At 41.1% G+C, this 72,089-nt stretch overlaps 3 protein-coding genes, 1 long non-coding RNA gene and 1 pseudogene across 4 annotated transcripts; all 5 read left to right on the forward strand.

Annotated features, from left to right (window-relative positions):
- Positions 1–9,665: 9,665 nt before the first annotated feature.
- Positions 9,666–16,354, forward strand: LOC133724432 (uncharacterized; annotated as a pseudogene).
- Positions 16,355–18,061: 1,707 nt separating this feature from the next.
- Positions 18,062–19,067, forward strand: LOC133724438 (glutathione S-transferase T3-like). The gene is made up of 2 exons (XM_062151178.1): positions 18,062–18,418; positions 18,507–19,067. The coding sequence occupies exons 1-2, from the start codon at positions 18,062–18,064 to the stop codon at positions 19,065–19,067; spliced, it is 918 nt and encodes a 305-aa protein (XP_062007162.1).
- Positions 19,068–31,976: 12,909 nt separating this feature from the next.
- On the forward strand, positions 31,977–32,971 carry LOC133737995 (uncharacterized). Its single transcript, XM_062165441.1, has 3 exons — positions 31,977–32,034; positions 32,139–32,182; positions 32,429–32,971. The coding sequence occupies exons 1-3, from the start codon at positions 32,004–32,006 to the stop codon at positions 32,870–32,872; spliced, it is 519 nt and encodes a 172-aa protein (XP_062021425.1). The 5' UTR covers positions 31,977–32,003; the 3' UTR covers positions 32,873–32,971.
- Positions 32,972–33,621: 650 nt separating this feature from the next.
- LOC133728643 (uncharacterized) lies at positions 33,622–34,320 on the forward strand. Its single transcript, XR_009855943.1, has 2 exons — positions 33,622–33,888; positions 34,183–34,320. It is a non-coding gene; the product is annotated as an uncharacterized LOC133728643 (long non-coding RNA).
- Positions 34,321–56,006: 21,686 nt separating this feature from the next.
- LOC133727989 (uncharacterized) lies at positions 56,007–56,496 on the forward strand. The gene is made up of 2 exons (XM_062155648.1): positions 56,007–56,198; positions 56,275–56,496. Exons 1-2 carry the CDS (start codon positions 56,014–56,016, stop codon positions 56,417–56,419), a joined length of 330 nt encoding a protein of 109 aa, XP_062011632.1. The 5' UTR covers positions 56,007–56,013; the 3' UTR covers positions 56,420–56,496.
- Positions 56,497–72,089: the final 15,593 nt, after the last annotated feature.

Raw genomic sequence — 72,089 nt, forward strand, 5'->3', positions numbered from 1 at the left:
GCTGCTTTGGGCAGTTTGGTTAGGAGTTTCTGGCTGCTTTGCGCAGTCTGTATTGTGCTTGTATTTGTACTATGAGTGGTTTCTTGAAACCCTCTAGCTTGACGATGTGACGTCGTAATATATTGGAACTTGATTCCATTTCGCTCAAAAAAAAAAAAAAAAAACTTCCCAAGGTGAAAAACTTACATGGATAGGGAGAGGAGGAGGAGAGGATCATGCCATGGTGAGCGACGTGCCCTGGGGTGGCCGGACGACAACGAATTTTTTGCCGGAGAAGGCTCAACGGCGAAAGAAAACGAAAGGGGGAGGGTGAGCTCGGGTTTGTCCCAATTTTGGATCTGTTTTCCACTTTCTCTCTCTTCCCAAAAAGGAAACCTCCCTTTTAAAATGTCAACTATACAAATTAACTTCTATTTTGGCCTTAACTTTCCCGACATAACTCCGATTTAAACAAACTACGTGTCCACGAACTCGATTTTACGTATACTACGACATTCTCAAACAAATTTCCTAACTCAACGGACTAAAGAAAAGTCAACTCCTCGATCAATAACGGTGACTAAAAAGTAAGTTAAAATTTTAGGGTATGGGGCATTACACTATCGCTGCGTAGATCTTGATCAGTTTTTTCGCTAGGGAGAAAACCCTAGCATAGCAAAAGTCAACTCTTCAAAATTTGCACGACACAAATCTTATAGCCACAACCAAAACAAAGGGAGTTAGCAATGCTCTCTGCACCGGGGTCATCAATCTCGCATCAACCACCCGTTGGGTTGACGCTACTATTGCCTAGGCGCAGCCCAACAATGCTAGGGAGACTTCGAAGACGCCGCTTCAGCTTATAGGAAGAGCCTTGAGCTTGATCCAAAATTCTGAAAATACAAGGGAGTTTAAGGGGACTTAGCTGAGTGTCAATCCGCCAAGGCTTGCATTGGTGTCAGCGACGTTGTCGAAATTGCAGCAGATGCCGGAGCTGATGGTGGTCCACAGTTGTCTCTGGGTGCCCAAGTCCTCGATGTCCAAATCAGGGGGTTTGGCAAGTTTTTGGGCTCAAATCCGAGCCTAATTCTAGGCGGAGAAAGGGGCAGTGAGGCTGCTTGCAGATGGGTCAACTTGGGTCCTTGATCGGCTTCTAGGGCTGCTAGCTTTGAGATTAGCTTTTAGGCCTAGTCTTTCTTGGGTCCATAAGGGTCATTGGGTGTTTGTACCCAATTTTTCAGTTTAGTTTTCTGTTTAAACTTAGCCTATTACTATGCGTGCCAGATCATAGTTGAATAGACTTACTTTGAATAAGTGAGCATGACACATCGAATGAATTGTCATATCCTATGTATCACCGTGGTGTTTCTTCACTACAACTTCTTGTCTATTTGTAGATCTTAGCGGAATGAAATGTAATGGTCATTCTGGCATTATCTCTATATTAATGAAATCTCTATTATATTTGATAAGCTATTTCTATCCACCTAAATAGATGCACAAAAATGCCTATAACTTAATCCTACAAGAATGTTAAAAGTAGTATGGGCAAGTAGGGATCGTTCCGGCAAGATATTGTGGTCTAATCACTAATCTAAGACTCAAAACAAAATAAAACGTAAACTATTTAGTTAGAAAGATCTGACTGGTAGACGACTCTAAATTATACTAAATGTCACAAAAATTTATAGACACACTCTAGACACAACAAACTAACTATTGACAAAGTTTGACAATTTTTGAAGAAGACTTGGTACGCAAAATAATTAAATGAAGACGAAAGGGTAAATGACTTCGAAAATAATAAAAAATATTTTTAAAATCAAAGAGAAAACAAGTTAGGGGGATTTGCATCCACCACCAATCAATCATGCAAACTAATCATGTTCAACCTAATTACATTTATCTATGGATGAAGATGCTCAAGTTAACCCAACGCTTGAATTAACCTATTGTTTTTCCTTACTTGTATGGTAGGCGAGAGATGCTCTACATCTAACCTATTTTCTAAAATGCAAACTAGGTTGACGCTCTAAATTTAACACAAAGAAATCACTACACAATAGAAAAATGAGACATTACAAGGCATCTTAAGTACGACACGTCTCAATTGACCTATGAACCTAATCACTTGCCTTATAGACAATTTACTACTTAGAACTTTCAATGGAACCCTCGTAACAGGCACAGGCAATGATCATTCTTAGCAATAGAACCCTAATGTTAGCCAAATAGCTACCCTCAAATATAAGGGGTACAAGTAATTAATAGTTTAGAGATTTAAGAAAGGTTGTCGAACCCACGAGGATTGGATTCCTTTCACTAGCTAGGGTTTTAACCTAAGCAGAGCTAGAATATGCAAATGTACAATCACAAACCTAAATTCACAAGGAAATCTAGGCGCATGGTGAGCATGTGCATTGTGGTGGTAGTGAAATTTTTTGTTGGATAGAGTGGTGAACCAAATTAGAATAAATGCTCAAATGTAAATTAAACTACTCTAAACTAAACTAGTAAAATAATAGATGAAATTAGGGGTTGGATTGTCTACCACTAACCTCCGTTACAAGTATTGAAGTTCAAATACAAGTGATGCTATTCTAATTTCTCAATTACCCTCTTTGCATCCGGATAAGACTACAAAGGCTTAAACTCCTTTCATATTATCAATTCTAACCGGATAAGTCTAGAATTAACTACCTAAGAACAAATCATATTACCGGTTAAGTCTCAATTCATTGTTCATAGATGCATAAAGCTTTGAGTTTAGATAATCAAGCAAGCAAACCAATCCTAGATCTAGGTGATTTTAACTCACAACCTTCATATGCACATAGAGAATGCTGTCATGCTATCAATGCTCAAGGTTAACTACTCCCTAAATATTTTTTTCATGAGATGACAAACACAACACATTCAAAGTTTGAATGAATGCATTCACTTCTTGAATTAGCATATGAAGATAAAAATCACAAATAACTTCAAATGTAAATTAAAACATCAATTCATACAAGATTGGCTAGGGTTTTCAACCCTAGCCCCAACAAAGTACTACTCACTCATAATTACATATACTAGCTTCATAATCAAATTAAACACCAAAATATAATCTAGAGTAAAAGGGATAGAGTTGGCTTAGTGGTGTGTCGGATGGTCCCCAAGCTCACGTCTTGGTAGTGATGGTAGTGGTGGTGGTGATTCCATCTCCTTCTTGTATTATGTATTGTGTGAATATATGGAGTAGATGAAGAAAATGATGATAGAAAAGAGAGTGGAGAAATGATGTAGTAGTGGTGGTGTTAATGGAGGTAGAGGATAAGAAATGGTGGTGGTGATGAAGGAGATAGAGTAGTATGGATAGTATGGGTTTGGATTTTGGGAGGTGGAGATGGAGGTTTTGTGGTGGAGATAGAGAGTAAGAAGATGTAATGGGGTGGTATGGGTGATCTCTCTTTCTTGTGAAGAATGAGTGCTTAAATAGATGGAGAGGGATGTGAAAATGGTGTTGAGAAGTCAAGATAGCAATTAGGTTTTTTGAATTAAGCAAAGAGGTGGAGTATGAGAGTGGTAATAGATCCCAAAAACAAGGGAAAAGAGTATGGGAGTGATGGTGTAGGTTAGAGTAGGAAATGATGAGTGAGGGATGATTATTAAGCCTAAAACATGATAGATACTGAAGTGATGATGATGGTGGACTTTTGGGTAATATGGAGTGTTTTGTTGAATTGGAACCAAAATGTTTGGAATTCGATTAAGATAAAATGATGGTGAATGGATGTAATGGAATAGATGTTATGGTACTCATCCTCCTTGCTCATCTATGAATATGGCCGGAAAATACATGGCACCACTGTGAGTGGTGGTGTGCCGCCACTTGTGCTGCCAAAAGTGGTGGTGCATGAAAACATGGAATTAGATTAGTCAACATTAAATTGAACTTTAGAACAAGTAATTTACATGTTTTAGGGTACAAATATGTATATGAATTATGATCCAACACCTAAACATGCCGTCTAAGTTGCGCACCAAAGAGAACATGCAAAGAACTCATCGGCGTAGAAATAGAAATTAGGTTCTCATCCAATTGATAAACAAAACTAATTGAAAGTTATAACAAGTTTACAATCATGATTTGGAGCTTCGACAAACCCTAACTACTAAAGAGTTAGTTATTCATGGAAAGAAAAACAAAATAAAATAAACTAAAGAAAAGGGAGAAGAAGTCGTGGGAGGGAGAAGAGAGAGAGAGAGAGAGAGAGAGAGAGAGAGAGTTTTTTAAGATTTGCACATCCCTTTTATATTGCTCCTTGAGTCCTCTTTTGTTCCTTTTTGAGTAAAAGTTATAAATAGTCCTTATAGTTTGGAGTGATGCTCAAAATTAAGCTTGCGATTTAAAAATATTTAATTTTACCCATGTGATTTGCGAAACTAATTAATATTGGTCCAAATGCTATTTTTGACAAAAACCCCTCACGTGCAAGGATAAATTTGTCATTTCAATTTAAAATAGTAAAAGAAATTAAATTAAATAGTATTTGAAAAATGAAACTAAAAAAATAGGAGATTGTGGAATTCTAGTTTTTATTTATTTTTAATTTCATTTCCTATAAAATTTATAATTTATTTTGTTTTCGTTTTATTTTTTTTATTGAGATGACAAATTTATCCTTACACATGACATAGTTTTTGTCAAAATTAGCTTTTGGACCAACTTTGATCAATTTCACAAATCACAAGGGTAAAATTAAACATTTTGAAACTACAAGGTTAATATTGAGTATCACTCCAAATCACAAGGACTATTTCAAACTTTTACTCTTCCTTTTTATGATTAAAATTCCTTGAATTGTAGAGAAAGTCAACTTCTTGATTCTCTATTCGATTTAGGATTCTCCACATCATCTTTCCAATAAAAGATTGTCACGTCATCAATGCGATAAATGTGAATATCTCCTTAATTTGCTATGTCATCTCCATGGATTGGGCTCCTCGGTCCATCAAGGTTTCCTGCTTGGGCTAGGACTTCAAGTTTTTCCTTATTTGTGCATCTTTCCTCCATTATTATCTTCTTTAATTTATGTATATTTGCTCCAAAAAACCTAATACACATACACAAAAGTAAATGAATAAAGAAAAAATATAATAAACTAACAAAGATTAATATAGGGATTAACATTATAAATGTCCCATAACATGCTCATATTCAATATATTTATTCAAAATAAATAAATATATACATAAATTAAGTAATCAATTTTCTTTTTGAGGGTTAATTAGTGATGTAGTACATTTGTACTTCAGAGATAGAAAATGCATGTACTACAATAACAGGGCTTTGTCTATAAATTGAGGGGAAGCTCAGTTGGTCCTCTTCATTATTTTGCTATATATCCTCGAGCTAACTTTCTCACACTCAACCATGCATTCTTAGTATCTTTTGTCCTTGTTCTTGATTCACTAAATTTACTCCTGTAAAAACAAGAGTATACTGCTGCTGCATGCTCTGTAACCATCTGGAAATTAAAGGTATTGTCACAGTTTTTTTCAATTTTATTCTTTTGGGGTAAAACTCTTGCTCCACTATATTATTTAGGTTTGTTAAAACATTAATTAATTAAATTGAAGATTCATATCGAGATGAATCAGAAGTGCAACAACCATGCACGCAGTTCATGGTATTTGACTATTTGCCAGATAGCACAGCTGCCTAAATTGTTCTGTGCTTGTAGTTATGTGAATCAGTAGCTTTCTCATGATTATGCAAAACTTGCATGTTTTCGGTGGGAATGGTCTAATAATAGGTCCACTAAGGACATACATATTTACATGTAGGTGTAATATTGTGATAAACGTGATAGAGATTCTTTCAGAAAAGCATGTGGTTTTACCAGATCGAAGCTAGCTCTTTCTCTTTCTCGATCATTACACGATCCAAGAGGAGCCCACAATTCTTGACGACTTAACATGGTTTCTCAAGGCTATTATCTACCCTAGTTATGTGCTCGATGATCACTTCCATATATAGTGCGGAGTAGGTACTGGTAAATTGACCTTTATTTTGTTATAGATCTTGCTAATATATAGAGTACGTATCGTTGCTGAAGAAAATGCGTTTCACATGTATAAGGTGCTCGTAACTTCGTATTAATATGGGAGCAAAACGAAAAGAAAAGAAAAGAAGTTTGCCTTTATACCGAATCAAAACTTTAGATATAAACAGTTCAGACGTGCAATGAAGGATGAACTAGCTATAGTTTCATCCAAGGGAAGGCCTACTAGAAGAGGGACTGAAAGACACCTTAAGAGATTAATTATCGGTTTCGATCGCGACTATCAGAGAAAGAGCATTCCATCATCATATTTATTATATTATATCGTGGGGATTGAGAGTTGGGAAAGAAATCTATTCTGTACGTAAAAGTTGTGACCCGATATGTTCTGTCGTTATAGGTGGAGCCGTGGAGGTAACTCATTGTGATCAAACGTGCTTCAACAAAAAGTGGTTTCTCTTTCTCAGCTGCATGATTATAAGGTGTCGTCTTGTGCTGCTATGGTCCCATTCAGCTGTATGTGCTTCCCCTTGCAACGATAAAACAACACATGCAACTGTTCTACTGCTCAAAGAAAATATGCAACGTCTTCTCAGGGACCATGAAACTTATTGCTGCAGACCCCTAAAATAGCAGGGACTAATAATGACTTTAGATTATCTTAAGTTATAAACCTTAAACGTGCATAAAAGTAAATTAATTAATGATGATTTTTATTAACTATTCTAAAGAGACAACACTCAATGAACAGTAATATCCATATTAATTTACTATTTTACCCTGATTTTTTTTTTTTTACCATTTTGCCCCTCATGCCTGTCTCTCTCCCACCGCTTGGGTTGTGGGTTTTGGTTTGTTCCCCAACACAAAGAGGGAGAGAAACAGAGAGGAGGCGAGAGACAAAAGAGAGAGAAGGGAGTCATCGCCAATTGGAATCTACTCTCTTCATTTTGTGGGTTTAGGTTTTTTTGCTTGAGTGCTCGACAGAGACAAAAAGAGAGAGAAGAGAGAGCGAAGAGAGCAGGGCCGGTCCTGAGTCTTTCAAGGCCCCGAGCGAGAATTATCCTTAGGCCCCCTATTTTTCTATTGATAAATTCAAATAAGTCTTGCAAAAAATTCTTGTTACTAAATTTGTCAAGAGTGCAACAAGGTTATATGAAAATCCCTATTTCTAAAATGTATTGAGGATTAACATAGCTACACTTAGATAAAATATAATTTTTTTTTTTTAAAGGGGCTGGTGCGGCTGCCCTCAAGCCTTAGTTAATGAAATTGTAGAATACAAGGGGGGGGGACCTAGAGCCTAAACCTCAGATTACAAAATATAATTTCTTTCTTAAAAAAGAACAAAATATATTTCAGTGGAAGTGTCAAACTCTACTGCAAATTTCTGCAACAAAAATAAAACTTCTACTGCAAAATTGAGCATAATTATAGCATTGAGGGTTAACAAAACTCATTAAAAAAAAAAGCACAATCTCTTTCTCTTTTTCTACTGGAGTCTAAAAAAGAAGAAGACATAAACTTTAATTTCTGGAGATTGAAACAAAAATGACGAAAAAAAAAAAAGCTAGAAGATGTGGAGGGAAAAGTTGAGAAAAGTAAGAGTGTGTGTCTTCTTGTTTTATAAAAAAAGATAGAAAGATTTTGCAAAGAAAGAGATGATCCCTGGAAGAGAGATCCTAGCTATAATTATAATTAAATTTCTTGACATTTTCATTTCCCGTGATCAGTTATTTTTGTCTTTATCTTTCCAAAGATGGCATCATAGCACACACATATATACTAATACACATTGGGCTTTACATTTGGTGCCCCATTTACTCTGGTGCCCCGGCTGTCGCCAAACCTACCTAGCACTAGGGCCAGGCTTGGAAGAGAGCAGAGGAAGAAGAGGGATCCGGAGCTGGAAGATAATTGATTGTGGGGTTCTTCAAAATTGAATCTCGATTTTCCCAACTGGTTCAATCTTGAATTTTTGTTAAATTTCTTGATGATTGATCCAGTGGTTTGGTTGTAGTGGTTCTTTGAAATCCAAAATTGAATTGATGTGCTTGCAATAATTGGTTTTTGATTATGGTGCTTTTGGATAGAGAACGGGTTTCTCTCTTTGTTTGTTTGTTGTGTAATGAAAATATGAAAAAAGTATAGTAGCTAGATTCTCCATATAGCAAGCATTCTTGGTTTCTTCTAACTGCATTTTGGCGAAGTCATGACCTTTTGCATATCTCTATGTGCCGCTTTTGATTATTAGGTTTTCAATATGTTCAAAAATTTTAAGTCGAAGTAGTAGAGGGCAGATAGATAGCGATAGCTTTGTTCGTTTTTTTCCTTCATCATTGATGGTGTGATGTTTATATATAAGTTTTCAACTGAAATTCTCATAAAACATATTATTTTCATTAAAACACAGTCCTTTGCAATCAAGCAAAGTAATGCCGAATTTAATCTCAAAACTTCAATTTCAAGCTATGGCTTTTATTTTGATACCAAACCCACTTTTAGAGCAACTACAGTTTAGCACTCACCACAAAAATCTCAAAACCTCATTACCCGCAGCATCACGCGGGTAAGTTTCTTAGTTCACACTAAAGTGCAAAAATGATTTCAAAGCTATTATTGGTCACCATATGATTGCCCTTAGGATGACTTTGAGCAAGAAATCTTGCCACATCTGGAATGGAAGAAAGAAGATATGGATCGGAGGCGAACTTTGGCATAGTAGTGGCATTTTTTTTTTAGGTGAATGTGAAATTTTATTCACATACAAGTACATATGACATAAGTACGGGGAGGGTCAACAATGACCCCCAACAACCTAACATGAAAGCTAGGAAACAAAAACTCAATTACTACTAAGTACTAACTAGCTGCTTGGTTGAAGTGGAAAAATGTCTTCACTTCTCCTCTAAAGCCTATTCTATCAGCTACTTGGTTGAAAAAATACAAATGGTGGTGGCCTCGTTAAAACCTTGTTCAGATAAAACCCAATGGGAAAAACTCTGAACCGAGGAAAGAATACCTCCGACAACCAACTAAAACAAAGTACACTAGTCCATACTCTGAAAACGGACACAACAACCAAAAACACCAAAGCACCATTGACTCATAACAAGAGAAACGAGATTTTGACGACAAGCTTCAGCAACTACTTTTTTTTTTTTTTTTTTGGAACCAACATTAGTGCATCAGGTCCCGAAATGGGTTAGAAAAGTGACATGTCTCACAAAGTGTTGGCTTAAAAAGATTGGGCCTCGGGTCTGAGTCTATTTTTGGAGCAATGGCCTACACTAATATCCTTAACAAGTGTCTCAACTGCAACGGTTGTTGAGTAACCATTTCTAAGACCATCTCCAACGGAGAGGTCAATTGTCATGTGGAAGCCCAACGTTAATTTTTGACAGCCCAAACCCTTCTCCAACCGGTCTGTTTTTTACACGTGGATTAGACCGAACTCTCTCCTCTGTCAAATTTGACAGCCTCTTCTCTTTCTGTCATTTAATTTTTTATTGTTTCTCACTTTCTCTCGGTGCGTCTCTCTTTCCCCTTTCACCTTTTTTCTTCCTTCATCTCACCCAGAACTTCAAACACTTTGCATGTCTTCAAATTTCTTCTCTCTTCTTGAATAACTGGAACATGGATCAAAGATGCTCAGATTCATCTTCAGATGCTGCGAATGAAGAATTTTGGAATCTTGCCAATTCATCATCAGACGAAGAATTGATGAATTTGCAGATTATTGCTATACAAGAGAATGGAAGAAGAAGGCGTCGGGGCTCAGTTCCTGGTCGCATATATAAAGATAGACAACGATTGCAAGGCCACCAACACTCTACAACGATTATTTTGCTGAAAATCCAGTCCATGAAGAAGTTGTATTTCGGAGGAGGTTTTGGATGCATCGACATCTTTTTCTTCGAATTCTAGCTGCGGTGGAAGCTCATGACTCCTATTTTGTTCAAAAAAGAGATTCGACAGGCCGTCTTGGGTTATCGTTTCTACAAAAGGTTACTGCTGCTATGAGGATGCTTGCCTATGGAATTGGGGTAGATGTTGTGGATGACAATCTTAGAATTGGTGAAACCATTGCAATTGAAGCTATGAGAAAGTTTGTTCAAGCTGTTATTGAAGTTTTTGGCGCTGAATGTTAGCGTGAGTCATAGTTCCCTATTAGGAATAGACTACAAGGGAATATATTGTTGTAACTACTTATCTTGTATATGTAGTGTAGTACAGTAGTACACAATAGTTGTAGTATGATTGTAATCTGTTTATATACACCACAGAATGGGTTTAATAAAATATCAGAAAATTCAATCTCTCAACCTTGTTATATTTGACTTGGTATCAGAGAAAAAATCCGAAAAGGACTTTGTCTCTTTCTTTCAGTCTTTTCTCAATCCGAGGAAGGCAGTTGGTTTAAAATCCAGCTTTTTGGGTCAGTCTCTAAACGACGTCGTTCAGACGTCCTTTTTCTCTTGGCTTCGTCTTCAGCTTCAGCGAAAGACTGCCGTCCTTACCTCCAGACCCAGATCGTTCCGTCCTCAGGTCGCCGGCTCCCTTGCTCAGACCGTCGTCTCTCTAGTCCAGACGGCCTCATCTCTTACCCAGACCGCCTTCGTCTGCCTCTGTCTCCGACACCAGAAAGCGATCTCTCCAGTTCGTCTTCTCCGGCTGTGCCTAGACTCGACCCAAACCAGTCCGGCCACCTGAACCATCTCCGGCCGTGCTCTAGTCCACGATCGTGCTCAGACTCGACTCAGTCCAGCATCGCTCTTCCGGTCGCTCGCCTCACTCGGTCAGACCAGCAACTCGGTTATTTCGTGAGTCTAACTCGGTCCGAGTCAACCCAGTTAACTCGGCTTCACTCGGTCAGCCCAGTCAACCCGCCCGGTCAACAACAGGTTACCCAAAAAAAAGAAAAAAAAGAAGGGGGTTTCTGTTATTGTTATTTTGGAGCCTTCTGTTCTTCTTATTTCCGCTGCATACTTTGAGATTTGTGTGTTTTTGTTTTGCTACTGTACTGTTGCAATGGGTGGTGATGAAAGTGGAGATCAGAGTTCCCAAATCAATGAGGTCCAAAAGTTTGAGGTTTCTGTTCGAAGTTCCGACGGTGGTTCTTTTGGGGGTACAAAACTCAATGGTACCAATTTTTGAACGTGGAAGAAGATTATGTCTATCCATCTTCGGGGTATACACAAGATGGGGCATGTGACTGGAACAACTAAAGCTCCTAGTGAGAGGATGTGGATGCCTATACTAAGTGGGAGGATGATGATGGATCTGTGATGGCAATCTTGTTCAAAGCCATGACTGAAGATGTGCTACAGTTGGTGGAAGAATGTGAGACTGCTGAAGCAATATGGAAGACATTGGGGGATTTGTACACCAACGAGTCTGATTTTATACAAGTTCATGAATTGATGTGTAAAGCTGCTAGTATGCAACAGAATGGGCAACCAGTAGCTGTGTATTTCACCAAGCTGAAGAATGTATGGGCTGAAATTGATCAGAAGCGTCTTTGCAAGATCAAGAATCAGAAAGATCTTGTGTGGTACCAGAAGGAGAAGGAGCTAGAAAGGGTTCATGTATTCCTGAGAGGGCTTGATGAGAAGCATAGCAGTGCCAAGGGAGAATTGCTCAGAATGATAGACCCTCCTAGTTTTGAACACAGCTTTTACATACATCCGCAAGGATGAGTCTCAGCAGGAGAGTGTCAAACATGCACAGGTTGAAGTATCTAGCCTAGCCATTCTGGCCAAGTCACCGGCACATTTCCTTCAGCAGCAGAGTTCAGCCCGACTTCATCAGCAAGGTTTCCCACAAGGCTTCACCAACCGCCCTCGTCCTCAATGTTCTTATTGCAACGACATTGGTCATGTTCGGGAGACTTGTTGGAAGTTGAACCCACACCTTAAACCTAAAAGGCAAGGTAATCGTCCTAAGGCGAAAGCAGCTTCTGTTCAATTGGTCCAAGAACCGGATTTCTATGGAGTGGCTGGCCAAGATCATCATACAGCAGGTGGAGCTACTCCTACAGCCTCTATAGCTGGTCGAGGTAAAATTGGTATGGCTTTAAAGCTTTCTAACTTTGTTGGTTCTGATACATGGATTATTGATTCTGGTGCCTCCGATCATATGACTTATGACAAATCATATTTTACTGAATTGTCTTCCCCACCAGTGTCCTATGTAACCAATGCCAATGGTGAGGCCTTTCCTGTGTTAGGGTCAGGGTCAGTTCGTATTACTCCCACCTTAGAACTTCATAATGTGTTATATGTGTCTGACTTGTCTCACCATTTGATATCTGTTCCCCAGTTGAATACTGAGTCTAAATGCTCCGTAACCTTTTATCCTATGTATGTGATTTTTCAGGATCTTCTGACCAGGGAGATAATCGGTCGGGGGTATCTGAGGGGCAGGTTGTTCCATCTGGGTTAGACATACGCAGGAGAGAAACCAGGAGCACAGTCCCGTGCCGCTTTGATTTCGAGTTCTGATAAGCTAAGTGAAATTTTGTTGTGGCATCGCCATTTAGGGCATCCCTCTTTTAGTCTTATGAGAAAAACCATGCCTACTTTGTTTATTGGTGTGGATGAGTCTATTTTACATTGTGAAACATGTGTTTTGGCCAAGAGTCATCGTGCTACTTATTCTCCTAGTATTTCTAATAAAAGTGTTGCTCCTTTTGAGTTGATTCATTCTGATGTTTGGGAGCCATCTAGAGAACCCACTGTGTCGGGTATGAGATACTTTGTGTTGTTTATTGATGATTGTACGAGATTGTCATGGGTTGCTCTTCTAAAAACCAAAGATGAAGTCTTTCCAGCTTTTCAAACTTTTCGTACTCTCGTTCAAACACAATATCATAGCACCATTAAAGTCCTTCGTTCTAACAATTTGGGGGGGGGGGGGGGGGGGGGCGGGCGAATATGTTAATCATGTTTTCCAAGAGTTTTTTACAACCCATGGGATTGTTCACCAAACTACATGTCCACAAACACCAGAACAAAATGGAGTGTCTGAAAGGAAAAACCGTCATTTACTTGATATGGCTCGTGCCCTTCTCTTTAGTGCTCATATGCCTAAGTATCTTTGGGGCGATGTTGTACATGCTTCCTCCCATCTTATCAATCGTCTTCCATCTAGCGTCCTTCAGGGAAAAATTCCATTTGAGGTTCTTGCATCTCATGTCTCCTTACCTTCATTTCATAATCTTCCAGCTCGTCTCTTTGGTTGTGTTGCTTTTGTCCATGTTCCTAAAAACCAGAGGTCTAAGTTGGATGCCCGGGCAATTAAGTGTGTGTTTGTTGGCTACGGAGGGTATCAGAAGGGGTACAAGTGCTATCATCCACCTACCAGGAAGTACTATGTCACTATATGGATGTTACTTTCTTTGAGGACATGAGTTATTTTTCCTCTTCAGATACAGCTCTTTAGGGGGAGAATTCATATTTTGAAGAATTGTATCATGGAGAGGGGAAGGAATCAGAAGGAGGAGAAGAAGAAGTCACACAGGCAGGAGGTATTTTGACGGATCCAGTTGAGATCATCAGCTCGCCACCTCTTGAAGCAGTAGCTCCAAACATCCAGGCACCAGTTTCTATGGCTGAAAATGAAGTTGAAGACACAACTGCCCCTCCTGCCATCGCTTCTACCCCTGACCCACAACTTCCTGGTACTGAAGATCACTCATTTGAGGTATGTCCACCCACTAGTACTAGTAGTAGTGAGTCTAATGTTGAGCAATATGTGTTACCAAATAGGACCACTCGGGGTCAATACCCAATTATATGTCCACTAGGAGGTTGTCTAAGTCATATGAATCATTTGTGAATCAAATATCTGCTGTATCAGTACCTAACAAAGTGCAGGATGCGTTGGGGGATCCAAAGTGGAGGAAGGCAATGGAGGAAGAGATGGAGGTGTTGCAGAAGAACAATACTTGGCAACTTGTGCCTCCACCACAAGGCAAGAAGGCTGTAGGTTGTCGTTGGGTGTTTACCGTGAAGCATAATGCAGATGAATCAGTCAATCGATACAAAGCACGCCTTGTAGCAATGGAGTTTACTCAGACGTATGGTATAGACTATGATGAAACGTTTGCCCCTGTTGCCAAGATGAACGCTATTCGGGTTCTGCTCTCATTTGCTGCTAGTTTAAACTGGCCACTCTGACATGAGCTTTCCACCTGGGTATGTAGTTGCTTCTCCTGGTGATTTTGTCTGCAGATTGAGAAAATCTCTGTATGGTCTCAAACAGTCACCTCGTGCTTGGTTTAGAAGATTTTCACAATTCATGCGGAAGGTTGGTTACAGACAGAGCAACTTAGACCATACCTAGTTCCTCAAGCATCAACAAGGGAAGGTAACAGCTCTAATTATTTATGTGGATGATATGGTAATTACTGGCAATGATACTGTTGAGATGGATAGACTACAGAGATAGCTAGCCTCTAAGTTTGAGATGAAGGACTTGGGTGAACTTAAGTACTTCTTAGGGATTGAGGTAGCCAGGGGGAGAGAAGGAATCTATCTGTGCCAGAGGAAGTACGTTCTTGACTTATTGACAGAGACAGGTTTGTTGGATTGCAGACCGGTTGATACTCCTATTGAGCAGAACCTTTGTTTAGCTGAGTATCCAGATCAGGTACCTACTGATCAAGCTCGCTATCAGAGGTTGGTTGGGCGCTTGATTTATTTGGCTCATACTATACCAGATGTTGCATATGCAGTAAGTGTGGTGAGTCAGTTCATGCATAATCCGAGTGAGAGTCACATGGATGCTGTTATGCTGATTTTGAAGTACTTAAAGTCAGCTCCAGGAAGGGGAGTACTGTTTTCTAAACACAACAATATTCTTGAGGTTTGTGGCTTCACAGATGCAGATTAGGCTGGAAATATTATAGATAGGAGGTCGACATCTGGTTACTTTACCTTTGTGGGAGGTAATTTGGTTACATGGAAGAATAAGAAACAGAAAGTTGTGGCACATTCTAGTGCTGAGGCTGAGTATAGAGGTATGGCTCACGGAGTGTGTGAATTGCTGTGGATGAGAAATCTGTTACGTGATCTAGGTTTCAAACTCAAAAGTACCATGCAGTTGTATTGCGACAACAAGGCAGCTATTCACATATCACAGAATCCAGTACAGCATGATCGTACTAAGCATGTGGAGGTTGATCGTCACTTTATAAAGGAGAAGCTAGATGCCAAAATTATTAGTTTCCCTTTTGTTCCAACTGAAGAGCAACTTGCAGATATACTTACCAAAGGAGTTTCCAGGAAGGCGTTTTATGACTCACTAAGCAAGTTGGGCATGGTTGATGTATATGCGCCAACTTGAGGGGGAGTGTTAGCGTGAGTCATAGTTCCCTATTAGGAATAGACTACAAGGGAATATATTGTTGTAACTACTTACCTTGTATATGTAGTGTAGTACAGTAGTACACAATAGTTGTAGTACGATTGTAATCTGTTTATATACACCACAGAATGGGTTTAATAAAATATCAGAAAATTCAATCTCTCAACCTTGTTATATTTGACTCTGAATACTTAAGAAGACCAACTTCTGATGATATTTCCAGATTGCTATCGATTGGTGAGAGTCGTGGGTTTCGAGGAATGCTTGGTAGTATCGATTGTATGCATTGGAAGTGGAAGAATTGTCCGGTTGCTTGGAAAGGTATGTTTTCTCGTGGAGATCATCGTGAACCTTCATTGATTCTTGAAGCTGTTGCTTCACAGGATCTTTGGATATGGCATTCTTTTTTTGGATTACCAGGCTCTCACAATGATGTTAATGTGTTGGAGCATTCACCTTTATTTGCTGACCTCCGTGAAGGCCGAGCCCCTCCGGTCACTTATGAGATCAATGATCATGAATATACAATGGGATATTATCTAGCAGATGGCATATATCCTTCATGGGCCACTTTTGTCAAAACCATTCCTTGTCCACAAGGAGAGAAAGCAAAGATTTTTGCTCAAGCTCAAGAGGGATGTCTGAAAGATGTAGAACGTGCATTTGGAGTGCTTCAAGCACGTTTCGCAATTGTTCGTGGACCGGCTCGTTGTTGGGATCGTGAAACGCTTCAAAAGATCATGAAAGCATGTGTTATAATGCACAACATGATTATTAAAGATGAACGTCCTGAACGCATTGCACAAGATGATCTTGAAACTCTAGCAAAGCAATATGCTGAACCAGATATGGAAATTGATGATGTTTTGGTTTCACATAATCACACAATAGAGTTTGAGGATTTTATCAGCAACCATTTGCGAATCCGTGACAAGGAAACACATACTATGCTCTAAGCAGATCTAGTTGAGCACATATGGCAACGTCACTTGGCTAGAATCAGTAAGTATATTTTGTTTTTGAGGCAGTTTGTATCAATTTTATATTTATTCCTTGTGACAGTTTATTTGAATCTGAATGAAGGCTTAATGTTTAACAATAGAGTTTGCTATTTGTGAGTGAGTTTTGCTATTTTTATGTTTTGGTTTTTGAGGCACTGGTTTCTCATTCACATTTGTTTTATATTGCCATAGATAATTGAAGGTGTCCAGCACATTTGTGAGCCTAAAGACTTTTGGTCGTAGATGAGAACAGAGTTGCTATAGCCTAAAGACTTGTATATCAGTAAGTATATGGAACGTGGTGATCTTTATTTGTTTTGTTGTTTAAGGCAATTAGCATAACAAAACAAGGCCTGTGGTATCCAGTGGCATCTAGTTGCAGTTTGTCTCTGTTTATTTCTTTAGTTTGTATCAATAGCTTGGTATTTGTTTACTCTAGTCCATTATGTTTAAATAGGACTTCAACTAATTGAAATAGTAAGGAGTTCATTAGTTGATGTATGTATTTGAGAGCTTTCTGAATCTTACAATTACCATTTGGAACCGCTTTATTCTGTCCCTGCATCAGAATTTTAACACATTGCAGAATGAAAAGGAATGCTCAGAAAAAAAAAAAAAAAAAAAAAAAAAAAAAGAGTGACTATATGCACATACACTGCCATGTATATACAGCTCAATTTAAATATGAAGATTGGTTTTGACTTTTAATTGGCTCATGATCATAAATTAGCTGTTAGCATGTAGTAAGCACAAGATTGCAGATGACTCAGGTGAACCTGTTAGCATGCAGTAAGCACATAGATAATTGGTTCCTTCATTTGTTGTGAAATATGCCAAAACTGTGGTGTACATATATGCATTTTCCTTATAGCCCTGTGGTATCCAATTATGTGAGAGACTGAGGTCAATTCAATGGAGTTTGTATCAAACTGATAGTCCACTTTTTAGAAGTTATGTTTTGTTGGTCTGTAGTAAGGACTGTGATAATATTTATGAGTTAAATGGCTCACTAATAAGCTCTTTTGATTTTTATATATCGGACCTCCTGCCAGATTTGCACCTATTTGTTTTGTTCTTTTTCTGCAATATCTTGTTCCTCACTGAGAATGAAGGAATATCAGTTAAGTTACATCTCAATTTGCTGTCATGTTGCATTGTGGTCAGACATTCAATGTTGGTGAGCTTGGTAAAGACTGAATAGACTGTTAACTACATGGTCTTAAATTGATGAGGACTTGTGCAGACTTCTCTTTAAATGAAAGGGGACTTGTGCAAACTTCTTCTTTAAATGAAAGAGGACTTGTGCAGACTGATAGCATAAATTGCAGGTTTTATACTCATCATGTCAATCTCAAAGATTATATTTATTCCTTTTGATATTTATGATTGAACCATCTATAAGTGCTTGGTTGCTCAGTTTAATAACTGTTTCAATAACACATGTACTCCTGCTAAAACGCTTCCACAAGTTCTTTTATCAAATCTTTGAAGAAGATTTGAGTTGATGTGCATTAAATAGGATTGTACTGCAATATTAAAGAGCATTAAATCTGGATACTTTTTGTTTAATGTTCTTTTTCATCTGTTGGCAACTAAAACTGATATACAGAAGCACTATATAATTGGGGTTCTTTTCTGATTAAGTTTGTATCATCTTCTTCAATGGATTCTCAGTATTCACGGCAAGACTCAGAGCATGGAAATGCTGATGAGGTCTGTCAAGTGGCTAACAAAATGCCTCCAAGAGGTCCCAGCTTTATTGTAGAGGAGGATAAACTTCTTATAAGTGCTTGGTTGAATACTGGTATGGATTCAATACAAGGCAATGATCAAAAGCTGCAGACTTTTTGGGGGAAAATTACAGAGTACTATCATCAGTACAAGTCCTTTGACAATGATCGTTCACAACCGATGCTGACACAACGGTGGGGAAAAATACAAAAGATGGTGAACAAATTTTCAGGATGTTTTGCAGCTATAAATGAAAGGCATGAAAGTGGGAAGACTGAACAAGACAAGGTAAACTCTATTACATTAGCTACTCAATACAATGTCTTCAAAGTAATGCCTCTAAGCACCATGGTATAATATAATTATGTTTAATCAGTTTTTACTCTCTTCAGACTGCAGATGGAAAGAAGATATTGAAGCACAAGAAAAGCTTTGGTTCAATCTTGATCATGCTTGGATTTTGTTGAGGCACCAACCAAAGTGGATACAATTAATGCAAGAGCTGGACAGCAAGAAAAGTAAGCAAAGATCTAAGTCTTGTATAACTAATATCTCATCATCTTCAACTACAGGCCCTCTCATAGATATTGAAGAAGACACGAACACTTGCTTTCCAGTGTCTAGACCACCGGGTAAGAAGGCTGAGAAAAGAAAGCTGAAAGAAACCACTGATCAATTGGTGCAAATACAAAAATTACATCAAGAGAAAAAAGAAAGAGATGAAAAGAAACTAGAAATTATGAAGGAGAAAGTTGAAGTTGACCAGGAGAAAGTTGAAGTTGACAAGGAGAAACTGCGAGTTAGGAAACTTGAGGCTGAGAATAGAAAATTTGAGGCTGAGATGAGAATTATGTCTATGGATACATCTACTATGAATCCTGAGCAGAGGGCATATTATTCCAAATTTCAGATGAAAATTTTGCAAGGTGATATATGAAGTTTGACTCAGTTTATTCCTCCGATTGTTTTTGAACACTACTTGGTCTTGTAATATGCAGCATGAGTCTGTATGGAGGTCATGAAAGCCTTCTAGATTTTTTTTGTTTGGATCAGTTCATTGGTTTCCAGCGGTGCACTTGATGTTTATGTTCAAAAGCTGTTTATGTTTCGATTATATGTATTCCCAACTCTCAAATGTCTCATAATCTCAATTGCATCTCTCAATTGCATCTCAATTGATTTACAATATAAAAAAAAAAAGGAAAAACAACATAAATAGAATTTTATATATTAAAGTAATATTCAAATTTGACATAGCCATTGGAGCTTAAGGGATGTCAAAATGTTGCTATATCAAATTTGCCATGTCATATGTCAAATTCAAATTTGACCCAAACCAAACGAAAAAGCCATTGGAGATGCTCTAAGTGAGTAATCGTTTGATAACCGAAAGCCTTAACCTCCACCTTTTCCGTCGCCTCCTGAACACCGCTGATTCTTGAAGGTGGTTAATGGAACTACGTGCGCGGTGAGGAACAATGTAAGGGTTTGTCGACATGAGTCCTTGCGTCTCCAGTAATTCTTAAGTCGTCCATAGTCTTCGGATGAATATCATGATGAGGGTTATCCTCGGTCCAAATCCAGCAGCCATGCATAAGTAAAATAGACTGCTCTATCCCCAATATCATCAAACTCGATAGCCGTCTTGATGCTAAGACAACATCCCTACAAAATCCTCATGTTGTGCTCATGATCTTGGCGGAAAGATATAATTGAAAATCCCAGCGCAAGTTATGTAGAGCAAATGAGAAGCACCAATCCTTGTGCATTCAGTCGGGTAAAGACAACTTTTGCCTCTGATTTGTAGAAATTCTTGAGGCCATTTCAGAAACATAACCTGTACAACTTATAGAGAAACAGAACATTGAACACTTGAACAAAACAACACTGTCTAGGATAAGCTAGACATTATCTCCCAAAAATGATAAGAAAGAACTTGGGGAGGGGGGAAACAACGTAGGGATGTGTCCGATGGACACTAATAACCACCATATTGGTGGTTAATTGAACTGCATACAGAAGAACCATCTAGTTTGCGGACGCCGTAGACCTTCAGAATCATCAACTATGCCACCTCCAGAGGGTGTGACTTGAAGTAACAAGAAGAATTCACTGATCGCTGTCTTTGAAAGCGCGGTTCTTGAATTGTGTACTGGAACTTGGCCTTTTCTTGATAAATCTCTATTACCTGAACCCACAAATTCACACAATAATAAGAGGAGGTATAGAGAGGACAAAATTATAGACGATCTGAGATTAATCGAAAAAGAAAGAAATATGAAATCGAAACAGTATAATTCAAAGAGAAGAGATAGGAATGGCGGTGAAGATCAAGTTGTTTGTGCGATTGTGCATGATGATGATGAGTGCGATTGTGCCAGAGAAAATCAAAAGTGGGGCCATGCTACTGGTACGTCTTTGTTTTGCCTTGATTTGGTGGTTATTGGGATTGTGGCCATTGGGGAATTGACAACTCATCAAATTTCATCCATCTTCCTTCTCTTCCTCCTTGTAGGGAGTGAAGGAATGGAGAATTGATTATTTATATATTGAATAGGGAAAAAATATCTTTGCTAATAACTTCACTTAAGGAACTGTACGAGTCCTAATAAGAAATTGTGGCCCAATGTCAATGACATTTAGCTTAGTTAGGGAACCTTCGTTCTATATTTGTTCACCACTTTTCTCGATCGACTTCTTTGACTAGTTAGTAAGTGATAATTTAAGACTTGTGTGGGTTTAGGGTCCGTTGGTTTCCTTGTTAAATTATGTTGAGAATGTGTATAAATATAACTCCCACATTGGAAAAATATAACTTTGTTTATGGGTTTATAAGGGTTTGGGCCACTCCATCCATTGCCAATTGGTTTTGGATATGAACCCCAGATTACTTTATCATGTGATAAATCGATGCTTACGGACGCTCTTAATCCGAAGTCTTATGAACGCTCTTAGTTCGTTTAGCGTGAATCCCCACGATTCCGCATTTAAAGAATCGAACCCACGTTATAAGAAAGATGGGATGTAGAAGAAGGGAGGTTGCAAGTCCCCGAGAAAAGAAAAGAATTTAAAGAACAAAAAGCAAGAACTTTAATCTTAAATACTTACTTGTTGATTTGGAGCTTGAAACCTTGAAAACTTGGAAGCTTGGTTGGTGTTGTTGGAGGGTTTTTGGATGGCTTGGTGGCTCGCCAGTTGTGGTGGACGGTTGTTGCCGAAGGTGGAGGCCGAGGGTGGCTTCTTGAGAAGCAGGTGCGAGCCGGACAAGTGCTAGCGACGCTAGCTGCAATGTGAATACGTTGCAGGGGAAACAAAGGGCGCACGGGCGCGTGGTAGGGCAGGCGCACGGGTGATGATGGCAGCGGCGGTAGAGCTAGGTGCAAGTAAAGCTCACGGTGAAGGATTTTCTGGTTTTGGGTTTTGTGGTTAAGGCTCGTGCTGATAACGTGTTTTAGAATGAGAGAATTGTATATTCCACTATTGATAATAGGAGCCCTATATATAGGGATTACAAAGTACATATTCTAAAGATACAAGGAAAACTATTCCGAATAGGACTAGGAATTCTAGAAGCTTCTTTCCTATTACAATCATAGAACTAATTCTAATTTGATAAGGCATACAAATGTCAATATCCTTCAACACTCCCCTTGTGCCGCTCAAACTTGGTGGTGACGCTTCATCCATTGCATCGTTAAAAACTTGCTCGAGTGAAAAACCTTGTGGGACAAAAACAAGCTCAAGGAGGAGAAAAAGAGTACAACACGTTCTTCACTCTTCGAGATTGAACATGTAGAATCTCCCCCTGATTGCTATAATCATGAGAGTTCGGATAACTTTCTCAATCCGATGCTCTTCACATGTTTCTCGAAGGTGGATTTAGGTAACGACTTAGTGAATAAGTCTGCTACATTATCCTCTGATCAGATTTGATTCACTTCAATCTTTAGAAACGATTGTTGTTGCTGATTATAGAAGAACTTAGGCGATATATGCTTGGTGTTGTCGCCTTTGATGAAACCTAACTTCATTTGTTCAATACAAGCTGCATTATCCTCATAAATGCATGTAGGTTCATCTATGGTAGACTTCAAACCACAAGTTCCTCGAATATGTCTAATTACAGACCTTAGCCATATGCATTTACGCACGGCCTCATGTAGAGCAATAATCTCTGCATGATTCGAGGAAGTAGCAACAAGAGTATGTTTTATAGATCTCCAAGATATCGCAATGCTTCCCATGGTAAAGACATAACCCGTTTGGGAGCGACCTTTGTGAGGGTCAGAGAGGTACCATGCATCAGCAAAACCCATCAAAACATCACTATCATTTTGATGTAAGAGAGGTGGGTAAGGCCGGCCACCCTTGGTGGTGGTGGCGCAACGACGGCAATATGGCCGGTCACGACGTCATGGTGGACAGTGGCGCCATACCTAATGGGGTCCAATCCCATTCTTCAGTCATTTCTCTTGTCTCAGTAGGGATAAAATAGGCCCATATCAATCGTACCTTTTAAGTATCGAAAGATTGTCTTTACACAAATCCAATGGCAGCGTGTTGGTGCAGAACTATGTCAAGCTAACAAGTTCACTGCGAATGAGATGTCCGGTCTTGTGCATTGAGCTAAGTGCAATAATGCGCCTATTGCACTTAAATAGGGAACTTCGGCCTCTAATAACTCTTCGTCCTCATCCTTTGGACGAAATGGATCTTTTCCGGGCTCAAGACTACGGCCAATCATGGGAGTACTCACAGGCTTTGCTTTATCTTCATTAAAGCACCTTAGAATTTTCTGAGTATATGCAGACTGATGGATCAAAATCTGATCACTACGGTGCACGAGTCCTAACCCTGACATCAAAAATCCAAAAGCCTAAAAACCGAAAAATCATCCACCGGTTAGTCTCGCCATTAGCCTTGCTACCGCGACCCCTAACCCGTGTTAGCCTCGCCAACCCAGCGCGCGCCCCTGAGCATCCTCTCCCGTAAGCAGCTAGCATCAGTCAGTAAGCAGCCAACCTTTCTGCCAGCGTACTGGATAGCTCGGCCAACCAGGCCAACAACGTCCAGCTTCCAACCGGCCAGCTCCAGCCACTGTCCAGCAAACTATCGGCAAGCACCGTCCACTGTCCAGCCATCACTCGGCCACGCAACTGTATCTTCCAACCAAGCTAAAAGCAACCTTCGACCATCTTCTCCGGTTTCAACTAGAAACCAAATCAAGTTCAAGCTTCAAAGTTTCAAGCTCCGAACCAACAAGTAAGTATTTAAGATTAAAGTTCTTGCTTTCTGCAATTTACTTTCTTCTTCTTTTCTCGGGGACTTGCAACCTCCATTCTTCTACATCCCCCCTTTCTGTAACGTGGGTTCGATTTTCTAAAAAGCGGAATCGTGGGGATTCACGCTATATACGGGCTAAGATCATTCGTAAACCACATACAAAGAGCGTTCGTAAACCACAGACTAAGAGTGTTCATGAGCATCGAAATATTACGAACTAAGAGCGTTCGTAGGCTACGGACTAAGAGCGTTCGTGAGCATCAAAATTCGACCATATAAACGTCATTGTTTTCAATCCAAATCCAAAATTTGGAAACTATCAACAAAGATAGTGGTTATAACTCTTTCAAAAGTAGGCCCATCCAATTAATTGCAATGTCTAGGAAAGGTTTGAACTGAGAGAACGGTTTTAAAAGTGAGTATAGCTCCACCAATACATGATAAAGTAATCTGGGGTTCACATCCAAAACCAATTGGCAATGGATAGAGTGGCCCAAACCCTTATAAACCCATAAGCAAAGTTATATTTTTCCAATGTGGGAGTTATATTTATATACATTCTCAACACGCACCCGCATGTGTGGCGATTTCTCAAGTCATACACGTGGACAAGTTATATTTGGTGACAGTGAGCACGTGTGGTCATCGCTGAAACCAAACACATGGGTAACCCGCTCTGATACCATGATAAAATAACGACAAGCATGGCTCGTGGCCTACTATTGTACATATACTGTCCCAACTTAACCACCCATTAGGTGTTGGATTTTAATCACAAAATGCCTCGGTACAATTGGGTATAAGAGCCACCCACTTATAAGTTATATTTTCTTTTGTCACTTTTCTGATGTGAGATATTTCCTCTCCAACAAATTAAGTAATTTCTTACTCGTAATTGAACTAAGAATTTAAATTTCTTTAAAACCAACAAAATTTTCGTAGTTAATTTTACCGATATTTTTATCTAAGTGTTGTACGTAAAGGAGAACAATATAGTTTTTTATCCATTCCTTTGTTAAGTTGTAAATTAGAACCGAGAACAATATAGTTTTTTTTCCCCATGAATCTTTTATGTTAATCTAGTGCGCTCATCTGTTATGTTGATCTTTTATGTTCTTGTTCATGTTGAACAATCATGATATTAATCCTCTTTGAATATATATCAAGGTCGGGACCCCAACTTTAGTTTTTGCCTAGAGCCGGGAAATCCCAGGATCGGCCGTGGTTAAATCATTAATTAACTAATTAAATTGACAAGACATTCAGCAACCGTTATGCAGTTGATTTTAACTGTGTGCGAATGTAAAATTATCAGCCTGTACCGTGCTTGTAGTTTTGTGATTCAGTTTCAGAGAAAGCATGTGGGTCTTATTTCCAGAAGGCAGAAACTAGCTGCTTCTCTTTCTGCTCGTACATGAAACACCTAATATTCGTGCTCCTGGCCCCGTCAACAGTAAAAGCACAGATGCCAGTTATTCTCAGTGATATAGGCAAACAATATCTGCAACGTCTTTACAGGAATCATGTAAATTATTGCATTAAAGGAAAAATGACTAATTCTAGAAAGAAAAATGCCACCAGAAGTCTAGGACTCTTAGAACTCATCCATACTGATATTTGTGGACCTTTTAAACATCAAACCATTTGTGGAAACTCCTACTTTATAACTTTCATTGATGACTTTTCTAGGTTCTGTCACATTTTTCTAATTTCAGAAAAATCCCAAGCTGTCGAAACCTTTAAGATCTTTCATGCAGAAGTAGAAAAACAATTGGGGAAACAAATTAAGGTGGTCAGGTCTGATAGAGGGGGAGAGTTTTACGGGAAATATAAGGAGGCTGGACAAAGCAAAGGCCCTTTTGCTTTGTATCTTGAAAAGCATGGTATTAAGGTTCAATATACCACGCCAGGGACACCGGAGCAAAATGGTGTCGCAGAAAGGAAGAACAGGACTTTACTGAACATGGTCAGAAGTATGATGTGTACTTCTGGATTACCTAGGTATCTGTGGGGCGAGGCTCTCAAAACAGCCAACTATCTCTGCAATAGGGCACCTAGCAAAGCTGTGTCTAAGACGCCTTTTGAGCTTTGGAATGGCAGAAAGCCAAGCTTACACCATGTTCATGTTTGGGGTTGTAAGGCTGAGGTTAAAGTTTATAACCCTCACATTCAGAAATTAGACCCCAAAACCGTTAGTGCATTCTTCATAGGGTATCCAGAAAAATCCAAGGGCTACAAGTTCTATTCACCTCACCATAGTACCAGAATCATCGAGACAAATAAAGCAAAGTTTCTAGATGAAGTGTTTTACAATAGAGAACCCGAAGACTTACAGTTTGAGTTTGAAGAAATCACTGCAGCTGAAACTGAATCACAGCTCAGGTTTTACCTCTTGCTCGTGCACCACCCGTCATTGTACCTCAGCAACCAATTTTTGAACCTACACAACCTGTCCAAGGAGCACCAGAAAATGAACAACCTCAAGACAACGTTGTGATGCCTCAAAATGAAAATATCATTGAACCTCAACCAGTAAGAAGGTCAAATAGAGTTAGAAAACCCACTATTGACCCAACTGAGTATGAAGTATATCTTCAGGAACCAGATTTTGAATGGGGGGAAGATAATGATCCTGTTAGTTATAAACAGGCCACTGAGAGTGAGTTTTCTAAGCAATGGAGTGAGGCGATGGAGGCTGAATTAAAAAGTATGCAAGACAATGGAGTTTGGGAGTTAGTTGAACCTATAGCAAATCAAAAACCTGTAGGTTGTAAGTGGATTTACAAAACCAAAAGACATGCTGATGGCAGTATAGAGAGGCATAAAGCGAGGTTAGTAGCTAAGGGTTTTACGCAGCAAGAAGACATTGACTATACTGAAACCTTCTCTCCAGTTTCGACAAAAGACTCTTTTAGAATGGTTATGGCCTTGGTAGCTCATTTTGATATGGAATTGCACCAAATGGACGTTAAAACAGCCTTCTTAAATGGAGAATTAGAAGAAACCATATACATGAAGCAACCTGAGGGATTTGTTAAACCTGGTAGTGAACACTTAGTCTGCAAGCTAAAGAAGTCTATCTATGGACTAAAACAGGCGTCTAGGCAATGGTATAAAAAGTTTGATGCTGTTGTTACTTCTTTTGGATTCACTGAGAATGTTGTTGATGAATGTGTTTATCTTAAAACAGTAGGCAAGCACTTTATTTTTCTGATATTGTATGTGGATGACATATTGCTTGCCAGCAGTGATGTGAACTTGCTGAAATCAACTAAGATCTTTCTATCTAAGAATTTCGATATGAAAGACCTTGGTGAGGCATCCTTTGTGCTAGGGATTGAGATTAAAAGAGACAGAAAGAGGGGGTTGTTGGGTCTATCTCAGCAAAGTTATATTTCCAGAGTCTTGAATAGGTTTGATATGCAGAAGTGTGCACCAGGAGAGGCTCCTATCTCAAAAGGAGATAAACTGAACAAAGGTCAGTGCCCTAGAAATGAATTAGAAAGAGAAGATATGAAGGGCAGACCCTATGCTAGATTAATTGGCAGCTTGATGTATGCACAAGTGTGCACTAGGCCTGATTTAGCATACGTAGTGGGTATATTATCGAGATTTCAGTCAAACCCTGGACATGAGCATTGGGTTGCAGCAAAGAAGGTGCTTAGATATTTACAAAGGACTAAGAGTTATTTGTTGGTGTACAAGAAGGTTGAAAATTTGGATGTTATTGGGTACACCGATGCAGACTTTGCAGGTAAATATCCGGATTCATTAAGCATTAAGCTTGGAGGAGCATTAATGGCTGGGGGTGCCATAGCTTGGAGGAGCATTAAGCAAACGCTGACAGCCACTTCAACCATGCAAGCAGAATTTATAGCCATATATGATTGTGTGTGTCAAGGGTTATGGCTTAGAAATTTTCTAATTCAGACTAGGTTGTTTATTCCATCAATACCAGTCCACTGAGGGTTTATAGTGATAATTCTGCAGCTGTTTGCTTCACTAAGAATAATAAGAGGTCTAATAACTCTAAACACATAGATCTGAAATATTATAGTGTGAGAGAAAGGGTGAAGCATAAGGAAATCGAGATAGCTCAGATCAATACACAATTGCAGTTAGCTGATCCATTTACTAAGGCATTACCTGTAGCAGCTTTTCAAAAACATGTAGCTGATATGGGAGTTCTACCTACCTTGGATGCTTAGGATCAGTGGGAGCATTATTTTTTAAAATTAAAGTTTTATCTTCTGTGTTGTTTAATTTGAGTTCTTGTTTTTCTGAAATTTGAAGTCTTGTAATGACTTTGTCTTCATTATTAAATCCATGGTATTATTCAGAAGTTTTTATTTTGCTGCAGCATTTGGTGATTGTGAATATTTCTGTATTTTGTTTTCGCAAATAGCTATTTGATTTATGTTGGATAGATTGAGTTGATTAAGATCAACATTTCAGTTTTGTAAAGTGCAGACACATTCAGTAATAATTCATTCCAGTTTTGGTTGTGTCTCTGATTTTGATAGTCAAAATCCTTCAATTTGGACCATTTACATATATATGCACTGCAGATGATGACAGATACATACTGCATATGTATGTTTTATCTTTGGTTGTATCAATTGAACTTATGTGGGTTATGGTTATGGTTATGGTTTTGTAGTTTTGGAGTGGTGTGCTTTTGAAAGCATTATTTTCCTTAGCTCTGCCAGATTCCATAACTTGACCAAGTTTGTGATTAAGTTTGAGAATTTTATGCAATTTCATGTGCACACTTCAGTGGTTATTACATTGTTCTAATTGTGTACAATTGTGTGAGTAATGTAGTCCAAGTGGGAGAATGTAAGAGTTGGACTTGCATTAATCACATTATGACTTTAACAATTGTATATGATTACTGTTGAATGAAATAACCGGGATTGCATAGATGATTCTACCCCTGGAACAATAAGGAATTTGTATCTGAAATCCATATTGTATTGGGAAACTTAATGTGCTTGTAATCAAGTAATGTATATTGATACAGGAATTATATGTAGAGGACCTAATTGATTTAGGAAAACTGTTATGGGAAGTTCCTGATATCATCCTCTATATATAGGTTCAGGTCCCTGCACTCTCTACACACAAGTATTAAGATCTCAGCCCCATAAAGAGAAGACTTGAATCTAGAGCAGTTGCAGAAGACCGGACCAGTTCATCATGGCACTCAATTCATTCTCAGCTTTAGGTATGTCTTCTGTCTTTCAAACTTGTTCTGGCATGCCTTAAGCTAATGTGTTTATATATGTGTGATTGTCTTTAGTTGAGTAATCCTTCAGTTTAAGATTACAGGGAAATCCCAGGATCGGCCGTGGTTAAATCATTAATTAACTAATTAAATTGACAAGACATTCAGCAACCGTTATGCAGTTGATTTTAACTGTGTGCGAATGTAAAATTATCAGCCTGTACCGTGCTTGTAGTTTTGTGATTCAGTTTCAGAGAAAGCATGTGGGTCTTATTTCCAGAAGGCAGAAGCTAGCTGCTTCTCTTTCTGCTCGTACATGACACACCTAATATTCGTGCTCCTGGCCCCGTCAACAGTAAAAGCACAGATGCCAGTTATTCTCAGTGATATAGGCAAACAATATCTGCAACGTCTTTACAGGAATCATGTAAATTATTGCTAAACCCAAAATTGTAAGGAATGATGATAATTGACTTTAGATATTCTTATGTTATAAGCCCTAAACAGAAAAATGAATGATGATTTTCATTCAAATTAAGGTGCAAAAATGATTTCCAAGGCTATTGTCGATGATATGATGGGAAGATGACATTGTGCTGAGAAACATTAGCGTTGCTTGCTGTAATTAATCCGAAAGCACAGAATGCTGGAATGGAAGACAGAAGATATGGAGGAGGCCAACTTCGACATTGCTATGGCCTTTTGCTTATTTGTAATTAGGGAACCTTCGTTCTGTATATAACTTTTCACTACTTTTCTCGACTATTTGATGCTTTTCTTATATTAAATTAAGTAATCTTTTACTTAAGATTAAATTTTAGTTGAGTTAATTACACTATTTTGGACCTTAATGAAACTTAGATTGCAAAAATTAATGAAATCATCTTGATTAAGTCGCGTAATTCTATTTAATTAAAATTGTTGTACTTTAATCAAAAGTGTTAAATATGAAGTCATGCCTGGCCAATCTAACTATCTAAGCCCAATGCAGAAATCTGAAACTATTGTACTCATTTATATTATTTCTTCTTTGAGTTGTGGTTCCAATTTGAGTGTCTTCTAGTTTCCACTAAACTTCCTGTAGGAGGCCACACTTGGAAGTTTATAAGGAAAGGTCTGATTCTCACAATTTGGTCCAGTCTGTCTTCAATTCATCTCCTTCGTTTATTGTATTATTTTATTTTATTTTATTTTTTATTTATTAATTTTCATGCTTTTTGAAACACGGGGGCTCTATCCATCTAAAGGAGGTACGTCCGCTTGAGTAGTTTCTGAAAGAAAGGTTTTTAGACTAGTCCGCTAGGAACCAGTCGATTCCTGAGCCTGCCGTTGGCGCCTCTCGGTTGGCGTTTTCCAGCCACTAGAGCAAGTAAGATAACCTACAAGCGCCTCAGCTAGAGTGTAAGGAAATTGGTTCAATTGCATTGAGGCATTAGCATTAGAAAGACTACAAAGGCATTCCGGGTCGACTACAATACAAGTCATGAGCGATAGCGAAGCCAAGCCCGATATATCTAAACTCGGGATTCAAATTTGCTCACCACTTTTATTTTTGTGGTAATATTACCACTCTATTAAAACTTGTCACGTCATATAGAATTAATTGAATACTTAAAATATAATTTTTTAATAAAACATCATGATAAACTATAATTATGTTTTATAACACGTGGCAGTTTTGTATTGAGTGGTGGTACCACCACCAAAGTATTGGTGTTTGAATTGTGAAGTCATGAATTGATGAGTAGTATTACAGATGACACCACAATACAGCAAGTCATTTTTTGTCCATAAACAATACTAAAAGATAGTGATACGTTAAACCATTAATATTTCTTTTGGTTTCGGTTAAGCCACTGATCGATTACAAGAGAATCAATTAATAGGATTTCGGGTAAGAGTGCTGAGTTAGCTCTTGCACCGCTTCCTTAAAAAAAAAAAAAAAAAAAAGGGTTTAGAGTACACTAGGGTTAAGTTTAGAGTTAGTCGTGAATGAGGAATTCATGAGCAAAATGGGTTAACTGGTATGTCAGTCAGTCAGTCACCTACTACGAATGACCGAATGAGTTGTAAAGTGATGACCAAATACAACGAATGGGTTGAGTTGGTGAGTGTGTAGACATCCCGGTGAACCTAGAGTCCTGAACATGTTCTTCAACTCGACAAAATGAATTGACTTAATTAGATGGTAGTCATGAGACGCAATAGACATACTCGTTAATCGCACATATTGGCTCCAAAAATTTCAACCATGATTAGATACACTGAATAAAGGGTTAGATAAATTATTGAGATTAATTTAATTATATGTACATTAGTATTTGAAATCATTCGAAAATTGATCGAGTTTTGCTTAGATGATCTTTGATTAATGATAAAAAGTTGTAATATTTGCACGCTAAATTGTAAAACCTCTTCCTTAGCCCACCAACCATTTATCGAGGTGCAATTGACAATTGCTATTGCACAAGTAGGAGGTGACAAACAGATAAGGAAAAGGACTGTTAAGCATCATAAGAAGTAGAGAAAAAGTGTAAACACCACACCTCTCACACCTCGATGCTTCTCTAAGATTGAAGGAAAGAGATAGTTTATAAGTTTTTTGAGTATAAAATAAAATTCTGTGATTTGAGTAAAAATAAAATTCCTTACATTGGTTGTGGTAATCAGGAATATGAACTATAATGAGACCAAATGTATTTTATGGAGTTTCCTTGTAACTAGAAGAAACTCCGGAAACAAATCTCATTTTTGGCCCGAGCTGCAGTCGTGTAGGGTGTAAAACATCACTTTCTCCATGTCGAAAAACCCTCGATTGTACCAAACTACCGAAAAATCATGACACAGATGACATGAACAGCAGAAAAGGAAGCACGCATTGATTAATTAATCAAATCAATACAACACTTAATCACATAAACAAGCAATCTTATGAAATGAAAAAAGCACCTGTATTTTCATCCAAAGAAGTTTTGTACGCACGGGTTCAACATTAGCCCAACGGAAGGGTAACTCTCCATAGGCCCATCATCCCTATTTATGTGTGTATATTGATTATGCTTCAAGGCCAACCCAAACCCTTTTATTCCTTCCTTCCACGTAAAGAACTTCTATTCTGGAAAACAAATCACTTTGTATTAATCTGTAGTTTGGGCTGAGAGACATTTGGCGCCTAAATTTGAATAAGCCAACCAAAATAACGTCCCTAACGGCCATTTACTCACTAAAGCAAACTAGCTTATGTCGTCTTCATGCCAACTATAATGTTCAGATTCCCATCAGTCCTAATCGATCTGCTAGGATTTAAATGGTGGATTTGAATCACAAACAAGACGTGTGAATAATAGCATAAAGTAGAAGATCATGGACCAGCAAGGAATTTGCAACAATAAAGGTCAATATATACTAGGTTTTGATTCAACGCAATTTAGTTGAAGCCTTCTTTGTTTTTCTTGTTTATTCTTATAAATCTTTGATGATCCTTTGTGGGTTTTGCAGATCGTTCAATCTTGGAGTCGAACGAGGCCAGCGAAACTTGGCTGGTGACACATAAAGAATCAATTAGTTCCTTTATATTTATTGTTTGTTATTACTTTTCAATTTACGCTTATGTCCAAAACGATATCGTTTTAGAATTTAAGGCCAAAGTCTTTTGTGTCCAAAGCGATTTAGAATGTTTTGGATATAAGCATAGATTGCTACATAAAAACAAACGTACATTAGTCTAAAACTTAATACTGTACGTCATTTCATGTACTGATATTTATAGTTTTTGTATTATGCTACAGGTAAGCTTTAATGATCATGATCGTCTTAAGGGATTACAAGGCAAAAACAGGAGATTTTCTGGGGCCAGTGTTTCCGAAGAAGAGCTGAAGATTCGCAATGAGCTTGAAATGGAAGTAGAAAAAGACTTGGAGGAAGAAATCAAAGATGGGATATGCCATCTTGCTCTGAGATTGCACAGGCTTTATCAGCACCAAAAGGAGAGAAGTGCAAGCAAATTAGCATTTTGTGAGGTGAATATAAACATACAAATGGAAGGAGGAACCAAGATTGAAATAAAAGAGACCAAAAGGCCAGCACCAGCTGAAAGGGAAAAGAGTTTTCCTCCTCGACCTAGTTCTAGATCATCAACTGTGAGATCAGTTATGAAAGTGGGTGCAAACACAAAGAAGTTTGATTGGGCCAAAAGTCTGAGATCGAGTGGTGGTCAAGGATGGAAAGTTTAAGTCCTTGAAGCTTGATTCCGGTTTGTTAGTCTCTCTTTCAAAAAACTAATAATAATGACAGAAGTTGTAACCGGAAAGTTGTTTTGATTTTTTTTTTTTTTTTTTTGTAGCTTTTAACAATATATGATGAAATACTACTTGAAAGGAGTTGTTGCAGTATCGTCGATGAAATGGTCGAATGACTATTAATAGTAGATGACGTCATTTACTATTTTGTATTTAATTCATTCACAAAATATAATGTTCGCCATGTTCTTGATTTTTTGATGTAAAATTATTTTTTATGACATATTTACTTATATGAAATAACATGAAAGGAAATGAATTATTTCAATTTATGAGTTCTGTTACATTTGTTGCATACTTGAGACTATTGAGTATTCCTTGGCTCTTACTTCATGACTCAAGTTCTAGCTTTCTGAAATGAAATCTAGCTTATAGCTCAGGTTCTCCGAAAATGGACCTTCCTCACCTTCAACTTAGGCTGCACAGAAAAGGCCCATGGAATGGTGAAGGTCCATAAGATATTTCTTTCCATTTACCCTGACTATAGGCCTAATAGGTTGTCACCTAGGACACCTCTTTACCGTGCCCGATCTTTTACTCCTTATAAATTTTGGTACATCAAATTTTAAAAATATCAAAAAGGTATCTGAGGTTTTGACCTCAGTCGAATATTGGTACCTAAAGCCATTAGCTGTGCTACCGAGGTTGCCACTTGGCAATTTTTATAGGGCACTTTCGTCATTTTATGTCTTAATGCTTACTAATTCCAGCCATGTCCCTTCTCCACCGATTAACACAACGAACAAGCTCTCTCCTCCTCCTCCTCCACCACCACCAGACATAGAAGACGATAAGAGGAAGAAGCAGTCAAGTACAATGAACCAAAAAAGAAATCGGAGCTGCCCATCTTCTCATCTTCTTCCTCCTCAAACTCATCCACGCCTCGCCTTCAATCCCAGCTAGTCACGAGTCCAAGCCTCCACTGTCGAACCACCGCCGCCACAATAATGGTAATCCCCAATTTTCTTTTCGCTTTGTTTTTTATTTTCTAATTTCATCCAATTATTTAGGGTTACTAAATTCCAATTCAGATTTCAATTAAAAGGTTCCCCATTTAGATTAAGTCTTTTAGATTTGCTCTAGCTGCATATTTCTACGAATTTGGATTTCAATTGTACACAAATACTTTCTGTTACTTTGTAACTGTTGCAAACCGTTCAAACGTGGATTGGTTTCATGTCGCTAGGGAGCTTTGGGTATCCCAGTGTGTAATTTGCTTTGCTGTGAATTGGTTTTCTATGCAGGATGGCCACGATTCAGAAAATTCAAAGCATTGCACTGTTGATATGTATGCTTTTGTGAGTGCCATTTACTCAGAAACTATCGAGGGAGAGAGAAGCAAAGATTTTGTGAGCACGATTCCAGTCCATCCCATTTTCTTCTTTCGCCTTCTTCTCCACTCCAAACCCAATCTTCAAAAAAGTCTACGCTAACACATCTACCTTCAACAATTTAAAGGAACCTTTTTCATTTGATATGGGTTCAACAGACATGGGTCATGTTCTCCGCCGTCATCGGTGGTTGCATCAACTAAATCAAGTGGGAAATTTGTTATGGGTGCTCTTGTTCTTATTTTGGGTTTTGGTTGATTTCTTGAATATTTAGAGTAAGGAATTTGACCATATCTATCTCTGATATGGGTCTTGTACTGGCAGTAAAAGATAGAGAACTCCAAGTCTACATGCTGGGTGGCGGGTTTCCAAGGGTGATTGGTTTTAGGATGTATCTTTTTTTTTTTTTTTTTTTTTTGAGGGAAAGAAAGAAAATACATACAATCAATCGAAAGCAAACATTTGGGGGGGGGGGGGGATATAGACCGAAACCCCAAAAAATCGCGATTACAGATACCATCAGGCCAATGGGCCCAAACTCTAACCACAATACACCTCCTACCAAGGCTACTTTTAATAGATGATCCCGAATGTCCCAGTAGCACCTCGTAGTCGACAGCCAAATGACTGCGTCCTCTTCAACACTTAGACAAGTACCAGACCACGTGTAAAGGATCGCTTGTCAACAGATCAACCACCACAGTAAACTAAATTTGAACCAAATCGTCCTCGGGAATGACACCATTTACATGGCATAGTGTCACGGGCCGACTTTATACGCAGCGAAATTAGCCCGTGAGGCGCCAAGGTTCCTCAAAACCGAGGCCAGCCTACCTTCCTTACTTCCTTGATACTCCATTTTTCTTTTTCTTTCTGTGTGCTTCTCTTGTCAACTTGACCCCCTTCGACATCATCCTCTTACTTGTTGAGGTTTACCAACGAAAGCTACTCACACAGGAGTCTCACATCTTGTGACTAACCGATCGCTTCCTTGTGTCGTGGTTGTCTTCCAAGACACTCGCCCAACCGATAGGCTTTCATGTCATCTCGGCTTGCGCCAGCCTATTACTGACCCGCGTACATCCCGCACGTCGATAGCAAGTAGCATGACCGTGTACCGAGACTAAGTTGGCATTCACATTTCTTCCTTGAGTCATTCCTTAGTAGCTTGCACACCTTCCTCACTTCGCGGGCATCTCTCGCACCACTCGCTCAGCTCCAAGACAACACATGTCTTGCATATTTCACCTCATGGGCGCCACTTATGCGACCCACTCAGTCTTCAGCTCAAGGGCAACCCATGCCCGCGTACTTTGACCTTATGCGCATCACTTACGCACCTTACTTGACAGCACGTGCCCGCTTACTTCGTCTTGTAGCATCACTGGCACAACCCAATGAACCCATAGGCAACACTTGTTTTCATCCTGCACTTCATGAGCATCACTTGTGCAACCCACTTGGCTCTTGGGCAACACATGCCCTCATACTTCGCCTCATGGGCATCACCTAGACAACCCACTCGGCTCATGGGTAACACTTGCCTGTCTACTCAAGCCTTGAGTACCAACCTGACAAGCCATCGAGGCCTTGTGGCCTTTTCCATCTAACAAGGCTACCATGTTCTCTTCTTGATGACTGTCATGGCTCCAAGGCATATTCCAGCCCGTAGGGCAATCCTCAAGAGGGCATGCCGTCTTGCTTGTTGGCACGCCGCTCGAGTGAGCAACTCATCCTTGATGCCCCTCTTAAGCTTCCTTCAGTCTAGCACGGGGTCGCCCCTCCCGTGCTTGCTGGCATCACTTTGCTTTGGGCAAGGTCGAACCCTAACACATGCCCACGTCGCTTGCTCTGTGGCCAATGAGCACCACGAGGTCCCGACATATCTTCCGTAAGCCCACATGTTTGTCTAACGCCGATGGCATAAGGATCACCCTCATCCGAACCTCGTCCCCGACGTCGACCCGCAATATCAGCCTTTCGGCCAATACCGTCCACGAGACTTCCTGACTCGTGGAAACATATGCCGCCCCTTTCTGACGACACATGCCCGGTCTCCTAGGCCCCCACGGGTGCCCGGGAGAAGCTCACTTAGTGCCCCATGAAGGCCAGCACCGGGGGTGGTGGAGAGCTTGACACCATGTCTCCCCCTATAGAGCATATATTGCTTACATGAACTTGGCAGGAGGAAACATCAAAATAGCCGAGGAGACTAATTGTCCATAACTAATTCATAGAAAATCCAAATGACATGCCGTCAAGTGCATTGAACTCTTTTCGACGTCCCGGACATTTCTCGTGTTCAGAGTTTTCCCAAATTCCAAGCCGAAGTACGTCGAACCAGAACTTCCACTTAATTACGACAATGCCACTCGTCTTCACTTTAGCTTCAAGCTCGTCCTTGGGCTTCCAAGGCTCGCCCCTCTCGGCATCTCCTTACCTCAAGGCTCGCCCCTCTCGGCATCTCTTGCCTCAAGGTTCGCCCCTCTCGGCATCTCCTTTACAATATGTCACGATAGCACAACTCTTAAGTGCGGCTCGTGACACATAGCACCTAGACCTAATCCTAGCTCAAAAGAGTAGGAACACAACCCTAACTCAAAGGAGTAGGGACTTATTAACCCTAACCAAAACCCCAACTGAAAAAGCAAAACCCTAACAAAAACCAAAAGGAAAACATTGCAACCCACAATCCGCCGCCAAGCTACAATCACCGGACCATAAATAACGGCCGCCGTCTCTAGATTGGTGTTGACGTTATCGCTCCCAGGGTGTGTATCTTGAGGTTTTGCATCAACTCCAAGTCTGTTTTTTTTTTTTTTTTGCCGATGAAAAATTCAGAATCTTTGGTTCCCATGAGAGACCAACTATTGCTTTGACTTTTGGCATTCTATAAACACAATTCATAGAATCGACTCAAAACCCCAACACACAATTTATGAGATTGAAGCGAAGCGGATGAGAGAGAGAGAGAGAGAGAGGAAAAAATGCATAGAGAAAAAAAAATTTATTAAGATACAAATGGATGAATGTGCCTTTCAAAAATTACCAGACGTCGTAACGAAGTTGATGGCTCTGGGTACCAAAATTCAGTCGGGATCAAAACCTCAAATACTGTTCTGATATTTTTTAAACTTGAGGTACTGAAATTTACAAGGAGCAAAAAATCAGGTACCGTACGGGCGTTTTTCCCTTATTGAGTATTTCTTGACAGTATCTAAAACATTACAAATTGTCCAAACAATACATAATCTTTGCCCCACTATAAACTTTTATGCCTTAAGTTTCAAAAATGTCACAATCGTACAAGAGGTTTTGACCCCGACCCAACATAAGTACCTGTAGCCGTTACAGCGTGTTAATGCTTGGATCCGTTGGGATCTAATTAACGATAAGTAAAGAGAGAGAGATAGAGAGAGAGAGAGTTGACACGAGATGTATAGTGGTTCGCCTCCGCATGAGCGGGAGACTACGTCCACTTGAAAGCTTATACTAGTGTGTGTCGAGCCTTGCGGCCCAACGAGATTACAAGGGATGTAATGAATGTGTTGAGTTGTGGGAGGAGGCATTCCTTTTATAGGTGAAGGAAGCCATCTCCTTTACATTGTTTTCGATGTGGGACAAGTAACAACTATTCTAGTGTAGAAATGCCTAGTTTGTGGAGGCAACTTTGCAAGGGCGGGAAGGTGGCTTCCCGGTGGCGGATTTGCGACTTCCGGATACCGTAGCGTAGCTTGAACATAGGGCTACACGATGCATGTCTCGGTTGGGCCTTGCCATGTCTCGTGGGTGTCCCAAAGTGGGTGTTAATTATGCTTGGTGATGTAGCAAATACTCCATATTGTTGGAGGTATGTACAAGTCCCCGAAGTCCCCAAGTAAGAGGAGCTTCTTGGTTGGGGAGTTATACACACGATGTCACCAAGCATAAGTAACCGGGCGGTACGGAGCCCCTACAAGTCCCCGAACTCCGTAAGCAAGAAGGGACCCGTTAACCTGCACAACAAAGACAAAAAACAGGCATACGTAGAATGCTCGTTGCATTGGGCAACAAATGTGAGTTGCACCGATATGCGTTGGCATATATAAACGTATGAGGTGCGTGATACATGTTGATGCATATATGCGAATGGTGCCGAGTACGATCGATTATGGCGTAGAAACTCGAGAACGCGTATGGTCGTGTGAGCGTATGGATTGCATATGATAAATGTAAGTTGCATGAGCGGTGCGAAGGTAAGCGCTTGTGACTCATGAACGATGATCGCGCGTACGGTTGTGTCTGTTTGGTTTTCGCTCGTATTAATGGAACGCGAAAAGAATTTGATTTGTGGCGGTCGGTAAACGACAAATGGTAGAAAAATTCAATGTTCCATTAACGTGTGGTGTGTCGAGTAGACATGAGCGTAAAGCTCGAGGATTGCCGGGAAGGCATGAGCGGAAAGCTCGTGATCGGGAAACTCGGGGTTGCCGGGAAGGCATGAGCGGGGAGCTCGTGGGTTGCCGGGAAGGCATGAGCGGAAGCTCAAGGGTGCCGCGAAGGCATGAGCGGTAAACTCGTGAGCGGTAAGCTCGTGGTGCCTGGAAGGCATGAGCGGGAAGCTCGTGGGTTGCCGGGAAGGCATGAGCGGGGAGCTCAAGGGTTGCCGGGAAGGCATGAGCGGGAAGCTCGTGGGTTGCCGGGAAGGCATGAGCGGGGAGCTCAAGGGCTGCCGGGAAGGCATGAGCGGGGAGCTCAAGGGTTGCCGGGAAGGCATGAGCGGGGGGCTCAAGGGTGCCGCGAAGGCATGAGCGGTAAACTCGTGAGCGGTAAGCTCGTGGTGCCGGGAAGGCATGAGCGGGAAGCTCGTGTGTTGCCGGGAAGGCATGAGCGGGGAGCTCAAGGGCTGCCAGGAAGGCATGAGCGGGGAGCTCAAGGGTTGCCGGGAAGGCATGAGCGGGGAGCTCAAGGGTGCCGCGAAGGCATGAGCGGTAAACTCGTGAGCGGTAAGCTCGTGGTGCCGGGAAGGCATGAGCGGGAAGCTCGTGGGTTGCCGGGAAGGCATGAGCGGGGAGCTCAAGGGTTGCCGGGAAGGCATGAGCGGGAAGCTCGTGGGTTGCCGGGAAGGCATGAGCGGGGAGCTCAAGGGTTGCCGGGAAGGCATGAGCGGGGAGCTCAAGGGTTGCCGGGAAGGCATGAGCGGGAAGCTCGTGGGTTGCCGGGAAGGCATGAGCGGGGAGCTCAAGGGCTGCCGCGAAGGCATGAGCGGTAAGCTCGTGGTGCCGGGAAGGCATGAGCGGAAGCTCAAGGGTGCCGCGAAGGCATGAGCGGTAAGCTCGTGAGCGGAAGCTCGTGGTGCCGGGAAGGCATGAGCGGAAGCTCAAGGGTGCCGCGAAGGCATGAGCGGAGCGCGAAAAGATCGGCGGTGCCGCTGAGGCATGAGCGCGGAGCTTGGCGGTGCCGCTGAGGCACGAGCGCGAAAAGCGCGGTGGTGCCGCTAAGGCACGAGCGCGAAAAGCGCGGTGGTGCCGCTGAGGCACGAGCGCGAAAGCCTGGCGGTGCCGCTGAGGCACGAGCGGGAAAAGATCGGCGGTGCCGCTGAGGCACGAGCGCGAAAACCTGGCGGTGCCGCTGAGGCACGAGCCCGGAGCTCTGTGTTGCCATGAGGCTTTAACGGGTAGCTCGATGGTGACGCCCTGAGGCATGAGCGTGGCCGTGCTAATTATGCTGGGCTGTATGTATAAGTCCCCGAAGTCCCCAGTCAAGGAGGGTGTTCTTGCGGGTTAATACCAAAGTGTAGCTTTGTGCCGTATATCAAGCATAATTAGTGCGAGTGCGTCGTCCATCTAGAATTGGTTGGAGCGAACGCTTTTGCCCTTTCGGGTGGGCCCCTGCTAGGCCCTGCGAGGAGTCCCCACTCCTGGCTATAGACCTCCGGATGGTCGGAAAATTGTTTGATGAGGGGAGCTGCGCGGAGCAGAGGGTGTTGGGTAGCGAGCCCAATCTTTAGTACCCAAGCGTCGGGGTTAACTGCCGGATCAATGGCTGCCGTGGGCTGTGTTAACTAGTCCCTTTGCTATTTCTCAGAGGAGAAACTTGACTGCAATGCCGCGTAGCGGTCATTGTCATTATGAGGCGTTGCCTTACCGCTTGGCGGTTAAATGAAAAAAATGATAAACACATAGAGCAAGTAATAATATTTTGTTTGAGTGTCCCATGTTTATTTAATTGGGTTGCGATTATATAGGAGCATGGCATATGTGTCCAGCATGTACTTGTAATGTGGATGCTAATATCATTTTTGCATTTTTGTAGATATGCTAAAGGATCATTGAGATCGGTATGTGAAGCATGGCATATCTAGCATGTGAGGCCTAGAAAGTGTTGCCAAATCTACGAAATGTTGTTGGCATGCTCCAAAGTTTATGGAAGCATGCAAAAGCATACCAAGTGTGATATATTATAGGCATGCTTAGAGGTAGTAAAAGCATGGCATTGGCATGGCGGTAGCTCAAATTGAAAGAGCGTAAAAAATAAGATATAGTTACTTATCTTATGCCGATTTGGAGCGAGTTGGAGTTGGAAATGATCTAAGTACCCAAATCATGTTGGAGTTGTCCAAGCATGAGGCTCCATTGCTCCGGCGACGTTCCTTAGTAGAAGGCTAATGATCTCATTGATCGAAACGGTGCTTGTGCCTCGTCATCATGAGATAAGGTAAATGATTAGCACTTTTGTTCATAGGATGAACTGATCAAGGAATAAAATTTGATTAAATATGTGCAATTAAGAGTTAGTGTACACATATTTGAGAATGTCATGGTTGCGATCATAGTGATATTATTGTTTCACATATATGCATGGCATTAAGTACATGAAAATTTATAAGCATGTGTAGATGAAGGGTTGAATTATGAGAAGCTTCACATGCATCTGTATTTGCGTCACAGCATCAGTGAATACTCTCTCACTAGGATGCTAGCACAGAATACTCTCTTACTAGGATGCTAGCACAGTGATGTAGAGTTTAGTAATGATATTGATTAAAATAACACTTTGAGCATTTGCAGTAAGCAATTAATCAATGCCATGCCGACAAGTTATTTCGCCACACAGATATATATGCATAATTTAAAGTGGCATGGTAATTGAAAACGTGGTGACTGTTACCACAGTCTGAGCCTAGCATGCACCACATGGTGGTAGACATATCTTATTTCAAAAGGTGTTTAATGTACGTTGCACATGTGGGGTAGTCTTTGGCATGCTCAATTTAAATTTATATTGACATAAGAAAGACATGAGGTAACCATGTGCATGCTTGACTAAACATATGGTCACCAATTGTCAAGGATAAATATAAAACTCACCTTGTTGTCATGTCAATATTCAGTGCATCATAATTGGTGGTGAGTCTTAGCGACAACACTAGATCATATATATATAAAGCATGTATATATACTTGTGCTGTGTCAGATGCTTTTAAGTGTGTCATGCTTTTGATAGAGGTGCGTGGCTTTCGCATGTTCACCCAAGAAGCATAATATTTTATGTATCTCAACAAGTGGTTAGGATATGGAGACAGAGGCTTATCTTTGTTATATGCCTTTACCGCCACAAAGACTCGGGGAGTTTGAAGTCGTAATTGCAGGCTTGTGTTCGACGTTGCAAAGAAGCAGCTACTGGGCTCAACGTCAGTGAAGGAGATTGCAGATTAATGATCTGACGAGGCTGTCAGATGTAGGTGAGCGGAAGCTCATGAGCAGCATGTTTCTTCTCAGCTGACGTTGTTGGTTGCCGCTGATGAAGTTTAGCGGGAGAGAGTTTCCGCTGAAGGATCTCCGCCGCTACCGCCGACGGAAGTTCAGAAGCCTGCTCTGCCGCTGACTGGAGCTTTGAGTTTTCTTGATGACACACCGGTGATGACCGCCGAATTGCAACGTTGCGGCCATCGTAGCAGGGGCTTGTGTCAGCGGTGGATGATTTGAGTGCTGGGCTTGGTCAGCGGCGCTTTGTCCTTGGCCGGCGGAGGAGCTTGGTCAGCGGAGTGTTGTCCAGCGGGTCAGCGTGAACTGTGGTTGGCGGAGCGGAGCTCGTTGATGGAGCTGATGAACAGATCATTGTGCAGCGGACATGGTGGAGCTGCCATGGTGCCCAGAGTAGTTTTCTGGGTGTGGAGAGTTGTCCAGCTGTAGCGGAGCTTTTGGCCGGCGGAGGTTTTTCCGGCGGAGGATGATTCGGTCAGCGGAGAAGTTTTTGGCTAGCGGAGTTCGCTCGGCGGTAGGCCTGTTGGCGGTGGCAGTCAAGCTTGCTGCTCACTTGGAGCTCGGCGGAGGCTCGATGCCGGCGGAGGTGGCTAGCGGGAGATGGCTAGCGGAGCTTTTGGCCGGCGGAGGAAGTTGGGCGGTGGTGCCTTAGCGGAGGATGGCTCAACCATGGGTGTCCAGAGAAACCGAGCGAAAGAAGTTGGGCGGTGATGGAGCCTAGGGGAAGAAACTTCCCGCTGATAGTGCTTCGTTGAAGAACACATGGCGGTGTTGTCCAGCGGTATTCGGTGAGAGGAAACACGGAGCTCGGCGGAGACTCACCAGCGGGTTGTCCGGCGGAGCGGAGCATGGTGTTTGGCGGAGCACTTGGCCGGTGGAGACGTCCTGGAGTCCATGTACGCCGAAGCGCTGACTTGGGTCAGCGGAGTAAGAGCAGCTGGCGGGAAATGTACCGCTGATGCTGACGCTGATGATTTGAAGAATGATCATGGGTGCCCAGAGTAAATAGCCGCCCTAGATTTTTTTTTTTTTTTTAGTTGGCGTTGACCAAGCTAGCTCGGCGTTGACCAACGATGGTCAGCGTTGACCAAAAGTTGATCAAGCCTTATGGGCGTTGACCGACCCCAATTTTATGTTGAATGAGCGTTGACTCGACATTTTCGGGTCGAAGTTCGTGGTAGGTGACGAAGCCTTTGTGTTGGCTTCCCACAGACGGCGCCAATGTTAATGCTTGGATCCGTTGGGATCTAATTAACGATAAGTAAAGAGAGAGAGATAGAGAGAGAGAGAGTTGACACGAGATGTATAGTGGTTCGCCTCCGCATGAGCGGGAGACTACGTCCACTTGAAAGCTTATACTAGTGTGTGTCGAGCCTTGCGGCCCAACGAGATTACAAGGGATGTAATGAATGTGTTGAGTTGTGGGAGGAGGCATTCCTTTTATAGGTGAAGGAAGCCATCTCCTTTACATTGTTTTCGATGTGGGACAAGTAACAACTATTCTAGTGTAGAAATGCCTAGTTTGTGGAGGCAACTTTGCAAGGGCGGGAAGGTGGCTTCCCGGTGGCGGATTTGCGACTTCCGGATACCGTAGCGTAGCTTGAACATAGGGCTACACGATGCATGTCTCGGTTGGGCCTTGCCATGTCTCGTGGGTGTCCCAAAGTGGGTGTTAATTATGCTTGGTGATGTAGCAAATACTCCATATTGTTGGAGGTATGTACACAGCGTCTATCATGTGGCATATTTTTAAGGGTATTTTTGCCTTTCTTAAGTTCCTCTTCTCCAAAGCTTTTTTTTATTTTATGTATTATTTTTTTTGTTCTCCATCTGTGGTTGATCCTCTATTTTCTCTAGGCTTAAACCCGACTTAAAAATGGGGAAGTTTCAAAATTCAACCTTGAATTTCTATTAATCTTCCTTGAAATCATCCCCAAATGTCTTCGTGTTTTAGCGGTGGCGGAAGAACCTATGCATTTGACTTGACATAGTCAAATCCGCTTCCACTTCAAACCGGACTTCACAAACATCCTCACCATCTTTCACTCTCTCGGAATCAAGCAATTCTGAAAGATACCCAAAATGTGCTTCCCTCATAAAACACCAAAACACTAATAGAAGCCAAATCGCAAGGTTTAGCCGAACTACAGAATCTGGTCGCCGGTCGCAGGACTTCAAAATTTTTATTGGGGGTCAATAAACCTCTTAATACTTTCAAAATCACAAACATCTTCATTTTTCACTGATTATTGACCCTCAATAAACTTTTATTGGGGAACAATAAAACTTTTATTAGGGGTGTTAATGTGTAAAACCTGGCGGTAGCCAAATCCCTGTAACACGGGTTAGGGTTCAAACTGCTACTGGAGGAAATGTAGCGCTAGCGTCACCTGTCAAATGAAATACAGAGGGTGTTAGAGGGAGAGACCGCGGTTGGCGGCCTTCTCTACTCTGATGCCTAAGTCAGTCAATGTATTTATGTTGACAGAGTAACATTAGGTAAATAATAAATGTGTAATTAATGAGGAGAGATGAATGGACCTTTTACAGGTGAGGAGAAGACTGATCTCTTCCTTGTTTCCAATGTGGGACTGATGTGCATCAGTTTGCGGCTTCTGATGTCTCTGCGAGGTGAACTTTACGCCGCGCGTGGCAGCGCGTCAGCTGTTTGGCCTGAGCCTGGACTCAGGTGACAGTTTGTCTGACAGTGCTCTCGGAGGTACCACCCTTGACAGTGTTGGTGCTGCTGGCAGCAACATGGGAAGGACCCGTTATAGCTAATTATGCTTAGGCAAATATTTATGTAAGTACAAGTCCCCAGTTAAGGAGGGCTATCTTGGTTGGGCAGTTGCCTAGCAGTTTGAAACGTTACTTCTGCTAATCTTGTCAAGCATAATTAGCGTTAGTGCGTTATCAACCATGGACCTTTTCTGAGCAAATGCTTTATACCCTTTCGAGTGGGCCCTTGCTAGGCCCCCCAGGGAGTCCCCCGTTTCCCTTTTAAGATAGGCCTCTGTTTTGCCGCATAATAGTTTGATGAGGGGAGCTGCGTTAAAGCAGTGGGCGTTAGGTAGCGAGCCTAATCTTTGATACCCAAGCGTCGGGGGTCAACTGCCTGATCAATAGCCATCGTGGACGTCATTAACCTCTTCCTTTACTCTTTCCTGGAGGAGAAATTATTAACTGCAATGCCGCGTAGCGGTCATCGTCATTATGAGGTGTTGCCTAACCACTTGGTAGCTAAGGGAGTAGTACCGCTAGCGGCGTTGCGCTTAGCAAAAGTTAACTCGCTTGAAATGTTGAAAATGAGAAGTTCCGCTAGCGGAGGTACGCTTAGCGGACATTGACTCATTTGAAAATATTTGAAACTGAGGGTTCCACTAGAGGAGATGCCCTTAGCGGAGACTAACTCATTTGAAATGTTGAAAAAGAGAAGTTCCGCTAGCCGCGTTGCACTTAGCGGAAACTAGCTCACTTGAAATGTTGAAAATGAGAAGTTCCGCTAGCGGAGATGCGCTTAGCGGAGACTGACTCGTTTAAAATGTTGAAAATGATCAGTTCCGCTAGTGGCGTTGCGCTTAGCGGAAACTAGCTCACTTAAAATGTTGAAAATGAGAAGTTTCGCTAGCGAAGATGCGCTTAGCAAAGACTGACTGGTTTGAAATGTTTGAAGATGATGGTTGGGATGGATGAGCGTTACCTCTAACAACATGATGCCGTGTGTCCACTATTGATTGGTTTGGCGTGTAGGTGCACGTCTCCTCAACCCGCCCGTTGTTTCGTCATAGTTGCCCGTAATTATTGATTGCGTAACCGAGGTAACACCTCGGTTAACCCTGACGATTAATGAAGTAGTGGGGCACGTGGCACCATCTTGTGAGCGGCCTCTCCACGACGAATGGTTGAGATTTGGCAGATGTTGACATAAAAGAGGTGAAAACTAAGAGAGGTTACCACTTTATCTCATACTTCAAAAATTTTCATCTTCGTCTTCAACCTTCGAAAACCTGCAACAGAGAGACAAAGCTCAAAGCAATCGGTCCATTTTGAGTGGAAAGAGGAGATTGAGAGTGGTTACTCCGAGAACCTGCTACTGCAACGAATTCCTAAGATTTTAAGGTTGGTGCTCGTACTCGTCTTCTTGCTCTGTTCAGAGTTTCTGCTTTGCTCTAGTTTACTTTTGAACTGTGTTGCTCTGTACATCTGGTATTATGTTGTAATTTAGAGTATGTATGAAAGGGTCTATAATGGGTTAGAAACTGATTTTGTGTGTATTTGGTAGAGGGTGGTCGGTTTTTTATGAATGACTGTGAGTTGCATGATTCTGGGCGTTTTGGTCTTTCTCTAGATTTGTTGGGTTTATATTCTTGGTTTTCTTGATAAACTTTGACAGAGGGGTAGTTTAGATCTGCATGGAACTCTTGGGTTTTAGGTGTTTGGGATGGCTAACGTTATAGAGATCTCGAGCAGTGAGGATTCGGGGTCTGATGTGTCGCTTGACGCTCTCGATAGGATTTTCATTGACTCCTTTCGTCCGTCTGCCCTTGCAGGAACCTCTCTGCGAGAGCCTCTAGACATTGAGCCGCTACAAACCATTCCTGCTAACGTGGGTGGAAACGCGCCACATGGTACTGGACATGTGGAGGGCTCGACTGTGGGGGAAGAAGTTGCCGCTAGGAACCGTAGGGTTGCCTGACGGTGTTAATGTTGACTAACCGTAGGGTTCAATGACGCTGTCAGTAATAGCCAAATTGAAGCGGAATTACAAGCTTCCTAGCGTGACGAAATTGAGACCGCTAGAAAAAGGTGAAAATGCCTCGTTTTTGTCGGAGGGATTTGCCGCCGTAGCTGTTTTCTACCAGGGGTTAAGTTTCCGCTGCTGCCGAACCTTCAAATCCTTCTCTGTGAGTTCCGGATTGCATTTGGGCAAGTGTCCCCAAACATGTGGAAGGCCTTGACGGTGCTGATTTGTTTGTGGCGGTTGTCCGAGTGTGAGGGTCCGACGGCGGCAGAAGTGCTCCATTTCTACGAGCGGGCAAGTGAATTTGATGTGCCGTGCCTAATCGCCCAAGTTGTTAGAGAATCCGCCAGATTCCATGTCTACTGGCGGAAAACTGTTTGCGTCTCTACTAAGGGTTAAGCGATGCGACAGTGAACAAGAAGCTGCCAACCTTTAGGATTAAGTCTAAATTTCAACCTATGCAAGGTTAACGTTGTGCCTTATGCCTTTGATCTTTTATAGCTGTTGTGCGTTTGTCGATGTTTGTCCTTTTGGTTTACAGCGGGGTTGCAATTTGAGTTGACGAACGAGGAGCACTGCAGCATAGCGCGTGTGCTGAGCTGCTGGCGGAATCAGAACCTTCTCAACATTCGCCTGTTGACAAGTTGGGATCTGTTGGCAGAATTGAAGTTGACCCGCTATCTTGGTATGTTTCTTACTTTGGCGTTAAGTTGAACCTTGAAGGATATTATTGCCTTTTGACGAAAGCTGAGGCCTTGTTTTTTTTTTTAATTTATTTTTTTTTTTTTTTTTAGCATGTGCACGGTAAATGAAAGAGTCACAACGCTTTTAAAAAGGCAATGGACAAGGCTAAGCTTCAGAACTACCTTCGCGATATGTTAATGAGGGTGTGAAGGCACGCAATATGGCGGTAGACCAGCAAACTCGGGAGGTTACTCCTATCAAGGAGGAGACTTTCTTGGAGATGCCCCACGACTCGCATCTGGTGGCAACAGGGGAAGCCGTGGTCCGTTCCTTTGCTCCTACCACAGAAAATGGGGCAGCTGGCGGTTCGCACTTTAGCGACCGTCAAGAGAAAGGTGCCGACAAAGTGGTTGGCACACGCCGAGGAGGCCATGGTAAAAAAGACAAGGCGGTAGAGGTAGAGAAGCCCGGGGCTAGCGGGGGCTCCGTGATACAACAAATAGCTTCAGATCTCCCGCTGGGGAGGGCTAAAGTCATAACTAGCATCGTGAGGGATGGTGGGTTAGAGAAGAGGCGACTCAAGAATGATCTGGCAGAGGGCCCAGATCCTGCTAAGGACATTCCACTTGCTCTCCGCCAGCAGAAGAGAGCAAGGAAGGATACTCCGGCGATAACTATTGCTGTCAGCTGGAAAACTCCTTCGGGCCTAGACTTATTTGCTGAGTATGCTAAGTTCTTGTCTGGCAATGATCATGAGTTGCTGTTTTATATTTGCGAGCGTCTCCAGTTTGGCCGCCTAACTGGAACACTACGCCCTACTCCCCTGCAGGAATCCTCCTTCTGCACAGCTTTTGGGCACCTGGCTGCGAGTTTGAATGAAATGTTTTTGGTGGCGTCCAGACCATTGCCCACTGAGCTCCTCTTCCAGAGTGAAGTTGACGCTCTTCGTCATGATCTGGCCGAGAAGAAGAGACAACTTGAGGATGCCGACCGCGGATTGGCGAAGGCGGAGGTGGACCTTGATAGGAGCATAAAATGCGACAAATATAATGTGCAATCATTTACACTTTTCTTAGCTATTTCCTTTAAAAAGTCAGTTTTAACTTTGTTTTCTTTTTAGATAGTTCGTGAAGTAGTTCAAGAGAAATAAGAGCTTAAAGGGAGCAACGGAGCCATGGATCATGAAGTACTGATGCAGAGGACTAACATTGATCAACCATTTGGCCAGAAATTACAAGGTAAGTCCACAGAAAAAGTTGTGCAAAACAGTTGCTGCATAGCAGAAAACTGCAGTTTCAGAATCATCTTTCTGGGAACGGTTTTGAGGAGCAATTATTGCATTCTTCCAGCTGTACCTTTTTCAGAAAGGGCCAGCGATCCTTAAAGACATGATGTTATAATTCAACAAGAGCCAAAGAACTGGTCAGAAGTGTCAACGAGGCAGTAGGAAATCAAATTCAAAGTAAGCTTCCCGATAAGGCAGAAACTGTCAGCTTTTCACGAAGCTTTTTTGGAGATCTTTTCCGGCGACTTACTTGGAGTTTTTCCAAAAGATTATTGATCATTCTAGAAGATATGATGTCATTGAACACGTGGGAGTCAAGAACCATCCAGAAACTTGGCAAAACGAAGTCGTTCCTTGTCCAAGAAATAAGCTTCAAAGACAGAAATTGAATCCTAGTCAAAACAGGGCAGTTTGGCAGAAATCTTCTATGGACGGATTTCTTGGGCATTTTTGGAAGTTTATTGATGCTGCAAATATCAGGGAGAGTCCTAGAATGATTCCTCAAGATTTTGGGAAGATTACTATGGCTTGAAAATCATTTAATTGTGCACCAATTAAAGGAATCCTCAAGCAACTAGGGGAGGCTTTCAAAGCAGAGTTACAGAAGGAAACTTGGGTTGTGCTCCTCATAAATATAAAGCTTCTGCAAACGTGAAAAAGGACGACACCTTTCACCTTCTCTTCTATCTCTCTTTCTTATTCATCCGCCATCATCTTTTTCTTCTTTTTCTCTATTTGTTGTTTTATTTTGGTTTGCAAAACAATGTGTAACTAACATTCTTTTTGTTAGGGGCAAGGTTTGAAGCCCCAATTATGTAGAACATATGTTTTGTTTAGTCTAGTTTCTTGATCTTTGGTGTGAATTGGTTGTTTAATTCTGATTGATTGAAAACTTTTGCATGTGTTTGTTTTATGGTCGCGAACATAGGATATATGCATGTAATTGGAGCTAGGATTTAGAAAATAATTCACTTAATCGTCTTGTTTTCTAATCCACAAGTATGCAAGGCTTTGGACAAAAGCTGATGTTTTAAACAATAGAAGAGCATGCTAGGTAGGCGTTCCACACTAGACTGCAACTCTATAATCAATCGTTTCCATGAGATCTTAATGCTTCAAATATGTTGACACTATATATGTTGTTGATAGGTTAGCTTTCTATACCTTGATTACATGTTTGATAGGCTTAGCTATTGTGCGTTCACGTAGACTAAGTAATTAGGGAAACATTAATAAGGGACATGATCTGCTCTGACTTGTTTCTTGGTTGGTTTCTGTTCACTCCTTAGTAATCGAAACTAGATTAACTTAACATTGTTTGAAAGTAATTGGTGGTGGATTTCCAAGTCTCTAACATGTTCTCCATCTTATTTTCTCAAAATCAAAATTCAAATTCGTTTTCCTTTTGTTTTCTCTTTTATTTTCGTAGGAACATAAAAACCCCAAATTTGTTTCAACTTAGGATTGCAACGCACCCTTCTATCCCCGTCTTGTCCTGCCACCTTTTTCCCTCTTTGACGTTTTTCTTTTTCTTAGTTTTGTTATTTTATTTGTGCTTTAGTTAGTTTAAATTAGTTTGTTTTTATTTTGTGTGATTAATTTATTGCCCTCAATCCCCGGCTTGAACGATTCCTACTTATTCTATACTACCAACTACATTTTGCAGGGTTAAGTTGAGCGCCTATTTTGGGCGTATCAGACTTGCTAGACTCATGGGCAAGCTAGACGCGCCATTGTTCAGGACCTGGAGCATAATATGAAGGTGTCGAAGTTGAATCGAGAGATGGCCCACTTGAAGGAGCAAATGGCGGCAAAGGCCAAGCGCATTGAGATTATGGAGCGCGAGGCCACCGCTGAAGGTGAAGAAATCAAGCAGCTTCAGGCCAAAGCTGCTCAGTTGGTAGAAACGGAAAGGAAAAGGGTTGGTGCAACCGCCGTGGATGCCTTCAAGCAGTCCCAAAAGTTCATGGACTTACTGACAGAGCTTGTCGAGGAGGGTGGTGAGGAGAACTTCCACATGTTGGATTCCCGGGGTGTCATTAACTGGGACAAGGCTGCTCAGTTAGCGTCATCTTCTGCTCCTGAAGGTCCGCAAGGTGGGGGTGGCGAAGGGCATAGAGTGGATCCTCATGGCACCTGATCCATTAGTGATGAGACCGCAGAGTGCAACACTGAAGTGCCTACGCAGACACCAATAGTGACCGCCTCCGAGGCGTCGCGGATGCAATTTGCTGCTGCTCATACCCGCGCTGATATATAGGACTATGTATACACCAAGTCCCAATGAGCACAGTTAGCGGTTAGATGACAAAAGTCGCTCCATGGCGCAGTCAGGGCAAACTGGTGATGGAGCTGCCGAGAAGAACTGAATGATGCTGCCGCTGAGTTTTCCTTTTTTGTACTTAAGATTGTTCTGATTGCACGTTGTTGGGGATGTGGTCTGTTGGACTTTGATGGCGTTGCCAGTTGATTATTTGTGCAAGCAAGAACAATGGTTTGAATAATTCTTCATTTCGTTGATAGCTAACTGGTCAGCATTACAAAAGGATGAGAGTACCCATAGGGTAGCTTCTCTTAGCTAAATATTACAAAAATTAGCTAAGTCAAGATGCTCATGGGTTGGCAGTTAAATTACTTACAGTAATACAGAAGGTGTTCGGTATTCCAGGGATGGGTGGATGTGAAGCCATACTTTTTTTAAGTAGAAAGTGCCAAGACTGACGACTTCTACTATTTGGTATGGGCCTTCCAAAGAAGGGCAAAGGGCGGTTGGCGGAGGAATTACTTCCTTCATGACCCAGTCCCCCGGTTGGATGTTTCTGGCTTTGACCCTGGCATTGTAGAAACGTGATACTCATTGCTTGTTTTGCAAGTTGTGCAAGTGTGCCTTGTGGCGTTTCTCCTCGAGCAAGTATTTGTCGAGGCAAATGCCGTCAGCGTTGGTTTTGGCGTCGTAGCTTTCAACACTGGTGGTTGGTTGTGTGACCTCAATTGGGAGGATAGCCTCTGTGCCAAACATCATGTACAATGGGGTCTCGCCGTTGGAAGTTGGCGTTGTTCTGATGGCCCATAAGACTTCTGGGAGCTTCTTTGCCCATAAGCCCTTGGCGTCATTAGGTTTCTTCTTAAGCAGTTTCTTGATGATCTTGTTGACTGCCTCAACTTGGCCATTGGTTGGGGGTGCGCCACAGATGTATGACGCATTTTGGTGCCCAGCTTGGAGGTGAAGTCAAGGACATCTTTGTTGTTGAACTATGCCCCATTATCGGTGATAATGGTGTGGGATACCCCATAAAGGTAGTAGATATTTTTCAAGAGGAAGTGTGTTACCTTGGCGTTGGTAATTGTCGTTAGGGGTTCAACTTCAATCCACTTGCTATTGTAGTTGATGGTGACAATGATGCAATTGAATTGACCCTTAGCGATTAGAAGTTTTCCTACAAGGTCGAGGCCTCAAGTGGAGTGGATCCAAGGGCTAATGATGATTGATAGGGGTTCTGCCGGTGCATGTGGGAGGTCTATATACTATTGACATTTGTGGCATGACTTGGAGGTCTCCTTAGCGTCATCGCCCAATGAGGGCCAAAAGTAGCCCTAGCGCATAGTGTGGTTTGCTAGTGATCTGGCGCCTGAATGGTTACTGCATTCCCCTGCATGGATTCTTGCTAACACTGCCTAGCCCTCTTCTGGCGTTAAACATCTCAGATTTGGGTGAGTAAATCCCAGGCGGTATAACTTGCCATTTTGGATGTTGTAACGGGTTGCCATCCGAATGAGCTGGCGAGCTTCTACCTATTCGGCTGGCACTGTGCCGCTACGTTTGTACTCTAATATCTCATCCATCCAAATGAGGTTAACGTCGATATTTTCAGCCAAGATTATGGTGATGCTCGGCGCCAGAGTCTATGGCGAGGATTAGACCGGCAAGGAGTGCCTTGTATTCGCCAGGTTGTTTGAAACTTTGAAACTGAATTTTAAGGCATATTCCACGTTGAGTCCCCTTGGTCCTGTTAGGATTATTCCAACGCCACAAGCCTTGGCCCAAGCCGAACCGTCAACGTGGAGGCTCCACTTTGACGGTTGGTACATGGCTGCAGGGACATTGTTGGACTTAGTATTTGATTCTTCTTTGGATATTTTATCGAGTGGAGTCTACTTGATTACTTCATAGACTCGATTATTGTGAATTGTGATGTAATCTTATCAAGTCCAACTGTTATTTGTATTGAATTTGAATAAGTATCGCCACCCAATAGCTTCTTATCCACAGTGCACAGACCACGGCAAGAATTACGTGGGCCCAGTATAAGGTAAAAGTGAAAAGGAGAAGGTACGTGAACGACAAACTTTGAGTCCCCATTAGCATAGTTGATGTTTGGACATGAAAATTATCTTGTGAATTTCTTTTGGTTGTCCGAGTGGTGTGTAAGTTTCATAGTAGTGATTTTGATTTTGAAAATGAAATCATTACAGTGTGAGACCTTTTATATGTCCAGTTGTCGTAATGATTAATGCATGGTGTTGATTGTTGCTCTTGTGTTGAACTTGAAATGTCATTTGACGAAGAACCCGGAGAGTTCGAAACATCATTCTGGGAGATCCTGTCAAGCGCAATTTGTTGACATTTCTCGTGCCTTGGAGTATGAGTCACGGAGAAGTGGATCTTCAGCTACATAATCTACTGAACAACGGAATGAAATTCATCGCTTGGTCGTGTCGACTTCAAATTTTAGTAAGAGGAGTTAGCTGTGCCTTAGTGCTCGCCAGTCGACATTATTTCTGGAATCTTAGGATTGTAAAATTCGAAAGCACGGAGGAGTGTGCAAATTCCTACTTGAACGGTCTCTGTCCCGAAATCTTTGCATCAATTCGGTGAGTTGTACCATATAAGGTGTTGCTCTGGGATAGTCGAGGAAGCTACTCGATTAGAAAATTTATAGGTGTGACTGAGGTCACCCTATGATACGCCTGGCGGCGTTTAGAGCTCATCGGGAATACTTTAGCAAGTTAATGCGTGTTCAACATGGGCCGGAAGAGTATCATATGGGAAGAGGTGAAGAGGTGTGTGTCCACCGTGCGACCTCTATAGCGACTTCACGAATTATGTTTCTTCGACTCACTCGTATGTGGGGTGGAAACTCCGTGTCAGTTATGGCTATAACTAACTCGAGTCTCTAGACGTCGAGATTCGCGTACGTATGAGGAAACAAGGCTACTTTGTTTCGTGGACCAAATGACTCGACTCTAGGTATAGACAAATTTAGTATATATTGACGTGTTTTAACTCTTGCGTGGTTAAGTACATTCGAAGCTCCATCATTTGCCGAGATCGATAACGAAAGGTCATCAAGTAATACGTATTTCAAGGAAGGGCAGGCAACCCTCTGGGATTCTGGCCATCTACAACAACGCGTATTACCGGTAAGGATCCTAAAAGGACTGCGAGTATTTCTTCCTTGCTGATAGTTATGTTGGCCTTTTATTTCCCTCGTTTGGTTAAAGTTAATTTCAAATTTTACGTTTTCTAAAGCTCCAATCTATAAGTAGAATCATTTTGGTTTGTTAATAAATTTGATTTTGTTTTCGAAAGTTTAGAAATATTCTGAGGTTGGAAAACACTTCTTTACTTGTAAATGTGTGACGGTTTGAACCATTGCAAAACTATTTCGAGTAAAGTGATTTCAAAATTGTTTTCAGAGTTGTTTTCAAATCAAGAAACATGTTCCAACAATTCCTCCCAAAGATTGGAACATTTTAAAGTTTGAAAGTCAGTAAGTTGAGATTTTTAAATCTTAAAGTTTTGCTAATTTTCTGTTGTAGCGACTTTGAAAAGTCTAAAATTTCTGAAATTTTAACACAGTCGTGTTGAGTACCTTGGAAAAGGATTTGGAAATTTTCATTCCATTCCGATCAAAACAGAAGTTGTGGTGATTTTTCCAAGGGGAATTTGATTCTATACCCAAATTGACACACCTCTTTTAGAATAAGCCCAACCATAAGAGTGTTTAATATACACCCAAATCAATTAATTTTTTTTATGCAAAATAAAAAAACCTATTAAATAGAATAAATAATAAAACTCAATGTTGTTAAGAATTACTAAAGCTGCCACTATCAAATTTCTCATTCACCTATTAAATATGATTGATAATAAAATCCAAATTTGTTGCCGATGGAAGTCGATCATGAAACGGCTGCCCATAGACGTCGCCCAAAATTACTCAATCCTTGATTTCAGCAATTGAAAATTCTCCTCTGGGTTGGAGGTTACGTAATCTCCATATTGAAGAGTCTAATCTGTACATTCAAAGCCGGTGTCAATATCTCTACAAGCTTGTGATATAAATGGATTGCACAATCAGAGGTTGGTGGGTTGCCTGTGTTCGACAGCATATCCGATTGGTACGGTTGATGAGTATTGTGGTTGCTACCTATTCAAAAGGTGTGTGTGCTCCTGACAAAGAGGTTTTTGCTATTGAGTAGGTATGATAGACTATACAAGTTCTTGATTGCAGGTTTTTGTTTCATCTTCTTGTTTCTCAATAGATACTACAAGTTAATTTTGATGGCTAAAGAGTATACCCACCTGGAATTTAGGTGCGACCTTCTCAAGTTTGGACGTGTTATGACCGACGAGTTAAGGGCAGATATTACTGAAGTGAAGCTTGATTTGATAGAGTCCACACCGTTCAGGGATTTGTTTAGAGCTTTTTATGAGCGGCAAATAATAGACTCTGCTTGTAGGTAGTCTAATAGTGACATCGTTTCTCTTTTAAAATGCTTTGACAAGGAAAAAAACTCGTTTCAGTTTGGGGAAATTACTGGTACCATATCTGTAGGTGACATTCCAGAACTGTTTGGTTTGAATATTGAAGGTCGTGAGATCAACCTTAACCAGAAGAAGAGAAAAGGGGATTCTGATTTCATTAAAAGACGATTCCCTGGAGTGAAAAGGTTGTCCAAGGTGATCCTGGAGCAACTAATCAAAGATGTATCTAAACTGAGGGGGCTTGAGAATGAATGTGATTTTGTTAGGTTGGTTTGTCTCTATTTTTGTGTAACACTATTTTTCTGCAATAGTGGCAATGACCTTAGCTGGTTTATAGTTCCATACATAGAGGACCTAGATTCAATGTCTCTCTATGCCTGGGCACCCGCAGTGAAGAATTACTTGGACAACTCCCTTTGTTGATAGATATATGACGTATACCACAATTAATGCTCTACCTCTATGACAACATAATGTGCAGCATGGTGAAATCTCAAAACGCTTGGCATTTTTGAAAGATATGGGTAAATCAATTATTAAGAGCAAGATGATATGGAAACATGTGAAAAGAGAAGGGCAAGTGAGTCTATTTACGTTCAATGTATCAAACAAAGACAGGGACTTGCTTACCTGGTTGGGAAGGAATAATGTTCATCATTTCCCTATTATTTCAAGCAAGGAATGTCCTAAACAAGATCCTTCCAGGTAATTATCTTGTTCCTTACTATCCGCACTCCTAATGTGTGTGTATGAGCTTATTCATTTGTTTTCTAATGTACAGTGTGGACAACGGGATTGCTGTGACGTACATTATCAAGCGATTATCGGAAGGTCTTGAATTAGAGTCTACCTTTAAAAAAGGTGCCATGACTCAGCAGAGAGCACATGTTTTGGGAAGGTTCTTAAGTGACAACAATGACGGTTAGGCTCATCTTTGTGAAAGGAGTTTGGGAGGGACAGGAATGCCATTTGGAAGGCCTTTCATCAGTTTTTATGTCTTTTCTGGAATGTTAATGATTGTGGATGCTTAAAGTGATTGTATATGTATTTTTTGTAATGTTTGAGAATTTGTATGATTAAAGTGTGTTTCTTTTTTCTTTTTTCTTTTTTTCTTTTTTTTGAATAAAGGGCTGGTGCGGCTGCCCTCAAGCCTCGATTAATGAAACTGTCGAATACAAGGGGGGGACATTAAGTCTAAACCCCTGATTACAATAAGCATCTAAAGTATGTCCTGAAATAATATCAGGAATCTCTACATATGACATGTATTCGAAGAAGCACCAACTAGCAAAGAGTGCACAATTAGCTACTCCATTTGCTTTAACATAGCAGTGACATAACGGAAAGATAACTCGATATGTAACCCGATTACAACATAGCATAATTACCAGCTTTAGCACAGCTTTCCTCCTATGTTGCCGCCGAAAAAGAAATCCGACGACACTTAGTCTCACCCTGCCACGAGGCGGCAGCGCCCATTTGACGAAGCAAATAACTCGCCGCCGACCTAGAGCAGACAAGGCACGTAGAGTGCATACACAGGCACAAGACCCGATTAGTCCCACACAAACAATGTAGGGATTTATTGCTCGCATAAAGCGACATATAGCTAACCAACATAAATAAACTAAAACATAAAATAAACTTAGACCTATGGCAGGGCCCAGAAACTGAGCCCAAGCCCAAGCCCATATAGCTAGAGGATCAGAGCCAATAGGACAAGCCCGGCCCAATACTGTTGTAGTCACCGCCGATATCCTGGCACCTCCGTCGCACCTCTACCTATTTCGGGTCGCCGCCGTCATCAGCACTCCACCAGCCTCCGAACCGAGACTTCTGACCATCTTTCTACCCAGATCAAATCTGGGGTCACCCATCGATCCAACCCAGAGCCGGTCATCCATCGTCCCTCTGCTATTGACTGCGCTCGATCCCGACCGTGCTCCCAAACCAGCGACTTCCTGCCAGCCCCGCGACAGCAGCACCAGACCACCGCTCGCCATCAGACACGATCTCCTCAGCCACGTCTCTCAAATCCCAGCGATCCAGATCGGATCCACTCTGATTGAGAGCCGAACAACTCACCTTTGACCCGTCCCCGATGGACGGACAATCAGACCCGTCCGGCTGCACCCACAACGCGCCGACGAGGTCAAAGGCGACGCCGAGGCGGAGGGCCACCGGACGATTGCAAATACGGCTAGGGTTTTTCCTGTTCTCGCTCTCTTTCGAAGGCTAGTCTTTACTATTTTTAAAACACGATGGATCGTGTGGAAATCATTTTATTTCTGAATAATTTTTTTTTTATGCACAATTAAACAGGGTTAATGGGGTGAATAGGGTTGTCTTTACGTTGGAGGCAATATTATAGGAAAGTCTGGTAGTTTGTGATTTTCCCTGGGCATAAGGGGGGAGGGTCGTGAAGTAGTTTCATATAGTATAGGTAGAAGAATGCATTTCCTGAAACCGGAGTTATAGGTGCATAAGGCATTTGCTGGACGATTTACGTACAAATTGTGAACTTTCTGGATAATAGGTACCTAAATTAGTTGCGTATATTAAAACCCACTAGATGTTAAACACCTGAATGGTAGGCAAATTTATCAATATTACCTAGGGTTTATGCTACCAAAGTTAGTCAATATATGTAGCACCTGAATAGTAGACAAAATTATGCAATTTTACCCACGGTTTATTGTACCTAAGTTATTCCCTGATTGATAGTCACAAAATGTAAACTCATAAATGATAGGTATCTAAATCACTTGCGAATGTGAAAACTCATACGATATTTGACACCTGCACGATAGGAAAAAGTACACAATTCTACCTATGGTTCATCTAGAGATACCCAAAGTAGCAAGTGAACGAACTGTGTATTGAGTGGTGACGTGTGAGAGTATTTCATAAAACTTAACTAATGAAATACAACAACACAACTAAAACACATAACTTCCATAGTAATAGCTGAAATTTCATACGAGACAAAAGACAAAAGGATATTTAATCACTACATGATAGGAATACCTCCACAAAAGGATGTTTAATCAGATTGAGAAATCTACGAAATCTAATAGGAATATCTACACAACCACATCTACTTTAAAATAGCAAATATAAAGATCAAATCTGAAAGGAAGAGATATACAATAATTAAGACAATTAATCTTTTTAAATGAGGAATATCTCCACAAACATATCTCCTAAAATATGGCATCAGTTACATACAATAATTAAGGCAATTAATCACGTTGACATATTTAATAATAGGATTATCTACACAAACATATATATCTACTAAAAAATGGCAAATATATAGGTCAAATCAGAAAGGAAGAGATATACAATAATTAAGGCAATTAATCGTTTTTAAATCAGGAAAAATAAATTGATGGTATTAAATTCTAATTTGTGTTTATAACTGATACCATATTCAAATTCAAAAAAAAAACACCTATATTTGAGGAATATTTTCCTTCTTCGACGAGAAGGGTAAAATAGTCAAACTAAAAAAACGAGAAAAAAACTTAATTATAGACTTAAAACCTATACGGTAGGTTTAATTATATGAATGGGTGTAGATTAAAAGAAAACATAGGATTGGGTTTCTCTTAAAAGAAGCTTCATTTTTTGGGTTTTTTTCTAATTTTCTCTTTTTCCAAATCGGTTGTACGTTTACGAGAAGAGAAAACTTGAAAACTATTCTGCAAGTTGTTTTGGTAAACTTTCACTTCCTTTCTCTTCTCTTTTCCAAAATTTCATAGCTTTGGTGTTGAAAATTATTTGGAATTTTCTAAGGCCAAATTCCTTTTCTTGGGAAAATTGCAAAGCGAAGTTTTGGCATCCAGAAAGGCATTGATTCCGGTTGCTTATTCATAAAGTCAAGTTCAATGTAAACTGTAGTAAGGGAGAATATTCTCTACACTACTAGACTATTGGCAACCGAAAGACAAGAAAGAGATGTGCAAATAATGAAAGGAGCAAAGCTTGCATTGTTATCGCTGAAAATGCGACTTGCGACCAACTTAGCTCCTTGACTTGACATGGTCTTGACGCTGTATAACTCGGGAATGTGTTTCGACGTCAAGTATGTTACCAGAACTGTTCATGGTTGCTTAACCATCAGTCCCTCCAATTGTAACGAATCTTCAAAGACACGACACCTAGCCAATTTGATTATTTGGTTGGGTTTAGCGCAGTACGGAAAGCATACCACTCGACAATAGATTTGACGTTAACTGTATTAGTAAATTCGTGATGTGTAATTGCCTAACTGTCGGTTCGTCGGAGTGGAAGTAAAGCTTTTGAGATCGGTGTTGTGCTATATGTTATCAAATTTTAAATAAATTTCGCAAGTGCACGAATCGGTTGTAGTATAACTTGTGCAAGTACGAGGTCGTTCTAACTGGGGATTAATAACCAACTCTTACATCTAACTAAATTACACTAACAATTAACAAGAAAAGACACGCAAATGTTTTTGTGATTTTCGTAAACAAGAGAAAAATTAAACTAGTTACCAACACAAATTAAGCAATGCAATTGATGTGATTTTAAAAAGACTTTTAAGAACAACGATGACAAACACTAGGCCTTCCAACTTCACAGTCGCAATCCTATTAATGTTTCTAGTTTTTTCGTTCATTAATTAACAAATCAATGTTGAAGATTCTGTCATATAAGCCTTATGGCAGAGTACTTATATGCATAGGTTCTCCCAAGTATGAAAACTATCTTATGGCAGAGTATAGAATTCAATCTATCCCTAAAACATGGCATCTGCTTAGAAACCTGTTTAAGCACAAAGAGAACAAAATGAATCACGTAAACCGATATAGCATGGCATCTACTAGACCAATTTATGGTTTTTAATCACAAGAAGCATTCAAGATTTGGCATGGGCATCTACCTACTCTTGTATCATATAACTTGAAACAAACTCCTAAAGGTAGCTAATCAATAGAATTTTGAAATCAGAACAATTCTTATGGTGATTAAAAACTCAACATCGAATTCATAACTAATAATCATCAAACCAAAAACATATATAGAATAGTCAAGCTAAGGATCCATCGTGACCCTAGCAAAGAGTTTAACTACTTAGAGTCATAACAGAAATGATGATCTTAAGGAAAAGCATAAAATAAACTTGTGGAAGAGAAAGGAAGGAAACTGGTTAAAGAAAGCAGCCTCCAACTCCACGTAAACTCAGAATCTTTACTCCAATCCCCTTTTCTTGATTTGCGTCTTTTTCTTTTTATATGGCTCAAATCCTCATTCAAGTAGGGAATCCTAAACCTCCTTTGACTTGGATCTTCAATAATGATGATGTCACATACTGAAGATTTCCAAATATATGTGTTAGGCCTTCTACACATGAACTTGTAAACGATATTGCAGATTCCCGTCCAAGCTGAACTGCCTTCACTTAAATAGCCATAACTCCTTCTAGAAAAGTTGAAGAAACTAGACACATGGGGCTTTCCGTGCATATAGGGTACATCTCCTAATTCCATCCGAGCAGTTCCCAGTAATTCAGCGAAGTTAGGTGTTCTGCACAACAGTTTCTGTGTTAGTTCGCTCAGCTTAGCTTCTTTTCTTCTTTCTTTGAAACACAGCTAGAAAAACACTAAACTAACGTAAATGAACCTTAAATAAGGAGAGATAAACATATATACCAAGAGTAAGAGGCATATAAATATAGGAAAATATGAACACATCACTATACGTGGAAACGTGTAAGCTTTAAGAATCTCCTAGAGGTATATTTTGAACGGTGATCCTCGAATTGTGAAGAAAATGCTTGCTGAAAATCATTATCAAAGTTATGCGACGATTCGACAGACCAATGCCTAACGACACGTTGACATGGATGACGTTAATGGTTGTCAGAAGCTAGGAATCATGGTGACGACGTCGACTTGCTTTTCATAGTTGACGTGGGTTCCGCGATGGGAACATAATATTACCTGGATAGTCGTGATTTTACCTTCGGGTAGTTGCGTACATCTCTAGTTAAGTTCAAATTCCCGGATAACGTTGTACTTGTAGTGAGCGGGAATTGGATGGAGACGTGAGTCGTCTACGAGTTTCCCAGCTATGGTAGTATTGTGTTGGGGTAACAAGGTTAGTAGTTACCAGTCCTATTTGGTGTAGACATGAATTGTACACGAGACGCCAAGTACGGCAGTATTAAGAGGAGAGTAAAGAGACTATCATTTACTCAGTCTAGTTTTTATAAGAAAAGTCTTGCGATTATAGAAGAATGTAATTAAATGAAGCAACATGTATCCTGTGGATAATAAATGAGGAACACTTGGTAAAGAGAAATGTTAGCTCCGGTGTTGATATTTATGACTAGTAATAGTCACAAGAAATCAGAAATTGAAAATGTTATGGGTACTGGAGTCCGACAAGAAGAGTGAAGTATTGTTGACCGTTTGACCAATCATGAAATTTCGAGGACTAAATTTATTTAAGGGGGATGGAACTGTGAGCCTCGCAAAAGTTTATCGAGCTTAATCGAGATCATTCGATAAATTATTTATCGATCTCGGTAATGATAAAGGATGCTCGAAAATATTTTCAAAAATTGTCATGAAATGAAATCCTCGATTTAAGAGTGGGATAACAAAGTACATGACACGACGAGTTCGTAAAAATTTTCGGAGAAGTTTTGTGATACCCGAGCCATTTATCGTGACTTTCCGAAGTTTAGAAATTAATTTAGGAAATAGAAATCAAGTGGAGCGATCTGGGCCGTCCATTTCCTCAACAATCCAATCTGTACTGTTGATTTCACTTTAAAAGAAGTGGGAACATACCAGATTGTCCTAGAAAGCTCGAGAGAGAGAGAGAGAGAGCTTGGAGTCTCGACCTGCGAAAGAAGGCCGCGACCTGATAACGTAACCCTGCCGGTGTTCCATCGTCAGGCCGCCTCCGGCTCGCGCACAGACATCGTTAGCTTCATCTCGCCGTCGCCTACATCCTTGTGGCATCGAATCATACATGCATTGACTGTGAACAAAGAATCGACGACCGAAAGCTTCGAGTTTTCTCCAGCGATTTCTACAAATTCTAGCGATTCGGGCCACCGATTGAGCTGCATGTGGTATGAAAACTCATCTTTTCGTCATGCTCTACAAGTCTGTGTAATTAGATTTTGAATTCGAACGATTTTTACTGACATGCATTCTAAGTTGATTTCGGCTCCGCCTTGTTCCTCGACGCTGGCGACTTTTCCGACACTTCTGGGTTCGCTTGCTACTTGAAAGATGATCTACTCTTTGTGCTCTATGTGTTAATCTATGTTGTTTTTGGATTCGATTCGATTCGATTCTGGAGATTTCACGTTTTGGGTATACACGACCACCGCTGGGAAACTTGAGCTCCGGCGAGCATTTTACTAATTTTCGGGCATTTCTAACTTGAATTTCAGTGCTACAAGGAAGATATGACGGTGGTATTACTCTAGTAGTAGAATCAAGGGATTGGCTAGGCTGGGTTCGGCCCTGTTGTGTTCCTCGTCGGGCGCAGACCTGAAAAACTTTGGGTTTTGATGTTGAACAAATTTGATTAAAAGGTGAGTTGGATTCTTTTTGAAAGTGCTGGAGTTTGCTTTGTGTAGTTAACTGCTGGATATAAGTTGCCATGCTCGTCTGCTTACTGTGAATTTAAGTTGAGATTACTACGTTGTTCTAGCTGTAGTTTGGAGTCAATTCTGAATTGGAGGTGCTTGCTTATGTTCGTATCTTGATCGTAAATTGTAATTGGAAATGGTGGTTTGAGATTGTTTCTGGTCCTGCAATTTAATGTTTTGCTAAGGTTTGCTCGGGTAGGTTGTTTGAAATGGTTGTGGAATATTTGAAAAATGGACAAGTTATGATCTTGGCTATCCTTAGTAGTTTTGGGCACACCTTGTATGAAATTGGAATTGTGTTGGGATCCATAGTAATTCTATCAAATTACTATGCGATGAAATTTGAAATAGAAAGTAGTCAATGTTCAAATTTCAAGTAAAATGCTCGGTAATTGGGATAATTATCGAACCTGTCTTGATTGGTCAAAATGATCAATCCTGGTCAAATCAAGAAAGGTTAGTCAACTCCTGACCAAACCAGGAAAAATTGGTTGTACGATTTGTTAATTGTTGAGATTTCAATTATTAGTTCAATGAGATATTAACTATCAAAATGTTGGAACTTAGGACTCCATTTACCCAAGGAACGGAAGGTTAGCGACTCTTGGAGTACATGAGAGAAAGCATCAAAATCTAGGTAGGGATTCGAGACTCTCCTCGATGTGTGATTTTAATTTGTTAAGTCGTTCTAAAGTTATGCATGTTAAGTATTGTGGTTTGGTTAAGTTAAAATGTGAAGCATACTAACCAAACCGTATGAGAAATGTGATGGCTTGAGAGCGAAGGGTGGCACTGACTACCTTGGGTTCGATCCCCAAAACCTCCGAAGGGTTAGCTACACTGGTCGGACAGTGAGCGATCGCAATGACTACCTGATTCCATGTGTGTAGCTAGGCAGCAGACGCTCTCACTACGCTTACCTGGTTTACAAATTAATTGAGGTAAGGTCGTGTAGTCACTGTAGTGGGTCCACGGGACCGGCCATCAGGTAAGATTCAGCGCATGTATTTGAGTATCTTGGATCAATTTTCAAGTTAGAAAGCATTTTTAAAAGTTTGTCATTCCTTGAAATATTTGGTTAAAGCATGTTTTCATACTGGGCAACCCAAAAAATTGTATATTGGTTTTAATTCTAGTCGAGGTAGAGTTCCTGTGGAGCAGCGAGGACAAAAGCTTACCCCTACAACAGTGTGGATACAGGTACTATGCACTGGTGACGGGACAATAGCGGACGGAGCTGGATGCACAGAACAAGTTCGATAAACCATAGTTTGGACTTTATTCTAAATTCTATTTCTTGAACTTCGTATTCCGTGACTTGTGGATAGTTAGCCTTGTGTCAAATTTAATTAAATTCTCATTCCTTGAAGTTCGTACCTCCTGAGTGTGCATTCATTTCAAGTTCTGGATGAATGAAATAAATTTAGCAACTCAAGGATTTTCACCTCAAAAATATTTGTAGCTTCCGCTGTGTTTATACAAAAAGTTTTTCATACAAAATGCCTAGTGGTTCTCTAAGATGTAAATCGAGCATTCGGTTCATGTTTTAGAGACTCGCGGCACTGTGACGTGATTAAGCTGGTGAGGTGTAGCTTGGGGCGTTACACAACTGAGGGCTGATGCTGATACCGCTAGGTATATGTACAAGATTTCCCCTGGAACAAGGATGGACAGGAGTGGAATTGTAGCTAGATATTGTTTTAAACCCTGAAATGCCGCTTCACAATCTGGCCTCCAATCCACCTTCCTATGGTGGGACCTCTTTATGGCCTTGAAGAATGGTAGGCACTTATCAGTGAGTTTTGAAATGAAGCGGGATAGCGTCGTTAGCTTTGAGGCTTTGGACATGTACCTTCTCCTCAGGAGACTTCATATTGAGGTTGGCCTAGACTTTGTCAAGGTTTGCCTCAATGCCACATTCACTAACGATGTAGCCTAAAAATTTGCTGGCGGTGATGCCAAAGAAACATTTTTTTGGGTTAAGGGGCATGCTGTAAGCCAGAAGAATGGCGAATATGATGCAAAGGTTGGCTACATGCCCGCTGGTCTTGATGCTCTTAATGAGCATGTCATCCACATATACCTCTATGATCTTGCCGAGGTGCTCTGCAAACATAGCTTTCATCAGACGCTGATATGTAGGGCCTGCATTCTTGAGGCCAAATGGCATGACGTTGTAGCAACAGAGGCCTTTGTCAGTGGTGAAGGTGGTGCACTCTAGGTCGCCAGGATGCATCTTGATTTGGTTGTAGCCGGATAAGGCATCCATCATACTAACCAATTCATGTCTCGCTATGGCGTCTACCAGTTAATTGATACGCAATAGTGGGAAACTGTCCTTGGGACACGCCTTGTTTAGGCCCTTGAAGTCTAAGCACATCCACCACTTGCCGTTAGGCTTTTTTACCATTACCATGTTAGAGATCCACTGTTGGTAATTGACTTGGCGGATGAAGCCTATGCCTTGTAGTTTGGTTACTTCTTATTGCACGATACTTCTCCTCATCAAAAGCTCTCCATTTTTGCTTGATAGGGTAGAATGATGGCTTGATGCTTAGCCTGTGTGCGATGATATCAGGGGAGATGTTAGGTATATCCGCGTAAGACCAGGCGAAGACGGCCATGTTTTGCCATAAGAATTCGGTGAGCTCTACCGCTATCTCAGGGGAGAGTTGGGCACCAATGCACATTGTTCGCTCTGGGTGTTCGTCAGAGATACTAATGGCACGTAAGGATGTTTCCGGCTTGACGGGCTTCTTCTTAACATATTTCTTTTCCTTGTCTCTCAGATCATCTATTTTGTCAATTAGGGCTGGCGGGTTTCTGACAGTTAGAATCTTATGGCGACTCTTTGAGCGGGTCACGGTTGTTGAGTAGCATTCTCGTGCAACTTGCTAGCTTCCTCTCACACAACCAGTGTCGTTAAGTGTAGGGAACTTTATAAGTAGCATGTACCCGACGATGATGCACTTCAACTTGTTGAGGGCTGAGCGCTTAATGATAGCATTGTAAGAACTGCAGCAGTTTACAACGATAAATTCGGTGTGTACCTCTACCGTGCAAGGGCTAGTTCCGATTGACAGTAGCAAGTAATCGGATCCTAGCGGTTGCGTGACATTGCCAGAGAAGTTGAGCAAAGGTTCGTGATCTTGTAAGAGCTTTCTGTTGCGCTCGAGTTGCTTACAGCAGCGGTTAAAGATGACATTAACGACAGATCCGCTATCTACCAGAACTCTTCTCACTGACCATTTATCAAGTATTATGTCAATTAAGAATGGGTCGTCATGGGGGAGGTGCACGCCTTGCTCTTCCTCTTCACAAAAAGTGATTGGTTCCCAGCTAGATTTGGTCATCTTGGTGGATCTTTCGTAGCAGATGTTGAAGATTTTTTTTGGGTGATTAGCACACTGGTAGCGCTTCCTCGTCCTGTGTGACATGTTGATAGGAGCGCCACCATCAATCATGTTGATACGGTGCATGGGCTCAATGTTGGCGACTACAGGTGCTGGTTGGCGGACTTTGAATTGTTCCAACTTTCCATCGCGATAGAGTGTCTCTATAGTCGTCTTCAAAGCGTTGCAGCTATTAGTGTTATGACCGCTGTCCTCCTAGTATTTGCACCACTTGTCGGTGTTTCTGGGTTTTCCTATTCTAGGGAACTTTCTCGGAGGTGGCGGAGGAATTTGGTCCTTACATTGGTCATGGATTTCTTCATAAGAAGCTGTGAGGACCGTGAACACTGCATACCTCTGGGAAGCTGCCGCCTGCTTGTTGTTGCGGTGGTCATTATGGAAAAGACGGTTTCCCTTGTTGTGATACTATTGGTCCTTTTGCCGCTTGTCTTGGCAATTACACAATTGCCATTCTCTTTTCTTGTTATTAGACTGTGTAGCGGTGTCAGGGGCTTTACTTGTGTTTCCTTGTTGGGAGGATGAAGGTTGAGTTGTTTTGGTAGGAGTTTGTGGTGGTGGCGGCGTGGTGCCATATGTGTTGAATTCTGCCTGTGCATGGAGAACCCCACTCGTGCATAACATGGTCATAGGTAGCGCTTGGGCAGTTGTAATTAAGATGGTAAAGGAATTGTCCTTTTGTGAGCCCTTGCTTGAAAGATGTCAACACCATCATTTTGTCGAGGTCTCGGCACCGAGATGCAGAAGTTCTCCATCTAGTCACAAATGCCTTTAGCGACTCATCAATTCTCTGCTTGACGCTGAACAACTTGCTTATGTTGTGATCAATGTTCTAAAACTCGGCCACTCAGGTCTCCTAAGCGGTGCCTCGACTAATGAAGAATCCGTGACTCTGGGCGTCTGGCCTTTAAGCGGGTGCCCAGGCGGATTAGGCGATAGGCGCTGCGCTTGGGCGTTTTTTATTATTATTATTTATTTATTTTTGTATATTATTGTATGCTTATTGCTTAACATTCTCTCCCTATTTTGATTCTTGAGGACTCTTTTGAAATTTGAATATCCTAGATGCAATTTTATTACTCTTTAAGTCTTATATATTTTTAATTATATAAACAAAAGCTATAAAAATAAAATTAAAATTAAAAAATACAAAACCGCATGGGCGCTAGTCCCTTGGCCAACGCCCGACTAACGCCTAGCTATTTTTCAAACCTTGGTTGTGATACCCTTCCACCATGAGGATAAATCGTGACAAGAACGCATTTAACAACGCTAAGAATGAATCGATGGATCCTGGCAGGCACTCGAAGAACCAACACATGGTCTCATTGTCTAATGTCTCACTGAACAAATGACATAAAGTTGGGTCATCAAAGCCTTTGTTATTGGTCACTTTCTTGAACGTCTCCATGTGAACAAATGGATCCATCAGGCTGCTGTATTAAGCTATCTTTGGTGTTTTTGCATATGCTGGCCTTACGGCCTACAGGATTCTGGCGGTGAATGGGCCTGGTCGTTTGGCGAAGAATGGATTTGGGGCTAGCGCCGGGGTGTCTATTTCTGCTCTGAGCAATCTCTCCTCCAATTGTTGTACCTTTTCCAAGATTAGGGCAGTGTTTTCCAAGATTAGGGCAGTGGTGTCAGCAGTAGGCCTTGCCTGAGAGTGACTTAGAATTTGGAGCTGCCGCTCCCAGGGGGCTGGCGGAATTGCAGTTATTCTTGCTCGACCTGTGTTGAAGTTGGCGAGCGGTTGTGACTCCGCTTCTTGCTCCTGCACTGGCTGTGGCGAGGGGCATGGGTCTAATCCCGCCAACTCGGGTGGATTAAGGGCGACGCCCATCTGTATTATTGGCGTTAATCTTACCCTTACCCCGGCTTTTAAGTTGAGTCTTGCACTTTGCTGTAGGCACAGTGAAATTCTGAATGTCACTTTTGGACGGGATAATTTTTCACAACCTCTGTTTGGCTTTGATTTTTGGAAATAGCTTGGGTTGTCATTCACCCTTCTTTTCTCACCCTTCCTCAGGAAAACTCACCTTTTTGGTTGGTCTTTGGTGAGTATCATGCTTTCCTTGTGGGTTTAATTTGGTTGTTGTTACGAATCCTTGCAGATTACAAACTTGTCGCTACTGTTATTGGTATCTTGTTGCTTTAACCTTGATTTCTCATTCATTCTAATGTCTAGGAAATTTTGGTAGGCCATGGCTATATCATGAGTATTAAAATCGTATTTGATTCAAAGGTTTATTTGTTATTTATAGCTGTCCAAACATCATGTTTCAATACATCATATCATTAAGCTACAACACCTGCCCATATAGTATCAAAAAGTGACTCGAGTTTTTGGACTTTAGAAGCATTAGACATATCCCTTAAGTGTCTTGGGTTCTCTTTGACTGGCCATATTGGGTACCAAAAGAACTTTGAACAAAAGAACAACTTTCTGCAGTTTTTCAGTTTTCAGTACATTCTGACCCAGCTGCATTTATTTCAAAACTGGTGCTAAACCGCTGAGTATTTGGGATCTGTTTATTCTAGAGAAAGATAGTAGACACAAAAATGAACGTTTCAGAATTTGAATAACTCTAAAAGAATTTTTCTAGAATTAGTTATGGAATTTTGAAATATGTGTACAGAAACTTATATTTCTGGAAAAGATCTGCACATTGTTTTACTTTAGCCTTTAAGTCTTTTACTCTTTGAATAGCTTAACTTGAAATTCAATAACCATTTCAATCTTACTGAGTTGGTTGTTAAACCATCCTTCTTTCAAAAAATTTCTCTAGAATTTACCTCTAGTATTTTGAACAACTTTCCTTGACCTTTGACAATTCCTTTTAGGCTATGTTTTCAGCTTTTAGCAACTTGTCTTTTAAAAGTATTCTTACCATTTTTTCCTAACAACAAACTCCTTCTTTGAACCCATATGGTCTGGTCATTAGCTGGTGGATTAGATTAGAGGAGGGGTTTTCTTCGGAGAGTATTGAGAATGAATTGCTAGCCTTTTTTATCGTTGTTTGTGTCACTTATTTGATCTGAGCTCGGCATCTTGATAAGATCTTATGAGGTTGGTGGTTGCTACAAGGTTGCATTGAGGCCAAGTACTGCAAGAGAAAGATCGGATTCCAGGTAGGGGATGCCTTTAACTCTATCTATGTTTTATACTACGTTTTATATTTGATCTCTTGCATGTTTTGGAAATTACCTGTTTTTATACTTGACATGGTTTGCATGGTTGTAATGCGGTGTTGGAAATTGATGGGGATGTAAGGAGATGGTTTGACCCTCCTTGGGGATTGGATATCCCAAACCACCAATGGTGGGCAGCATACACGGCCCGCGGCTGATGTATGTTGTGTAGGGCACTAGTACATCTTGGTAATGTATGATGGGCACCTACAGTGAGTCATGCATCTATGCTATCCTTGTTATTGATTTTTCCCTTTGTCTTTAGCCTTGTGATAATGATTGAATTCCGGAAAGTGATTGGCTAGATTGACGGTTATGATGGAAGTTGTGGAAGGAGATCAATTGCCGTGGATTTCTATTTACGTGGTGACGATCACGTGGGATTGTAAACCGGTTTTACCTACTACATTTTTGTCAAAAAAATAACTTATGTTTTCAAACTTAGATATAGGGGTGGGCATGGGAAATGACTAGATGTAGGAGCCTAACCCCTACTTTAGTTTGTTTTGCAGGCTGTTGCTGTCGAAGCTTGGGTACGGAGGATTATATTTGGAGGCCACAAATTTTTTTATCTAAAGTTCATTTTTCTCTTTATTTGACATATTTGATCTCATTAAATTTTGGGAAAATTTCGCAAACAGTACACCAAGTAAAGGTCACTAATAATTCTTATACATAATGTTCCAAACTGATCATTTTGGTACACGGACTCTCGAGCCCGACCCACTATGTAGACAAGACGTCAATGACGCCGTTAACTCTAATGCCATTATTCATTTATCAAATGGTAATTTAGTACTCTCACACTCTGGCTCATTTTTTTAGTTAAAAAAAAAAAAAAAATTCTCCTGATCTCCTCTGACTCTCACCTTCTCTCCCTCACGGTCCCCCCCCCCCCCCCCCACCTCCACACACCCAAACCCATAAACCTCGACCCCGGCGACCATCGCATTCCCTCCACCTTCCAAATCCATACCCACGAAACTTAACCCCACCGGCCTTCTGAAATTCTGGCTCAACGAATAATTAAGAAGAGCCCTCTTCTCCTACCGCTGTGTTGATTGCTTGCTTGGACTGATTAGACTGAAATAGAAAGAAGCTTCGGGAAATGCCAACAACAGAGACGAAGAGCTGGCTCTGTGGAAAAGACAAGGAGAAAAGTGAAACTTTCTGCTCCTTCCGAGCAAGAACGGCTGCGACGAGCTCGATGTTGCTTCTCCTCTTGGTACGATGGTGTTGATTTTGATGATGGTTTTGTGCAGAGTATGATAAGGTGATTTACAAGATTAATGGGTCGGTGGCGCCGGAGCGAAGGAGCAGAGTGGATAAGTTTTTGAACTCAGAGAATGAGAAATCGGAGTACGATCGGTGAGTGAGTTCATGTTAAAGATGAGTTCGTAAATAGATTATGTTTAATTCTTCCACCCAGAAAACATTGGGTTTTCATCTTTCATTGCTCATCTTCCAAGGATCTTAGCCCTGGTATCCTGCAATTCTGCAAATATCAAAACCCATCACACTCGCGGTCGAGAGCACTGATAGCATGAGATCCACTGTTCAATGACGACACTCCACAATTCCATAATTACAAACATTTTCTTCTTCCTCTCCAATTGTTCAATTGAGATAATGCAGCTTGATTAAAAAGAGAGAATTATAACGAAAAGAGAAAGAAGAGAGGTATGAAATCTGATCAATTGGATTGGGTGTTGATTTGGGTTTTGCATTGATTGAACAAAGGTCTAATCTGGTTAGTTGTAATCCCATCAGATTGTCAATTTCGGTGTTTGGGTTTTGAAAGGACTTGGGGTTGAACAGTGATGTCCTTTGAGGGAGCCCAGTATGGAAAGTGAGTCCCAGAATTGATTTGCATTGTTCCTAATTGAGTTGTTGTTGCTGTTGTTGTAGTTGTTGATTCAGCAGAGGTGAAAAGCTGTGGATTGATTAGGTTGGAATTGCAGAGGTGATCGGGATTGGGAGGGAGGAAGAGAGATGGGTGCCCATAGTGAGAGAGTCGGGTGCTCAGAGTAAAAAATTGAAAAGACCATATTACCCCTCAAATTAACGGCGTCATTGACGTCGTGTACTGATAGTGGGTCGAGTTTCAGATTTCGTGTACTGAAATGCTTGGTTTAGAATTTTATGTATAAGAATTATTAGTGGCATTTACTTGATGTACTGTTTGTGAAATTTTCCCTTAAATTTTTGTAAAAACATGTATGGTTGATGATGTGTGTGATTGCTTACCACCAAAGTAGAACCTCAAGGTTAGAACCTCTACTTGAATTTAGGTCATAGTGGGCTAGACTTAGAAGACTCACATAAATTTCCATTTAATGAACCTATTGTAAACTTAAT

This window comes from Rosa rugosa, chromosome 1 (genome assembly GCF_958449725.1).
Source record: "Rosa rugosa chromosome 1, drRosRugo1.1, whole genome shotgun sequence".
NCBI classification, from domain to species: Eukaryota; Viridiplantae; Streptophyta; class Magnoliopsida; order Rosales; family Rosaceae; genus Rosa; species Rosa rugosa.

Excerpts from the sequence above, each read along its gene's own strand:
- LOC133727989 (XM_062155648.1), top strand. The coding sequence starts at position 56,014 with ATGGGTAAATCAATTATTAAGAGCAAGATGATATGGAAACATGTGAAA. Across the intron at positions 56,199-56,274 it reads CCTAAACAAGATCCTTCCAG|TGTGGACAACGGGATTGCTG; the intron begins GTAATTATCTTG and ends TCTAATGTACAG.
- LOC133737995 (XM_062165441.1), top strand. The coding sequence starts at position 32,004 with ATGGACCAGCAAGGAATTTGCAACAATAAAG. Across the intron at positions 32,035-32,138 it reads AGGAATTTGCAACAATAAAG|ATCGTTCAATCTTGGAGTCG; the intron begins GTCAATATATAC and ends TGGGTTTTGCAG. Across the intron at positions 32,183-32,428 it reads AGGCCAGCGAAACTTGGCTG|GTAAGCTTTAATGATCATGA; the intron begins GTGACACATAAA and ends ATTATGCTACAG.
- LOC133724438 (XM_062151178.1), top strand. The coding sequence starts at position 18,062 with ATGGATTCTCAGTATTCACGGCAAGACTCAGAGCATGGAAATGCTGAT. Across the intron at positions 18,419-18,506 it reads GGAAGACTGAACAAGACAAG|TTTTTACTCTCTTCAGACTG; the intron begins GTAAACTCTATT and ends ATGTTTAATCAG.